At 46.0% G+C, this 55594-nt stretch overlaps 1 protein-coding gene across 1 annotated transcript; it reads right to left on the minus strand.

Moving 5' to 3' along the window:
* Positions 1–27082: 27082 nt before the first annotated feature.
* TMEM88B (transmembrane protein 88B) lies at positions 27083–48953 on the minus strand. Its single transcript, XM_053400744.1, has 2 exons — positions 48588–48953; positions 27083–27810 (listed from the first exon to the last, which is right to left on the minus strand). The coding sequence occupies exons 1-2, from the start codon at positions 48855–48857 to the stop codon at positions 27541–27543; spliced, it is 540 nt and encodes a 179-aa protein (XP_053256719.1). The 5' UTR covers positions 48858–48953; the 3' UTR covers positions 27083–27540.
* Positions 48954–55594: the final 6641 nt, after the last annotated feature.

Below are 55594 nucleotides of genomic sequence, written 5' to 3' on the forward strand. Positions count from 1 at the left end.
AAGCACTTGCGATTGAAGCTGCAACATGCTAGAGAATGTGTTCAGAAAGGACTTGTAACGGTGTCCTACATGCCAGGTAATGAAATTCCTGCTGATTTATTGTCCAAGGTTGTTCCGAAGGATCAACACTGTACCTATGTACAGAAATGGGGTTTGTACTGAGATTGTACTGGCACGCTGCCCAGTGGTGTTCACAGAAAGGGGGAGGATGTTAGTTTCTGTTTGCCACTGAGCAGCTGCTTAGAGTCACAGGACTCTGTTTACATTCCAGACACATTCCATATTGTTGGAAGTCTCACAGGAGACGAGAGACGGATGTGACGTTACTGGTTTCCTGTTCCTTTGTTGTTCAGTTGCTCTCTGCTCTCACAGAGAGAGGATGTGTATTTATTTGCTCTTTGCGTAGCTTAGTAATAAAGCATAGCATGTAGCCATAAATCTCATCACCTCCGCGTGCTGCTTTGGATTCTCTGCTGAATCGGAAATGCGCCTGAGGTCTCATCAAAGGCTCAGGTCGTTAATTATCGTCGGGGGCGATTCTGGAGGAAAATGAGCTTTATCAGCTTGGCCGAAGCGGAGATCCCGACAGGCAGCAGTCTGCCTGCCTACATCCTTCCCGCTGTCAGGGCTGCTGGTATGTTTGGCATGCCCAGGCAAAGTGCTCTCTGGTGGGCCTGCTGCTACATTGCTGGCTCTCTTCCACCTTACCTGCCAAGGTGGACAACAAGTCAGCTTGCTGAGTCCACGATGCATTAAAATATTGCATCATGTCCTCCCAATGTCGCTTTACTCACTCAAGGATGGACAATTGCCCCTTACCTGGTGGCCCCTCCAGAAATTTTTGACTCCAGTTCCCAGCATCCCTGGCCACAGGCACTATGCGGATGGTCAATGATCCCATCTCCTCCCTGCCCCTCCCAGCAAGCTGCAGGGGAGTTCAGGTGCACCTTCTGCAAGCAAAGCAGGGACTCTAGCATTGAGCTACAGCCTGTGTTGAACCACTAAGTCCATCTAGCTCAGCACTGTCCACACTGACCAGTAGTGGCTCTCCAGAGTTTTCAGGTAGGAAGCATTCTCAGTCCTAGCTGGAGATCCTGGGGATTGAACCTGCAACCTTCTGCATGCAAAGCAGATGCTCTACCACTGAGCTACAGCCCTCCCCCTTTACAGTAGGGTACATGGTCACCCCAGAACCAGGATGCTGCACTAGATGTTTGGTATGATAACTAAAGCTTTCTGGGAAATGATATTTAATGAATTGAAGAAAATGTTTAAAATAACTTTTGTAAAAAAAACCCAGAAGCTTTCTTATTAGGAATTGTAGGTATCAACATCCCAAAAGAGCAGAAAGGACTTTTTAGGTACACAACAACAGCTGCACGGATGCTACTAGCCCAAAGATGGAAAGAAGACAAAGTCCCTACCAGAGAGGAATGGCAGATCAAACTGTTGGAATACTCCTAAATGGCAAAGCTGACCGAAAAGCTCAGGAACCAAGAGGACAAAAACTTCAAGAAATAATGGGGGAAAATTATAATTTATTTAGGAGATCACTATAAGCTAATGAAAACATTAGCAGGATTTTAACAACACTTGTAATGTGACAAATACTGTGGTCAATATGGAGAGATACAATATATGGATTGTGAAATAATATGCAGTTGAAGATGTTGACAATAGGACTCATGGAGGGGAGGGTGGGAAGTCTGGAGATTCAGAGAAATCTCTATTTATGGTTATGTATCTGGTTTTCGTATAACCTTTTGTTTGTAAAATCAAATAAAAATTATTTCAAAAAAAGACATATGATCCTGCAGAGCTCTTCTTAATGTTGTTCTGCTTCTTACGTTAAGAATGCCAGTCCGCCTTGCCCCCAAAATAGAATAATCATGCTGCCATCATGCTGCCATTTGTTAAATGCACTAATAATAACCCATAACCATCAGTGTAGCTATTAAGGAGATGCAGAATGACAATGTTTTCAATAACTCTTTTCGAGACATGTAGGGGTAGGGAGGGAGAGAACCGTCTTGACAGTACAGAATGTGTCTGTTTGTGTTCATTGTGAGACGACCGAGGCAAAATTAAAACCTCTCTTCCCCAACTGCCCACACGTTTCCAGTGGTTGCCTGAGCAATAGTTGCTCTATCAGGAAGCTGGAAAATATCCATGACACCAGACATGGGAATGTGAAAGTAGCTATCGTTATGTTGTTGTCGTCGCAGGACAGAGCTGTCTCCCGCGACGCCTGGGCTTTTGTTTCTCGTCTTTTACGCTTGACGTTCCTCAAGCTCGTTTGTAATTGTTAGCTCTGTCACCCAATGGAAGGCATTTTCCTAGAGTCATTGTGCGCATTTGATTTAATTTGCATGCATTTCAATTAAAAATAGTTCCGAAGGTTGTATCCATAGGCGTGCACAACACATATTATGAGGGTGAGCGTCCAGGGAAATATTTATTTTTTTAAAGGCAAGGATTTGTTGAATACTCTGTCGTAAAGGACATTGTTTTCTTTCATTGAATGGACGAAGGAACCTAAACTAAAAAACAAAACAACTAAACTTTACTTAAAGAAATATAAACTAAAAAGAGAGAGAATCCAAGTACCAAATTCTGTCTCTAGAAGCAGCCTCTTCCCTTATTGCCAATCACACCACCATCCTTTCCAGAGACAGACATGGGCAGAAACTGCAGATCCATTCCAGCTTTTTTATTCTGCCTGCATCTCTCCCTGCTTCCCTCCTCCCCTCTTCTGCCTCTGTCTCTCTCCCACCGTTTCCCTGTGGCAGCTGAAGGAGCTGGGTTGCTGCTCCATAATCTCTCCTCTTTGGCACAATCTCTGGGTTTTTTAAACACCCCATGCACACACTTATGGTTGCATCTGATACTAGCCCTGCTCAGAGTAGACCCACTGAAGTTAAGGAACATAATTACCATGAGCGACTAGTATTGGCTGCACCCCAAAGGTTCGTTCAGTTCAATGTGTCTATTCCGAGTAGGACTAACATTGGATCCAACCCTATGTGCAAGTACCAAAGACTGGGTAGGCTAGGGTCCTTGTGGATGCGACTGTTCTTAATCTGGAACTAATAGTGCAGGGAGAGCGGGAGAGGAACCAATATTTATACTGAATATACATTCCAGTTGATGCTGTCTGTGGTTTTGTTTTGATTTATTTGAAGGACAAATGCAGCAAAAGCACAATGTCGCTTCTGAAAATGGTTGTATTAATTGGGGGTATAGATTACGCTGCACTTCAAAATTCCTTGCCAAGGTTACTCTGGTTGCTGTTTTCTGATTGAACATAAAAGCTGTGTTGAATCAGGTTAAGGACCTGCCTAGTCCAGCAATTATATTTCCAGCATCAACCAGTAAAAAGCCCTAGTTCGTGTGTGGCCAAACATTTCCCCTGTGTTTTCCCTGCTACCATCCAAGAAATGGCATTTAAAAATTATCAAAGGGGAAGGGGTTTATTTATTTATTAGTGAAATTCTCCTGGTGGGATGCAAGTTTTTCTTGTGACTACCTCAATTACCTGCATTTTTCTGCCTGCTAGTCCCAATGGGCACCAGTCACCAATGGTTATAGCTCAGGGGAAGAAATCACGATTTAACTCAGGGGCGGGGAAACTTATTTATTATTATTTATTGAATTTATATACCGCCCTATACCTGGAGGCCTCAGGGCGGTTCTCCAACCCAAAGACCACATTTCCCTTTTGAGTAACCTTTCCAGAGGCAGACACTAGTGGTGGGTGGAGCCAAAGGCAAAGTGGGAGGAGCAACATATGCAAATTTTGCCTTTGTACATTAAGGCAGTTTCCGCATCCACGCACCCTCTATATCCTCTTCTCCAAGCGAGCAAGAGGCATGGTCAGAGGTCAAGGACATATTCCCAGGAAGGCATTTTCAGGGCCCTCAAAGAATTGTGGGAACTGTGGTTGGACTTAGCCTAAACCCCCCCGTATTGAGAAGCACTCCCCAAAACCCCTTCTGAAACCAGCCAACAAGGAATGAAACCAGCTGTATAGTATTTAGGAATGCGGAAGAAGTCCGTTCTGTTTGGACTGTAACACAGACCGACACTTCCGGATACAATATGCAAACTGAAATTTTCCTGAACATTGCAATGCATGTCTTCAACCAAATAGAAATACATATACAGTGGTACCTCAGTACTCGAACTGCTTGGCTCCCGAACAAATCGGCTCCCGAACAGCGTAAACCCAGAAGTGAGTGTTCTGGTTTACAAACATTATTCAGAAGCCAAACCTCCAATGCGGCTTCCGATTGAGTGCAGGAAGCCCAAATTTGTTCACCTCTAGTCATAGCATACCATTGTTCCAGAAGAACAGGGGGCGCGGCCTTATATTGAGTAAAGCCTTTGGTCCACCTAATTCAGTATTGCCTTCACTGATTGGCCATGAGGGTCTCTCTCCCAGCCCAACATGGAGATGCGAAAGATTGGACCAGGGACCTTATGAACGAAAACCAGCTGCTGTGACACTGAGCTATAGCCTTTCCCCTAAACATAATGCAATATTCCAGTTCCCTTGCTTCTGAAAAAAGGGGGGCTGGTTTAAATAGGAAGCTCTCCTTTACAGAGTCAGACCTGTAGTCCATCCGGCTCCCTATTGTCTACACTGACTGACAGGGATTCTCAGGGGCTTCAGGTAGGGGACAATCCCAGCCCTACCTGGTGCTGGCAGGGATCGAACCTTGAACTAGCTGAATGCAAAGCCACTGCTCTGCTACCCACCTACCTCCTTTCCTTAAGAAAGGATACTGGAATGTACTTTATATCAATTCTGACTATCAATATCAGTGTTTTGTCTCCTGGTTCTCCAGAGTCTTCACCAGATCTACTGACACATGATCCCCTTTCAGCGGAGATGTGGAGAATTTTACCTCAGACTTTCTGCACGCAAAGCAGATCCTCTCTGCTATTGCAATACAGCCCTTTCCCTTGCAAATTGCCCCAACTGAAATCAGAGAGAGGGAAACAGCACGGCAAAATAATAATAATAATAATAATAATAATAATAATAATAATAATAAAAAAAAAAAAAACCCTCCAGAACAGGGAGCATTTGCTCACCAGGGCCGTTATTGCTGTGAAGCCCTTCCCCTAGAGCATTCTGGGAATAACAAAATGGCAGCCACAGGCTGGATAAATGCTGCATGTTTGCCACCCCCAGGCATGAGAATAGCCCAGGGGTCAACAACCATTTTTTAGTCATGGGCTGGTCCACCATCCCTCAGACCTTGTGGGGGGCTGGACTATATTTTGAGGGGGGGAAATGAACGAATTCCTATGCCCCACAAATAAGCCAGAGGTGCATTTTAAATAAAAGCACACATTCTTTCTACTCATGTAAAAACACCAGGCAGACCCCACAAATAACCCAGAGATACATTTTAAATAAAAGGACACATTCTACTTGTGTAAAAACACGTTGATTCCCGGACCGTCCGTGGGCCGGATTGAGAAGGCGATTGGGCTGCATCTGGCCCCTGGGTCTTAGGTTGCCTACCCGTGGAATAGCCCAAATGACCTCTTGTAAATGGAGCTCCAGTGCTGGAGAGGACATTTTGTCACGGTGCCGAGATACAGTCACCAGCACCCCCTCCGCAAGCAGCCAATCGGGGATGTATTTTTGCTAACTCGACAGGTGCCAGTTATTTCCCCTCCGAGAAACGAAGCCAAACAAAAGGCAGGCAGTCAAGATGGGTGATTCCCTGCAGGGGTGACAAAATTAATGTCGGCCAGCCAGCCTACGCTTTCATTTTTCAATGTAATAAACAGAAAACAGCCAGGAGGGTCCTGTTGTGAGCTTATGATGTGCTGTTTTCAAAGCAGCCAGAAAACAGATTGTTTGGGGCTTTTCTTCTTGCTCGCTTTCCTGCCTCGGCTTACAAACAACCTGCTGTTTCTGACAAGGGTGGGGGACCTCCGTTTCTAAGCAGGCTGCCTTGTAAACCCATTAAGCATGTCAACGAGACATCTGCTGTGGCTTTTCGATGCCGAAATGCAAAACAAATTTGTTTTGCATTAACTGAACCATCCCCCCTGCCCAGGAAAGAAATACAGGATTGTATTGAACTAAGTCCTACTTGGGGTAGACCCATTGAAAACAGCATACCCTCCAACATTTATCCGATGAAAATAGGGACGTCCGATTCCATAATGATAATTTTATTATTTATACTCCACACATCTTACTAGGTTGCCCCAGACACTCTGGGAAGCTTCCAACATATATACAAACACTTTCATTTTCATTTTTAATTTTTTAATACTTTATTTAGGGTTCAACAATAACTAAAAAATCAGAAGTAACTACTACAACAGTTCATTCCAACATATATACAAACATAGTAAAACATTAAACATTAAAAAATGTCTCTATACAGGATTACCTTCAGACGGCTTGGGAGTCGGGTAACTCCATACCCTCCAACATTTCTCCAGTGAAAATAGGGACATCCTAAGACAGGGGTCAGCAACCTTTTTCAGTCATGGCCCGGTCCACCGTCCCTCAGACCTTGTGGGGGGCCGGACTATATTTTGAAAAAAAATAAATGAACAAATTCCTATTTCCCACAAATAACCCAGAGATGCATTTTAAATAAAAACACACATTCTACTCATGTAAAAACACCAGGCTGACCCCACAAATAACCCAGAGATGCATTTTAAATAAAAGGACACATTCTACTCATGTAAAAACACGCTGATTCCCAGACCGTCCATGGGCTGGATTGAGAAGGTGATTGGGCCGCATTTGGCCCACGGGCCTTAGGTTGCCCACCCCTGTCCTAAGGAAAAGTGGGACATTCCAGTATCAGATCAGAAACTGGGATGGCTTCTCTAAATCAGGGACATCCCTGGAAAATAGGGACACTTGGAGGGTCTGAAGCAAGGCACCTAGATTAATCATGTCCATTATTTACAGTAGTAGAACCAGTGCTGGATACAACCCATATTTTTAAAAAAGAACAAAATCCTACAGGGTTGCATCCCTGGCCATGGTTAACCTAAGTTCATTAATTTCAATGCTTTTTGCGGAGCAAATGATGCAGAATGTGTGGGCAGTCCCGGATAATAATAACAATAATTGCTCCATTTATTTGTATCCTGCCTTTTCCCCAGACCAGGACTCAAGGAAGTTTACACAAATTAAAATGACAAGGCTGAAAACATATAAAAGGCAATGATGAGAATGTAACTGAATGCTAATGGGATTTAAACGATATAAAAAAACAGATTTATTGAAATACAGATAATAAATACAGCACAACACTATTAAAAGCCCTTCCTTAAAAAAGAAGAAGAAGTCAGTGAGTTCCCCAAAGACTGTTGGAACAAAAAGTCGTCAGCTTCCAGTGGAAGGTCAACAACAAGAGAGCCTGTCTAGCTTCTCTAGGGAGGCGGTTCCAAAGTCTGGGAGCCACCACTGAGAAGGCCCCAGCAAACATATCTGTGAAGGTGGCGGAACTGAGAGGAGGACCTCCTCTCAGTTTATACAGCCCAAGGCAGTATAAATCCACCACTAATTGATTATTATTGGTGGCCACAGTCACACCATGCATTTAAAACACTATGACACCATGTTCATGTTCTGCCTCCACAGTCCGAGGCAATCATGTTTCTGAATACCAGTTGCTGGAAGCCACAGGAGGGGAGAGGGCTTTTGTGTTCAGGGTCCTGTTTGCCATCTTCCAACAGGCATCTTGTTAGCCACTTGTGAGAACAGGATGCCGGATTATTTATATTATTTAATTATTTCACTACTTTTATACACTGCTAGATGGTGGGGAAAGCCGACAACCTCAAAGCAGTTTACAAAGAGAACAGAACAACAAAATAATCAGTAAAAACAACTATTTAAATGGGCCATATGGCCACATCCAGCAGCCAGGTTCTTCTTATGTTCTTCTTGTGCGGATGCCTGATGATCGTCTTCCAAAGCAACTACTCTATTATTCCGAACTTAAAAATGGAAAGCGTAATGCTGGTGGTCAACAAAAGAGGTTTAAAGACTGTCTCAAGGCAAATCTTTTTTAAAAAAATGTAGTATAAACACTGACAACTGGGAAACACTGGCCTGTGAGTGCTTCAACTGGAGAACAGCCTTTTCCAAAGGTGTCATGGGCTTTGAAGACGCTCGAACTCAGGATGAAAGGGAGAAACATGCTAAGAGGAAGGCATGCTTAGTAAACCTTTACTGTGATCAACTCCCGCCCGGAAACCTATGTCCCCACTGTGGAAGGACGTGTGGATCCAGAATTGGCCTCCACAGTCACTTACAGACTCACTGTTAAAACTGTGTTTATGGAAGACAATCTTACTCGGCTACGAGTGATCACCAAAGAAGAAGAAACAGTCCTGGCTAGACAAAGGGGATTGGCACATTTAGAAAATGGGGACAGAGGTGTCACAGGTGGCAGTGAAACGTCAATGGTTACCTGTCCCAAGGAAGGAAGAATAGGCTGGGATGGTTGCTTGTGATTTGCTGTGGCCTGTAGGATATGATTGGGGTCAGCCTGAGGCAAGGATCTTCTTGAACAACCTGAAATCGGGTAGTCTCCATCGTGATTATTTCAGAACAAACGTTCCCTTGAATCGCCACCATGCCAGTCATTCTTTCCAAAGTTAATATCGAGTTTGAGTGAAACAGCTCAGCCCCCTGGGCTGCAATCTTTACCTAGTGCAGTTGGCAGATTGTGAGAGGGGCCAGTTTAAGCTGGAAAATCCCCTTAGATGAAATCACATTTTCAGCATATTCCCTACGTAGGTAGCATTCCTCTTTTTCAATACCATATTCCTTTGGCAGGTGCTGATTAACTGTTGGAAATTCTGAGAAAATGAGGGTCGAAATCCTTTCTCAGGAAGGGGTGTGGCTGGCTGGTTCAAGCCCTAGACAGGAGCACGCCGTAACATTTTGTTGCAGACCCCCACTTCTGTCTAGGAGTGGGTAGTCTAGATTGATTTCATCTTTACTGAGAGGTATGCTTGCTTCTTTTCTCCTGACAGGTCTCCGGGGCACACAGACACAGAAAGCTTGTTTGAAAACCATCAGCCAAACTGCATCCTTGCCTGCTTATTTTGGAATAACCACCTATTTCTCTTCTGGTAGCTCCCTTGCCCAGCCACCTAGTTGCCATTTCAGGGCCAGGACTGTTATGTACTGAAGTTCTCACCCTGGGCCAGCAGGGGGATACTGTAGATAGTTTTCACTCAGGTCCACATGTGCAAATAAGGGATTGAAAGTGACGTTCAGTAATTGGATAGTTACAGAAAGTTGTTACTGTTGTGTTGTAGTGGAGCTCTATATAAGCAGGCTGGCTGAACCCTTCAGTTCAGTTCTGTTCTGGCCTGTGAATAAACAAGAGCTGTTTGAAGAATCGCTGTGTCATCTGATATGTTCACCCACAACTTAACAAGGACAATACTGGAAGGCAGTGGCAGCTGATAGGGCAGAAGGCAGGGAGGCCAACAGTAGGTGGCGCCAGAGCCAATGGCAGAGCCAAAGGATTCTAGTTTTGTCCCCATCCTCCTCCCGCCTGGAGAGGGCGACACTGAGGCTGAGGAGGAAGCTGACAGGCAGGGCGACACCATGGACTGGATGGAAATAGGAAAGCAGGCAAGTGGAAGCAGGATGAGGGCAGACAGAGGTTTGTGGGGCACTGCCCCATCTGCCATAACGGATCAGCCTCCTCTGCTTCACTCTTTTGCTTAGCATAATCCTCAGGGTCATGTGCTACATATCTTTTCACTCGCTCCATCTCAGTTTGCAAATAATTTCAGGCTTGTCAGCCAGCGATGTTGACTTCCTGGCTTGGCCTGATAAATGTTTCATAACGCAGAAGAAGGCTGACGACGAGAGCCCTGAAATGCTGCCCGCAGCAACCATGAAATATTTAACGGGGTATTTTTTAAAAGGCAGAGTTGCATAAGGGACCTTTGTAGGTCTGGATTTTGTTCTTTCTTTAAGTAACGCTACGGACACAGTGGCCGGTGGCCAGTTTGTGTTTCTCTGTTCATCAGAGATAACAGTGAAAGCGTTAGGTAATTTTCGATTCTAGACTTAATGGTCTTATTCCCCCCCTCCATGGCAACAGACACATACATACAAAACCTTTAGCTCAGGGAAACTGTCAAACTTTGGGGGCTTCTTCTAGCCAATCAGGGATCACCATGCATAATGAGATACTACTATGCCATCGTGCAACTGGTCAGATTTGCCCATACAAATATTTCAAGAGTCTATAGGCTGATGCTGTTGGAGTTTGGCTATATATATCCACAGTAGAGGCGAATTCAGAAGTGCAGGGTTCCTTCATGGTAGTCATAGCCATGCCCCCTTCTGTTACATACAACCTTCTAAGATTATGCAATAATCCTATAATTATGGAATAATAATAATTAGAGATCAATGCAGACCTCTATCTGTTTCTACTATTTTCTGGGCACATACACAGGTGAATCATTCCGAGTGCTCCAGTATAATATTTTGAGTGAGTTAAGTTGCATTTTCCCATTGTGCATAAAATAACTTGCACACCATTCTCTAAAAACTGTGCTTTCAGTGTTCCTAAGTGCGGAGCTTTGGAGCATGCAGAACAACTCCTCCTTGGTGCTCTTCCCACAACCTTTCTCCAGAGTAATCCTAGGAGCCAATCCTCACCTCCTTTCACTCTGATTGGCTCAAAAGGCACAAAGGGGCGAGAATACTTTTTTCAGTGACTAAAAAGTTCTACTTTCACACTGATTGTTAGGGACTTTGCCTGCGTGTAAAGACAGGCTCTGGCGGATTGAGCAGATGAGACCAATAGTGGGTCCAGCGGTCAAGAAGGTGGTTTCTGCATGTGCTGTAGAGGAAAGTGAGGGGCAGGTGGGGCTCGTCAACATGGGAAGGTAGCCCATCTAGGAGAAGGAAAACTCTCATCCTAAACCTATACTGCCTTGCAGGATATCTTTGGGAGAAGAACCCCTACACAAATCTGGAGTGGAGTCCCTAAGATGGTTGGATGGCACCTTGTAGGCCTCCTTCTGGCAACTCTGACAGCCAAGCTGGTGCCAAATGTATTGCTCTTATTTCCTTTGGACCGCTGTGTTGCAAAGAGAACGTCAGCAATGTCTAGGCAACACGATGACCATGTACATACGCAATAGACAATCTTTATAGAATTCCTTCAAACCATCAAAAGTACAAAATGAAATCTTTAGTCTCAAAATCTCTGAAAATCTTTAAATGAAGCGAGGTACCAGACCGTGTACGATGAAAGACAAGCTGTGAAGCTTTGTGTATTCATTCAGCAAGTATGATGTCCAACACTGAACAGTGATTCCGGATATTGACTACTGTTTCGTAGAATTCTTTGTCAGCGTGGTGGGAGGATATAGAATTGCTTTATAAACTGAAAATAAAATTTTACAATTGATGACCTACATGCATTGTATTGCTCTGCTTTCCTTTGGACCACATCAGCGAGGCACAGAGGGGAGTCCTGTTGTCTGGGCAGCCCAGGGGAAGTCACTTGGGTGCTGCCAAGGCAGCAGTTTGACTTCACCTCCAGAAGCGCACTCCATTGTCTCTTGAGTAGGAGACAGATGCTAACAACATGCTGGTTGGGTGACTCTAGGATGCTGGAGAAAGGGACCTTTTGGGTTACGCGCGCACACACACACACACATATCAGCAGAATGCAGAAATAAATAGTCTGGCAAGACTGCTGGTTGAAAGAACAAAGAAACTTAGGATAATAGAGACTTTTTTAAAAGACTGTGAACCTTTTGTGATGTATATACAGAAGCAACGTAAAGAAACAGACTCACTTGCCGGGTTTGATTAGACACTTACAATTAACTAATAAAATATAATAATGATCTATAATTTCAACTCTACTATATTAGGGAATAAGATAATATGCAGGAGAAGCAAATGCATTATAAACCAGAAAGGGAAGTTGGGGGAAGTCGTGGGGGGGCATTTGGAAACTTATTTTGTGATTATATTATCAGCAGTGAATATGTTAAAATTTGTTGTAAAACCTAATAATAATATTGGGGGAAGGGGGGAGAGAAAGAAAGAATAAAGGAACTTAAGGTGTTTTTTATTCCTGGCAAACAAAGCCATTCTGAGTAGAAGCTTATATGGGACCATCATAGAGTCATCAGGTCAAGAGATTAACAAAAGATCCAAAGCAAAGTGGCTTGGAGAAGGAGGAGGAAGGAAGGAAAGCATAAGGACACACGACATGAGAAAGATCAGCGAGGGAAGAACAGGGTGGAATCTACACACATGCTGAAAACGTTAAAATGCTTTTAAAAAATCGTTTTGAAAAATGCATTGAATTTGCTATAGCTCACCGTCACCATCTAGTGTCACAATTGTACATTGCACTTTACAACACATTCAAAACGTTTTATTTGCAGCTGTGTAGCTGAGTCCTCTGTTGCCTTTCTGACCATCACCCTCCACTGGTTCAGGTAGCTCCTGGCATGCTTTTGTTGCTTTCCTCCCAACAGAGACTTCTAATGCCTTACGTAGAAATCAGAGAAGGAATCCCAAGGCAATCACGCAACACAACACAAGCCTAGTCAGTCATTGTGAATTCAAGGCATGCAGCTCTACAGCAGAAATAAGATCCTTCCTTTGACGTCACAGCAGCTGCTAATTTCGCAACGGTGGCATTAGAGAAGTCATGCTGAAAACTTGATTTTCATATATCCAGATGCCTTTGAAAACAATTCACTCGTCCTCTTCCCCCTCTTCTCTTGCTATTCAGTATGTACCCTTATCCCATCTCTCCCCTACAAATCGATGAATATATATTTGGATTAAATCATCCAGTTGTTGTTTTGCGTTCATGTCAGCATCAGAAAAATTATACAGCCCTTTGTTTTCCTTATTAGAAATGGCATGTTCGGCAGGGGTCAAAAATGCATCGCTCAGCATCCTAGAAAATCATGAGCTGGAAAAGTGAATAATTCAACCCTCAGCAATTTTTGAGCAATCTCCTTGTTTATTTAGGGGCTGAGCCAAATGTTCACTCAGAAAACTGCTCCAGTTGAATCAAGAGGCTTCAGAGAGTGAAAAGTAGTAGTAGTAGTAGTAGTAGTAGTAGTAGTAGTAGTAGTAGTTTATTAAATTTGTATCACACACACACACCACTTTCCTTGTTCATATACTGGTCACAGTTCTGTTTTCTGATCTGTACACTATAATGACCTTCTTGAAACAATCCCAATTAATCAGGGGGTTGTGTCCACTGATCCAGGTTGGCTCTCGTGTGCTATTGGCTAGAAACAAATTTAAAATTAAATTTGGTGCCATGTCAACCAAAATATCTCTTACATAAGCTCTCTGGTGGCTTAAGGATCTCGTCCCACTAAGGAATCACAGGTAGCTGCTGCTATGTCAGCCATGTAATGAGTTCGTCTTGCATCATTTACTTACACACACTTAGTTTGTGGCTAAGCCCAGTAGGAGGAAGCAAATTCCACGCTGAACAGATAAGCAGCAGTAAGAAGAATTCTCCCTTACCTCTGTGCTGCTTTTCTCTAGGCCCACAAATCTTCTTCTTCTTCTTCTTCTTCTTCTTCTTCTTCTTCTTCTTCTTCTTCTTCTTCTTCTTCTTCTTCTTCTTCTTCTTCACTTGAAGGAGGGCTGCCTCTAATTTTTTTTAAATCGACTTGTTACTGAGTTTTATAAACAGGGATCATAGGGGTGATAAATGATACAAATAAATAGACCAAGTCTTCTCATGCCATTTGTACGTCACAAAAACAGCACAATAAATTGGCAATAATATATGCAACGTATGTTTTGTTGTTAGTGGTCAATGTACATTGTCTTGGTTCACAGTTTAAATAAAAACAATGACCATAGCAAAGAGAAAACGGGACAGAACAGAGCTAACAGATAACATTCAACCCGAGTGCGTTGCTCATCCCTGGTTTGTCACCAGTACCTATTTCTGGAAAGCCAAGATCTTGTTCCGGTGAAATGGCATCAGGACCAAGTTCTGCAGAGTCATTGGCCTTGCAGAATCCCTCAGAATGTTGCCATTGATCTATGATGACTATGTGTCAGGGACTGGACTGAGGAGGAACGGTAGGCACCGCCGCCCCCTCTTCCTGAACCTTCCCGAGAAGAGATCTACAACAGTGGTTTGCAGAAGGTCATAGAGGCTGCAGAAGGGAGAAACTGTGAAATATTGGGAGGGGAGCAGCAGGAAGAAGAAGTACTGGGGGAGAGACAGCTGACAGACTCAGCATCCTTAGAAAGTATTCCTGACCCCTCCCCTCCCAGTGTGGTGTAGTGGTTAAGAACGGTGGACTCGTAATCTGGTGAACCGGGTTTGATTCCCTGCTCCTCCACATGCAGCTGCTGGGTGACCTTGGGCTAGTCAGACTCCTCTGAAGTCTCTCAGCCCCACTCACCTCACAGAGTGTTTGTTGTGGGGGAGGAAGGGAAAGGAGAATGTTAGCTGCTTTGAGGCTCTTTCAGGTAGTGATAAAGCGGGATATCAAATTCAAATTCTTCCTCTTCCTCTTCCTCTTCCTCTTCCTCTTCCTCCTCCTCTTCTTCTTCTTCTTCCCAGGACCAGGTGAGCATTGGGAGTAGTAGAACAGAAAGCTCAGAGGCAGAAAGCACAGATCAGCGGACGCAGGGATGACGTACAGTAGGAGAGAGGGAGGGGGTGGGACTTGGAGCAACGCTATTATCTGAGACACTGCTTCCTACGTCTCTCTCTGTGAATATTGAATAAAATACCTTGCTAAGAGTTTCTTGTTTTTTCCATTACTGGCAGCCTGCCATGAGGCGGGGGGGTCAGATTCCCTGAAGCCTGACGCTATGTTCCCCCTTCGCTGTCAGAGGCAGCACACCTCTGAACGCCAATAGCCAGGAATCACAAGTGGGGAGAGTTCTGCTGCACTCGGGTCCTGCTGGTGAGCTTTTTAAAGAAGAAGAAGAATTTGGACTTGATATCCCGCCTTTCACTCCCCTTAAGGAGTCTCAAAGCGATTAACAAACTCCTTTCCCTTCCTCCCCCATAACAAACACTCTGTGAGGTGAGTGGGGCTGAGAGACTTCAGAGAAGTGTGACTAGCCCAAGGTCACCCAGCAGCTGCATGTGGAGGAGCGGGGAAGCGAACCCGGTTCACCAGATTACGAGTCCATCGCTCTTAACCACTACACCATGCTGGCTCTCTTATAATGGTTATCTGGTTGGTCAATGTGAGAACAGAATGCTGGACCAGGCAGGCTGGTTGACCCAGGTTCTTCTTAGGTTCTCATGAATAACATTGATGGACGGCTGTTGCTTTAATGTCCTGCCAGGGGACTTCCTGGAGCCATCTGATTGGCTACTGTGAGAATAGGATGCTGGACCAGATAGGCTGGTCCAGCAACCAACTGGGCTGATCCAATGGGGCTCTTTTTAGGTTCTTATAATATGGAGTTTGGTCCTAAGATCCTCCAGCCAAACACATCTTGCTTAACTGCAGGCAATTGGGCCCCAATATCAGCTCAGAGAAGCACTTTTTATCCATTTGCTTTAAAATGTTTGCTGCTTTTTACTGTGTGCTTTGAAGAAGCTCTGTAAATGCCATATATATATATATATATATATATATATAGTTAACGCCCTACATCTTGCTCAGATAACCATTTTATTACCTGTGCTCTCTCCAAATGCCCAGATATACAGTCTTGGTCCAGCCGGGATCTCTCTCTCTTTTTTTTTTTAATTATGTTTATTAAAATTTTCAAAAGAGAATACAAAGGAAAACAGAAAAGAGGAAAAGAAAAAAAGAAAAAAGAAGAGAAAAAGAGAAACAGCAGTTTAAAAAGTTTACCATAATTACATTCCATACCCAATTTCCTTGACTTCCCCACACCTGCCCTTCTTGTATTCCAATTCCAATTTTTAGCTCAGCAATTTTTATCCCCCCCACTTTACCTTATTTCCTCTAATTCAATTATCTTAAACAAATTTTAACTTCTAAACCTCTATCTTTATATTTCAAAACTTATTCTTAACATACTTTCCCTAAATTCCTCCATCAATTTAATTAACCTATTTAAACTTAAAAATCCCAATCTTTATACACGAAACACTTATTTTGATAATCTTTTGCTAAGGTCGGCCCCAAATCTCTCCCCAAATTCCCCATTTTTATGTTAGTGGCAAAAGCCAACTTAATTAAAACAGAATCATATTTTTACACCCTTTAAATTCCCGAAACCCTCCCACCCCCTTTCCCGGTTTCGATCCCCAACCAAAGTCCATCAGTCCATCCAAAATCAGCCTGGCAATCTCACATCCGAGGCACTTAACCCTCTCTCAATTTCTCTCTGCCGGTTTTCTTGATAGTCCTTTATTTTAAATTCCGAATCTCGAAGAGGCTCTGTTCCAGTAAAATCCATATTTCTTCCAGCCAGACCTCCATATTTAACAATGGAGCCAAAATCTTGTTTCTTGCTTCTCATAAGTTCAAATGTCCCAAAGGCTCCAAACTCTGTACTGTCCATATTTATATTCCATATGTCTTCAGATCCCCATAAGAGGAGATCTCTCCAGATTCCATTCTTCACTTCCAGCCAAACTTTCATTGTCATGTTCTTATTTTCAATTGTTTCCAACTTAACAGGCCTCTGGCTCTCTTTAGCCATCTGCAACATCCCAGCGCCTCCTTCTTTCTCATATTCTTTAAATGGCATCTCAAATGACTCAGACTCTTTCTCCTGTTTGGCTATAAGGATTTTTGTATCAGCAACAACACTTCCCTGTTCATCTGCAGGAGCTTGAATCATATCCTTTCCAGGTTCAGCAATTTTGTTTACTGTTCCCTTCATTGTTATTACACTCATAGTCAAAACATCTGTCTGTTTCTGTAGATTTCCCAAAAGCCGGAAGGTCTTTTCCAGTTCAGCCAGTATTTTTCCACTTACAGCCATTTTTGTAATGTCCTGAACCCCCTCTAGAGGGATTCTAGTTACTTAATGACAAATTAACCTTTTCTTCTTTGTTTTTAACAATTTGTTACCAAATTGTATCAAATGTAACCAGCAAAGACAGCAAAGACACAGTTCTCCTTTTTTTTTCCAGCTTTGACAGCTAATTTGACAGCTGTCAAAATCTATAAACCTCTTCCACAGGCTCTCTCCCCGATCGCTCCCGGGTTTTGGGGGAGGGGTGAATTCCATTCTCTTATCCTCCAGCACAGTCACTTAAATTGGCCCAATATAAAGTTAATTGCACTTTTCCACACAAAAAAAGACATTCACACAACCTTAGTAATAAAATCCTTGCTTTACGATGTTTTACAAGGCGGGCAGGTTGACTTCCTTTTTAGCACCTTACCCGATCTTGCCGAATTCCCAGAAGTAATTTTCCCTTTTAAGTCCAATTACCGTGTTACTCACGGGTCGTTACTTTTGATCCAAAAGTTCAAAAGAAGAAGTTAACGCTCTCCGTCCATGGCATGCGGCTTCACTCAGCAGGGGAAGCAGTCGAACTCTCAGCACCACACCTCCCTCCGTCCCCCGTTCCGAAGCCTTTAAAAAGGCTTCTTTGCGGGTCGGGGGGGCGCGCAAATGGTGCCCACCGAGTCACCAGGTCCACAGGCTTCAGCGCCTGTGGTTTCTAAGGGTCCCCGCGTCGCCGCCGCGGCAGAACCCGACCCCTGTTGAGCAGATTCCCTCCGGAGCTCGGAGGGAATCCGCCATTAGACGATGGCGCCAACCCGGAAGTCCCAGCCGGGATCTCTCTGCTAACATCAAACATGTGTGCCTGCCGTTTTGCAGAGGTCTGGTTAGGAAAATATATAGCTGAGACTGAACACCCGTTTGACTTCATGAAGGTCACTGGACGTTAATGTTGCAAACAGACACTTCTGGGATATTTATGAACCCTGCACTAACTTGTCCCTACTTTGCTTTTTTCACGTTTTTGAGCTTCGTTGTAGTTGGCCTGAGGTTTGCACATCTCTGCAGGAGAACCCTGGATATGATACTCCGCATTGCATGCAAATGCACCCCATTAATCTTTGGTGACGGAGCTCAATAAAACGATACAGCAGAAAGCGAACTCGCTTTAGGCTACAGGCAGAGCGCAGGAGGGTTGCGGCATTTCTTCGACGAACCCTTCCCCAGCTAGGAGTTAACTTCCAAAACAAGTCTTTGCACGTGCTCTGAGAAAGCCACAACCTCTGGGAGTTGATTAATTGTGCGGATTTGGTTTGGTCTCTGAAACTGCATAAGTCACTTTGATAATACTTTGGGAGAAATCTGTCAAGGTGGCACGGCCAGACTTACGATTAGGCCAAGTGAGGCAGAGGCAGCAGATGCCACAACACTGATGGGTCCAATCTGCTGCCTTGTAGTTTCTTAAGGGTGCTGAGAGTTATTAGGAAACTCCCCCTTTTTCCCCTACAATATTCAGAGTCCATCTCTTTCCCCAAGGATCTTTGGGAACTGCATATCTACCAGTCCTCATTAATAACCTCACTGCTGTACTTTGGTCTGGCTGGAGTTTCCTAACTGTTTGTAAAGGCAGCCCAATGACTAACAACACACTGCAGTAATCCATCAGGAGGTTTTTCTAAAGCAGAGCTAACCGTAGCAAGACGTATCTTGCATCTTGTTGGGAGATAAGCTGCAGGCCTAATAGTGGTAGTACTCTTCTTCTGTTACATCAGGGTTGGGGAAGCTTTTTCATCTTCCCTTCTGGGCCATCTACTGGGGCCACCTGCCAGTGGCCAGAGGCCAAAGTGGCTAGGGCAATAATGTAAACATCACCTTTGCACAGTAGGCTAAATTTACACACATGCAGACACCTCTCTATCCTCCATCCAGGTGAGCAAAATTATGAGAGTTCACCTCAGACATCTCATGGAAGGGTGTGGAGCAGGGACTGTGATGGCCTGGCCTGGAGAAAGGGGATGTTCTGGAGAAAGTTGAGGGCCACGTAGAGAGGACTAGAGGGGCACATTGCGCAAAAAATCTGACATTCACTCCAAAATGGCACCAAACACCCAGAAAAGCCCCCATGCAACAGTTGGCAGTGAAAACACTATGTTTCCCAGAGACCAAAAAACAAAAAAAAAAGCCCTCGGCACCCTAACCCCCGGGGTCAGGATTTTGCCAAAAATCCGACACCATCCGAGTCACTCCAAAACGACGCCAAACACCCAGAAAAGGCCCCCTGCAATGTTTGGTGGTGAATACACCACGTTTCCCAGAGACAAGCACTGCTGCAGTGCCACAGGCAAGAGGCTAAGTGGTGGTGAATGTGGCATCTGGTAGTGGTGTGGGAGAGGAGGGTGGCACTTCCTGTTTTGCCTCAAGTGGCAAAATGGGACGTACCAACCGTGACTTCAGGATTCCAGAAGGAACAGCTGCCAGTTTGGAGGGAAGGAGTGCAAGGACTCGCAGGTCAGGTGGGGCTTGTTAGCTTTGGGAAGAGTTGCCTGATTCCTCAGCTGGAGCAGGCTCAGGGAAGGTGAGGATCACATGCCTCATCAACCCCAGAAGATAGAACAGGAAATAGATAGTGCCTGCTTGAGGTGTGACTGGAGGGTCAGTGCCACTACACCACATGGAATTGACCACCTGGAGAAATGGCACCTTCAGGAGCCAGTGTGGTGTAGTGGTTAAGAGCCGTAGACTTGTAATCTGGTGAACCGGGTTCGCGTCTCCGCTCCTCCACATGCAACTGCTGGGTGACCTTGAGCTAGTCACACTTCTCTGAAGTCTCTCAGCCCCACTCACTTCACAGAGTGTTTGTTGTGGGGGAGGAAGGGAAAGGAGAATGTTAGCCGCTTTGAGACTCCTTCGGGTAGTGATAAAGCGGGATATCAAATCCAAACTCCTCCTCTTCTTCTGTCTTGCTCTGGGATCAGTTGGGCATACAAGGGAAGAGATTACCTGTCATGTATCCAGGTCCCAAGCTGTATGGGGCTTTTGTACAGTGAGACATGATTGCAGTCAAACCAACAATTTATGCTTTGCCAGATGGGCACATGAAGGGGCTGAAGCTCACAGAGCTTTCATGTAAATTATTTTAGAGAGAACTATGTGAGATCACTTCCTTTGTCTGCCTTAGCAGGAAGCTGTAACCCTGCATACTTCCTTCCTTCCTGGGCGGCCTCCTCTTTCTTCATCATGCTTCCAAACTGACCACATGCGCATGCCTGAGCAATGCAAGTCAGGCACCATTTTTGAACTTACATTTTGTCCTTTTGTGATTTAGATAGTGGTTATAACCTGCCTTCATTTTGCGACTGTAGTTGCTGCTAGATTATGTAAGTAAATACTACTTTTATTTCTTCACAAAACAATGTGTGTATGATTGTTATTTCTAAGGGGTAGAAGAGGGGTAATACCAGGGAAAATTGAGTCTGCCTTAAAGCAACCTGGATTATTGTTTCTTGAAGGTTAAATCAACCTCGCCTTAGCTTCCAAGTTTAAGGTGCAAAGGATGGCATTCTGCTGATCTCACTAATGCGACAAGGAAGGATAATAACAATATACCTTTTTCTAGTGCCTAAACGCATTCCTACATGTACACCACTTCCAACACCTTGAACTTGGCTCAGCAGTTCATTGTAATTCTTTCAGCAGGAACTCCCAGTGAGCAGTTGAGAACCTGGGACCTTCAACATTTCAAGCACATCCTCTTGCTGCGCTCTGGACTCAGCTTTCAGCTTGACCCTTGCCTCGCATTTCCCCCCTTCACATTTCAAAGCTCGAAGGCTCAATCAGAGAGGCATTTGGCAGGAAAATCCCGGTTGTCTTCCCCAATCAGGTTAATGGGGGAATTGAATTTCCATGGTAACCAACAGTCCCCTGCCTCCAGCACAGCCAAGTAACCACCACCTCTTTGATAAGACAGATGGAAGGTCACATCTGGATCAATTAGACCTGATCCTTGAGGTTTAGATTGGATTATGCTCAGGAATAGCGAAACCTGTCAAATTTGGTTTCTCATTTGGCTTTATTTTACAAAGCCCTGAGCAACTTAAGGTCCAAGGTAACTTAGGGACCAAACCCTTATCTCAGGCTTCCTCAGCCTCAGCCATCCAGATGTTTCTGGCCTACAACTCCCATGAACCCTAGCTAGCAGGACCAGTGGTCAGGGATGATGGGAATTGTAGCCTCAAAACATCCGGAGGGCCATGTTTGAGGAAGCCTACCTTATTCCTGGCTCAGACACTGAGCTTATCCACAGGAGTGCCATTGGTGAGTTGCCAAGGCTCATCTGACAGCAACAAGAAACTGTGTCATCGACCATGTCATTGACCCAGTGAAATGCTCTGCCAATAAAAAAATTGGCAGGCACCTTCCGCTTTCACCTCTACCCGTGTTTCCCAAACTTGGGTCTCCAGCTGCTTTTGGATCACAATTCCCATCATCCCTGACCACTGGTCCTACTAGCTAGGGATGATGGGAATTGTAGTCCCAAAACAGCTGGAGACTCAAGTGTGGAGAAACACTGCTCTGCACGCCTGCTGAAACTTTTCTGTGCTGGGGAGCTTATGCAGGCAATTAAGAAAGCATCTTTCCGTAATGGTTGGTTGGTGGTCTCTGATTTGCAGCAGGGCCGTAGCTCAGTTGCAGAGCACCGTCTCTGCATGCAAAAGGTCCCAGGTTCGAGACCCAAAATCTCCAAGTAGGGCTGGGAATGTCCCCTCATTGAAACCCTGGAGAGCTTCTGTCTGCCCGTGTAGACAGTACTGAGCTAGATGGGGCCATAGCCTGGCTCCATAGACAACAACTTTTCAATGCCGACATTGGCAGATTGCCAGCCCAGGGAATCAGAGGGCATGGAAAAGGCCAAGTCATCAAGGCATTTTAGCTACCTGATATGGGAAATGAAATCCAATTTTATTTCACCCCTGAAAGCCTCTCCTGCGCTGCGGGAAGGTTAATGGCGGTTCCCCAGCAATTTCATTTTTCTGTTAATGATATTAAAACCTCTCATCTGGGGAAATAATAGAAAAAAGGGCAAATTCAATCTTCGCCGACATTATTAACAAGGCTTCTTCTGGGGAAGAGGGCTTGTTTCTTTGCTATCGCTGATGGAAAAGCCACAGCATTGATAGAAAAGCAATGTTATGTGTTTGGAGATTTGGGAGGAACATTGTTCTCTGGTCTGGCATCCACATTTATAAAATGACACCAAATGATGGAATGCAGCCAGCAAATTCGGATTCTGAAGGTGACTTAGAGACACCAGCATAACAGCTTCCTCTTGGGGGGGGGGGTGTTAGCAAATTTTTTCATCAGGGGGTTGGCCCACTGTCCCATAGGCTTTGTGGGGGACCGGACTATATTTTGAAAAGGAAAAAAAACGAACGAATTCCTATGCCCCACAAAGAGCCCAGAGATGCATTTTAAATAAAAGGACACATTCTACTCGTGTAAAAACACACTGATCCGTGGGCCAGATTGAGAAGGCGATTGGGCCTCTGGGCTTTAGTTTGCCTACCCATGGTGTACATCTTTCTTTCTTTCTTTCTCTTTCTTTCTCTCTCTCTCTCTCTCTCACTCACACACACACACACACACAATTTATAAACTTCTTAACACCGTAGTTTCTTAATGGACTATAATCAGGATATATTGCTAGGGGGGAGCTGACATTTCTCTCAACCCAGGTTCATCAACGTAATATCTGTGGGCATAAGGGTGCCCTTGAAGTCTTGCCCTGGTGCCCACAAAGGGGGCGCACTGCCCACTTGGTCACGAGCTGCACTGAAAACTGCATAATGCTGAAGGAGGAAGTGGGGCAAGTGATGCTCTTCCCAACTTCCTGTTTCAGCTCTATGTGCTTTTCAGGGCTCAGAATAATTCTACTGGGTCTGACTTTTACCCAGATTCCTTAAAAGGCGAAATGTGCATGTACACACATATGCTTTCTAGTTTGTTTATATATATGTGTGTATATATATATATATATATATATATATATATATATATATATATATCTGAAGACAGGGGTTTGATCCTGAGGAGGTGAGAAAAGTGATTGGGGGGGGGGCGGATCACGCATGGCCCTTGCTCCAAAATCCAAACGCGCCCATGAGCCTCAAAAAGTTGTCAACCCTTCCTCTAGCCATGTCTGCATCCTCTTGCCTCCTCGGTTGTCCTGAATTTACTGGAAGGGAAGGAGGGAGATGAGAATAAGGGAAATCTATTGGGGCATAATATTCAGATGGCAGATTGGGAAAGGTTATGCAAAACAGATCTGAAATTTATGACATGTTGTATGCTGAAAGAAAATTATATGAAAATGATGTACCGGTGGCATTTGACTCCTAGTAATCTAGCAAAAATGCATAGAACAAGTATGAATACCTGCTGGAAATGTAAAGAAAAAGAAGATACCTTTTATCACATATGTAGTGGTCATGTAAAGTAATAAAGGCTTTCTGGGAAATGATATATAATGAACTGAAAAATAACTTTGAAATAACTTGTAAAACACACACACACCCAGAAGCCTTCTTATTAGGAATTGTAAGTAGGTACCAACATATCAAAGGAACAGAAAAAGCTTTTTATGCATGCGACAACAGCAGCACAGATGCTACTAGCCCAGAGATAGAAAGAAGAGTCCTACCAGAGAGGAATGGCTCAGGGACCAAGAAGACAAAATTTTAAAGAAAGAATGTGGGGGGAAATATAATTTATTTAGGAGACCACTGTAAGCAGATTAAAACATTAGCAGGATTTTACCAACACTTGTAATGTAAGAAACACTATGGGCAATATGAATAGATATAAAATATAGACTATGATATAAGACGCAGTTGAAAATGTTGACATTAGGACCCATGGAGGGGATATGGGAAGTCTCAAGATTCAGGGAAATCTCTTTATGTGGATATGTACAGGTATTTGGTTTTGTTATAAATTCATATTTGTGAAAACAAATAAAAAAAGTTTTTTTAAAAAAAGAAAATAATGGAAATCTATTAGTATAAAAAATGATATTTAATATATTGGAAGAGATTGCAGGAGCATCAGGTATCACATGGAAATCGTACAGGTGGAGCCCAGGATAACCACATATTTATACATCAGAAGCAGGAGCTGGAAGAGTTACAGAGAACAGACAGCAGAGTTTCACACACCATTTCAAAGAAGGGGGTCGAGATTGTCACTTCCCCTCCAACCCACTGTAAACGGGTTAAAGAAATGCACTTTAAATGAGCCAAAGGTTCTGCACATAATATGCATTTGTGGAAGGCGAGCGGGCGGATCATAGAACACAGCGTGCACATTTGTTTCTGTTAAAAGGTAGCATGAAGGTAGAGGAGAAGCCTCCTGCCAAGGTGGGTCTACTTTGATCAGGGTGTGGGGAATCTTTGGCCCTACAACTGTGGCTGAACTACAATTCCCATCATCCATCCGGCCATTGGACACACTTGCAGGCCTGATATCTGTGTGAATGGATCATTCATCTAGACTAGAGGACATGTCTCATGGGTTCTGGGACAGGACGTCCTCCGAAGACATCAACCAGGAAAGCATTTTATGATGGCCTGGGATTCGGACTCGGATGCTGAACCTGAGGGATCCCAGCCTGCACAGGATTCCCCATCTCCAGAACCAGCTGAGCCAGGGTCCTCACCTGTGCTGAATCCTCAGGTGCAGGCACCAGCTGAGCCTGCTCTGGCTCCTGAGGTGATGGAGGACCCATTGCCTGAAGGTGCTCCACTCTCAGCCCCGTCAGAGGAAGCTGAGGTTGCCTCTGGGTCCAGTAACCCTCCAGCCTCTCCTGAGCTGCAGGAGGAGTGCTCGCCTCCAGGCCAGGAGAGGCGAGTCACCTGAGGATCGGGGCCGCCCTATGCCTCAGGGAAGATAAAAGCCAGCCAGCCCCAGTCCCAAGTTGCAGGAGCAACATTGTGGTTGCTAGTTCCTGCCTGAACCCTGTCCTGCTTTCCTGCCTGGCTCCCTGCTTGCAAGCCTGTTCCTGACTTCACCCAACTCCCTGCCCTGCACCCAGCTTCAGCTGCTACGGGCTGCCTCCACGTCCAGCTTCAGCTACTACGGACTGCCTCCTTTGACCATGGACCGGACTTGGACCACGCCTCTCAGGTAACCCACAGGACCAGCACACATTTCCTTCAAGGAAGAGTGTTTGCAAAACCATGGCAGTTCACAGTTTATTGGAACTGGACCTCTGCACTTTCGGGAGAAAGAATGTTGGTTTAATCACATCCTCACAGCTATTGTGCATTTTGTTCCACATGAAGGTAGCTACGTTGAGACCAAGCATGCCTGGCAGTGGTGAAGACAAAGCATGTGGGAAATATAGCGGCTTTCTTTTTCCCCAAAATGGCAGCTGGTAATCCCTACTTGGATATTCTGGTTCTTCCCCAAACCTGAGACTCATATGACCTGTGTGGCAGTAGATGGGTTTGCTTAAACTAGGTGTGTCCCAGTTACATATAAGCCATGTAGATGGGAGTGATACCTTCTGCAGAGAAGTTTAACAATCAATTCCTCTTCCCAGGGAATTCTGGGAATTGTAGTCCTGTGCAGTGGCGTAGCGTGGGTTGTCAGCACCCGGGGCAAGGCAAGTAATTTGCGCCCCCTAACCCGTGGATTTGCCCTAACCCCAGATGTTGCGCCCGGTGCTGCCGCCCCCCCCGCCCCCCCCACGCTATGCCACTGGTCCTGTGAGGGAAATAGGAGGGTCTCTGAACGAATTAATAGAAAACAGCTCCCAGAACTCCTTGAAGGAAGCCGTTAATGTTTAAAGTGGTGTCATAGTGCTTTAAATGTCTGGTGTGAATGTGGTATAACGTAGGTACATTGATTCTAATAGGTCTACTCTGAGCAGGACTTAATGGGGTACAACCCAAAGATTAGGGTCTTTGGTATATGATAATGATTCAAAATATGGATGACTACCATTAAGGGGGCGGGGAAGCTGTCAGGGTCCTATTAGGTTGTCAGTTGAAGGGTGGCTGCCGTGGGAGCCTGGTCTCTTAGCAGTTGTGGGAGCTCCAGAAGGCAGTGGGTTCAGAAGACAGCTGCCCTGTTCATCATAGCCAGGGGAGCACTAGAAATAATATTGCTTAGCATTGATAGAACTTAAATCAGAAATTGTGACAACAGCCCTGCAAGGCGGAGCACTCTTGCTACATACCCTCCCACATTCCTCAGATGACAATAGGGACATTCTATTCTACATCAGTACCACTGCCAGTTAGTTGTATTCATTGATTAGGCTTCCCTAAATGCAGTACATAAATTCAAAGAGTTCTGTGCTTAAAATACTCCAGATTTGTGTGTTTCCTCTAATAACTTTTGTACTTGACCAGGAGGAAATGCTACATCAGTGATACCGATGTAGAATAAGGTAAAGGTAAAGGGACCCCTGGCCATTAGGTCCAGTCGTGACCGACTCTGGGGTTGCAGCGCTCATCTCGCTTTATTGGCCGAGGGAACCGGCGTACAGCTTCCGGGTCATGTGGCCGGCATGACTAAGCCGCTTCTGGCGAACCAGAGCAGCACATGGAAACGCCTTTTACCTTCCCGCTGGAGTGGTACCTATTTATCTACTTGCACTTTGAGGTGCTTTCGAACTGCTAGGTGGGCAGGAGCTGGGACCGAGCAACGGGAGCTCACCCCGTCGTGGGGATTCGAACCGCCGACCTTCTGATCAGCAAGTCCTAGGCTCTGTGGTTTAACCCACAGCACTACCCGCGTCCCACTGATGTAAAATAGAATGTCCCTATTTTCATCTGAGGAATGTTGGAGGGTATGTTGTTATCCTTGCATGGGGGGCTGAAGTGAAGAGAGTGGTAGCTACCCTAAGGTGAGAGTGGGGAAACCTCAGGACCAAGGTCAGCATGTGGCCTTCAGGCTTCTCTATCTGGCCCTTGATACACACTGCCACACACCAGTGGCGTAGCGTGGGGGGTGCAGGGGGGGCCGGCCGCACCGGGCGCAACATCTGGGGGTTAGGGTTAGGGGGCGCAAATCCACGGGTTAGGGGGCGCAAATTACTTGCCTTGCCCCGGGTGCTGACAACCCACGCTACGCCACTGCCACACACACTGCACCAATTTAGCCTTGCATCCTCCTCAAATGTTCTTGCCTGGCCTGGAATGTGTCCTTGAATTCTGATTCTTGCTTGCCTGGATGGAGGTGTGTGTGTGTAGGCCACTTTCCAAAGGTAAAATTTGCATTTGTTGCTCCGCCCATTTGTTGCTCCGCCCACCCCAGAAGGTTGCTTGGCAGAAGAAATGGCTGAAAATGTCCCCCAGACTCACGCCCTAAGATGAACCTCAGAGTTCATGGTGAAAGCAAGATGCTCCATCTCATGGAAAGTTCCAGAATCGATGGGAGGCCCAGCGCCCCCTGGTGGAAGGAGAAGAAGCCATGGAAGTTTCCTCTAGATGGTTTAGCCGTTGCCTGCTTCTTCATGGCGCCCTTATGGGGAAAATGAGATTTGGAGGACGAGAGAGAGGGGTGTGCTGGCAGGGAGACCGAGGAGCGAGAAGCGCTTAAACCCAGGCCTTGACTTGGCTGCTCCACTCCTTGGCGCAGCCGCACAGCCCGCCATCTTCGTACCACCGCCACTTCACGCCCTTGTACGTGGCCCGGGCCCAAGGCTGGAAGCACAGGAAGAGCCGGAGACGCCTGACCAGGCCGCAGTAGATGGCCATGGCCACCACGATGAGCGGAGACATGATGACGAAGCCGAGGATGATCAGGGCGGAGGAGCTGTTGTCGTCCAAGATGGTCTTGCAGTAGGAGGCTGTGGAGTGGAGCACCTGCGAGGGGGTGGAGAGAGAGCGAGTCAAAAGCTGAGGCTGACATCGTGGGAAGGGGAAAGAATCGGGACCAGTTCATTGTTACTTAGGCGGCCTATTGAATCATAGGACTGTAGAGTTGGAAGTGTTATCAGAATTCTAAGGTCTCAAATATAAATTAAACGTTCATAAATGTACAAGGCAAACGCATACGTAAGTATATAAACCACGTGTCTGAAATAGTACAGGAGAGCAATCCTGAAGCTGTTTTGACTCTCCCAGAGATTCCTCTGCAGTAAGGGAGGCAAATGGGGAAAGCCTTCCCATTGTCTTTTTGCTTGCAAATTCTGTCTTCAGGGCATATTTGTGTATGAAAGAATGGATTCAGGAACTAAACTATTAACCATCACAAAAGTATGCCCAGACTGCCTAGGTAATGCAATCAGTGACCATTATCAGGTATCCTGGCAGACAGGATTTCTGCTGTAGACCACCTCCTTCTATGATGTATGTATGATGTTTTGGGGGTTGGTCTTGGGCTACAGGGCGGGCAATTTCAAAGGTCTATATAAGGGCTTGCACACCATTGTTCTGGGTTCTCTCTTCCCTCCTGTGTGTGGTGAGTGGGGACCCTGTTGCAACAGTTCCTTGAATAAAGATCAGGCTTACTAGCTGCTTTGCTTCTCAATATATTCTGGTTGGCCTCTGTTTTCTCCTACCGATAGGGAACCCACTTAAGGACTCTATATGGGCTCTTGGATACCCCATAAGGGAAAAGGAGAAGGGTTTCTTTTTTCTTATAACAGAAGGGATCCTGAGGATCATCTAGTCCAACCCCCTGCAATGCAGGAATATGTGACCTGGATTGAACCCGCAACCTTGCACTCTCTAACCACCTTCGCTGTACTTGCTCTTTGGCACCTGCTGGAAACATTCCTGTTTAGACAAGCCTTCCCAGATGCTTATAAAGTTAAGCTAATTTCAATCTGTTTTCGTATTTTAACTTTTGAAGTGCGGCTGTGACATTTATTGATTTTACTGTTTTGTTTTTTTGTAGAGGTTTGTTCGTTGGTTGGTTTTTTGGTTTTTTGCAATCAAGCAGTGTATAAATTATACAAAACGAATAAGTAAATCATTACCACAACAAATAATGTGTGCTCCACTTCTACAACTTGCTATTGGCTACATTCATACCATACATTTAAAGCGGGGGAGGGTAGCACTTCCAACAGCCTTGGCTGTTCTGGGTTTGTTGCTTAAGACCTGAGAGGACCAGGGTTCAATTCCAGTTTGGCGTAAAAGTTAGAGTGACAGACTATGACCTGGGAAAGACCAGGGTTCGAATCCCCACTCAGCCATGAAATTCACCGGGTGACCTTGGGCCATCTCTTAGCCTAACCTACCTCACAGGGTTGTTGTGAGAATGAAATGAGGAGGAGGAGAACCACATACACCATCTTAAGCTTGGAAGAAAAATGTCGTCTATAAATAAACAAGCAAACAAACAAACAAACAAATCCCCACTCAGCCATGAGGAAATAGGGAGGAGGAGAACTATAAGCTCCTACCAGGAGATGCCAGGGGCCTTCTACATGCAAAGCAGACACTCAGCCCCTGAGCAGATAATAGTCTAATAGCCACCACTGTGCTCACCGAAAATTAATTTTCAGCCGTTCACCATTTGCAAAGCATTCATTTCACTCAGTTCTCCCCACCCTGATGTCAAAAAGGTGGTGTTATTTGTATCTGACGCCCTCTCTAGGTTAATTAATACTGAACAGATACTGTTAGAGCCAGAGGGGAGGAAAAGAAATGGAGTTTGATGTTGGAGGGGAAAGATGAGACTCAACGGATGAGCAATGATGAGGGGCAACCTGAGCTGGATGACGCTCCTCCTTCCCTCTGTGCCAACCCCATCCCTCACTTTTGCCAATGAAAAGGCAGCTTCAAGAGGTAGCGTTTATACTTGGCCAAGCAGGAAATTAGAAATGAAACAAGCTTGTAACAAACCACTGCTCCAGCTCAAAACTGATGCTCTACATACTGTGGAACTAGGGGTGTTTCTGAATATTATTTGCTGGGGACTCCAAGTGTGCTTGTGGTCTTCCCATTGAGGCATCTGGTTGGCCACAGTGATTCAAGCAAGGGATATTCCCAGCCGTACTGAAGAACCAGCGTGATGTCATGGTTAGCGTGAACTTGGGAGTCATGGGTTCATCCCACCCACCCCAACCAGGAATCTTGCTGGGTGGCAGAGAGAAGTCCACAATCAGAAACCAGAGAGGCAAGAGACCAAGAGGCAGAGATGAATCAGGCTGGTGAAGACGCCAGGGCGTTTCCCCCTCCTGCTGTGACCAGTTCCCCTCCCACCCCCCGGTATCCCAGGACCAGAAGAGGTATGAAGAGGGCAGAGGAGGGACAGAAGTCTCAGATTGCTTGGGAAGGTACCTGAGAGAGGAGGGAATTTAGGCAGCTGTCTTCAGCCTTCATAACTGTCTCCTTGAGGCAAGACCTACCGATAAGAGTCGTTGTGCTCATTAGGCTTGGCTCCCCTAAGCAGCCTTGGTTTTTTTCAATAAAGAGTTAACCTTATTTACGCCGTGTGATTTATTGCTGGCTGGCTCCCTGACAATGTCCTAATGAGGAACCACCTCTTGAAAAGGTGCAAATCAGGCCCCGTGAGGAGCATGGCCTGGGCAGGGAGGCTCAAGGGCCAGACAGAGGGCCACATTTGACCTCACCCCCAGACCTGAGGTTCACCACCCCTGCCTCAATGCTCCAGGATCCTACCACAAGCCCGCCATCATGGCGTCGAGTTTCTCAGCATGACAAACGTTCCTCGTTCAAAAAGAAAACCAGGAGGGGAAAATAAGTGAGCTTCTATGAGCCATTGCTCCTTGGGCTCATCCATCGGCTTCAATCTCATAAAGGGAAATGAAATGACAAAATGAAACTGCCTACAGATTGAGTTCCCATGTGGCTGCTCTGCCTCTTCTTCCCCTGTTGTATATTCAATCTCCAGCCTGCCAGCCTGCCCTGATAAATTGCCGAGAGAAGCTAGCAGTCATCAGATTAAAGGTTTAATTATCCATTATGTCTGCCCGGCCTGGTGACAGCTCCTCAAGCTCTTACCCAGGGAACAGGCCGGCGGGAGATGCAGGTGACAGCTCTCACCTGGATGGCTTCCCAGTTCTGCTCAAGGGGACTTGGGGGTTTCTCAAAAGGGTTTGAGAAATGTCCAGCAATGGCATTAAAGTCTCTGTGTAATAGAACACCTGCATTGCATGCAGAAGGTCTCAGGTGCAATCCCCAGCATATCCAGGTAGGGCTGGAGAATCTTCTTTCTTCCTTCTTCTTCTATCACTCGTAGCCAAGTAAGATTGTCTTCCATAAACACAGTTTTAACAATGAGTCCATAAGTGACTGAGGAGGCCTATTCTGGATCCACACGTTCTTCCACAGTGGGGACATTGGTTTCCGGATGGGAGTTGAGCACGGTGTGGATTTGCCAAGCGTGCCTTCCTCTTAGCACATTTCTCCCTTGTGTCCTGAGTTTGAGTGTCTTCAAAGCCCATGACACCTTTGGTAATGGCTGTTCTCCAACTGGCCAGTGTTTCCCAGTTCTCAGTGTTTATACTACATTTTTTTAGATTTGCCTTGAGAGAGTCTTTGAACCTCTTTTGTTGACCACCAGCATTACACTTTCCATTTTTAAGTTCGGAATAGAGTAGTTGCTTGAGAAGACGACCATCAGGCACCCGCACAACATGACCAGTCCAACAAAGTTGATGTTGAAGAATCATTGCTTTGACACTGGTGATCTTTGCTTCTTCCAGTACACTGATATTAGTTCACCTGTCTTCCCAAGTGATGTGTAAAATTTTTGGGAGACGCCGTTAATGGAATCTTTCAAGGAGTTGGAGATGGAGTTTATATGTGGTCCATGAAACCCTGGACAGCCTCAGACAGTCAGTGTAGTAGGCAATACTGAGTCTGCAAAGAGCTCCCCCCCGCCTTCAAAAGTAGAGTGTGGATATCTAACTGTTGGAGATGCAATAGGGATAATGCTTCTCTAAAACGTATGTTTTTTCATTGTCCTATATTGACAGATTTTTGGCAGGAGGTAACTGAAACCATCAACAGAACTGTACGGAACAACCTTACATTTGCAGAGCAAAATATCCTCTTGAATTACCATATTTTTCGCTCTATAAGACGCACCAGACCACAAGACACACCTAGTTTTGGGAGGAGGAAAACAAGGGGGGGGGGGAATTCTGAATCTCAGAAGCCAGAACAGCAAGAGGGATCGCTGCGCAGCAAAAGCAGTGATCCCTCTTGCTGTTCTGGCTTCTGGGATAGCTGCGCAGCCTGCATTCACTCCATAAGACGCACACACATTTCCCCTTACTTTTTAGGAGGGAAAAAGTGAGTCTTGTAGAGCAAAAAATACGGTATATACCCAGCACATGGAACCTTACAAAAGGACAATACGAGCGGACTCTCCATGCCCATACCCCAGCAGAAAGACTGATACTGATAAACTGGCAAAATAAAAATGTGGCTCCCTTCTATGATTGGATTGAAGACTTATACAAACTCGCAACATATGAACAACTTGCATGTAAACGCAGACTTGCCATGGACAAATTCAATGATATTTGGAATCCATTCTTACAAATACCGTTAATAGTTTAAGATCTGGTGAAGTACAGTAACAACCTTGTAAAATATACAGTTTTGGGGGTTCCCCACCCCCCCACCCCCCGTTTTCCTTTCTGAATGGGTTCTGTTTCTCTTTCTCTTCTTTGTTTGTGTCTCACCATGTCTGGTGCACCTATAGTTAGGTACTTTTTGAACTTTCAATAAAGATATAACCTTTTTTTAAAAAAGGAGAGTGCAGGGGGTATGTTAAGTGTTGGAGCAACATATACGTTCCCTGTTGTGCTTTTACCTGCTGTAAAACTATCCAAACCTCCAGTTTCGAGTTTGAGTTTCCAAGTAACAGTTTGAGTTTCCAAGGGGGAAAGTCAGGATACCCTGCAAGGTCAGGGCAGTGAGGAGGACACAGCACTGAGAAGGAATTGGGTGTATTTAACCTGGAGAAGACATGGCTGAGAGGCGATATGATTGCCGTCTGCAAATAATCTGAAGAGCTGTCACGTGGAAGATGGAGTGAGATTGATCTGCTGCTCTGGAGGGTGGGACCCCAACCAACAGATTCAAATGACAAGAAAGGAGATTCTGATTAAACATTAGAAAGAACTTTCTGGTGGCAAGAGCTGTTTGATAGCTGTATGAAGAAAAAACAGGCGGGGGGGGAGCTATGTGTACCACCTTGAGCTCCCTGGAAAAGAAATATAGGCTGTAAATCCATTAAGTAAATAAACATCTGATTTTCACTTCTTCATTCCATGTCTGCACCAGAAATCAATCCAGCAAATACAATCGGTGACCACCATTATTGTTCGTTCCAGTATGCAAATAGTACATAATTGATTGCACTCCCCCTCGCTGCCCATTTGCACCGTGTTTCCTTTGCAATGAGATGAATGGGGTGGAATAATGTAAAGACTACGTAATTAATCACGTGGCTTTGCTGCAGCCAACAAGGAAGTGAACAGTCGACTTTATTGGCAGAAGGCGGATTGCAGCGGAATGGAAACACTGCTCTGTGTCACGAATGGAACGGGATGCCTTTCTCCAACTACTACCACTCTGTACATTGCCTTCTGCTACTTGCTAACTGAAAGGTTTGACGTCCTGCCCATCACAGCCTGTCCGCCTTTTGTCTTGCCTGCTCTCTTTTCCCATGGCCAGCGTGCCTTCGCTTCGCCTTCGGCTGCAAATCACGCAGAGCAAAGAAACAGATGCCGGCTTTATGAGCGGCGCGTTATGACTCAGCCTGAAATTAAAACTGTCTGAGTCCAAACGCGGCTGCTTGCTGCCACTGCTGCTGCTGCTGTTTCTTTTGTCACCCAAGAGGCCAGCGAGAAATGGAAATTCTTGTCTTGTCCCAAAACAAATGAAAAAGGGCTGCAATATTTGTCCTCCTTTACTACCGCAGGAGAGGTTGCCGAATGGGCTGGCGTTGATTTGAAAGGCGTCCGCAGCGCCAGGATATTGGATGTTGCAAGGCAGGGGGAACATTCCGGAAAGGGCAGCTGAAAAGGATCAAGGGGTTGGAGCAGCCCCCTGGTGCGGAAAGGTTGCGGCGTTTGTGCCTTTTCAGCTTAGAGAGAAGGAAATGAAAACGACTTAATGGAGCCATTTCTCAAACTTTCTCCCTTTTTTGGAGCCCCTGCCCATAGGAACACAAGCAGAGCCTGCTGGGTCAGGCCAATGGCCCATTAGTCCAGCATCCTGTTCTCACAGTGGCCCACCAGAAGCCTGTGGGAAACCCAAAAGCAAAACATGAGCATTACAGCCCTCTCCCTTTCCGTTGTTTCCAGCAGCTGCTATTCAGAAGCATTTCTGCCTCCAACCGTCGAGGCGCAGATTAATAATAATAATAATAATAATAATAATAATAATAATAATGGGCATTGTTGTCTTGGAAGATGTTAGACACTGGAGAGACCTGTCAGGAGTAAGCATGGACCAATGGTACCAAATAGTATGGGAAACAGCCCTACTAGAAAAAATAACCAATAATAATAATAATAATAATAATACAGTGGTACCTCAGGTTACATACGCTTCGGGTTACATACGCTTCAGGTTACAGACTCTGCTAACCCAGAAATAGTACCTCGGGTTAAGAACTTTGCTTCAGGATGAGAACAGAAATCGTGCTCCGGCAGCACGGCGGCAGCAGGAGGCCCCATTAGCTAAAGTGGTACCTCAGGTTAAGAACACTTTCAGGTTAAGAACAGACCTCCAGGACAAATTAAGTTCTTAACCCGAGGTACCACTGTAATAATATATTATTTATACCCCGCCCATCTGGCTGGGGTTCCCCAGCCACTCTGGGCAGCTTCCAACAGAATATTAAAATACAATAACCTATTAAACATTAAAAGCTTCCCTAAACAGGGCCGCCTTCAGATGGTCTTCTAAAAGCCTGGTAGTTGTTTTTCTCTTTGACATCTGGTGGGAGGGCGTTCCACAGGGTGGGTGCCACTACCGAGAAGGCCCTCTGCCTGGTTCCCTGTAACTTGGCTTCTCGCAGCGAGGGAAGGTGGAGGGTGAAGATGCAGTATACCTTCAGATATACTGGATCGAGGCCGTTTAGGACTTTAAAGGTCAGCACCAACACTTTGAATTGTGCTCGGAAACGTCAGAGCCCGTCAGAGTTGACAACACTTGCTCGATGGACCACGAGTCCATCAAGGCAGCTTTCAATGTTCTCTTACTGATGCCACGACGTCTAATGAGAACTATTTTCCACTGCGTGTTTGAGAAACGGACGTTGAGGCCATTCATCGTGGGAAGAGGTTTCGTCAACAGCTATGATGAGCTGCCCTTGCTAGACAGGGAAAAGGATGAAAGCCATCAGCCAAAAGGGAGCCCTTTTCAAAAAGCCAAGTGGTGATGACTGCTTTCCCCCTTGTTAGCTGCGCCGGGCAGGATCAAAGAACAAAAAGCCAAACTGAAATGCGAAAGGGCAAGCTAGCATCCTTAAGAGTAGACAGCCATGACCCGCTTCAGAAGAACTCCCCTTGAGACTCTGAATTCTGCATCAAAGCTAGATTTGATTGATAGGTAGGAGCAGCAGGGCAAACTCCTCGAAAGTCTGCCCCCAGCTGGTGAGAAGGGGCAGCGCTTCAGCGACACTTTACTAATGATGCAAATTCATAACCAGTGGCAGATTTGGCCCAAATGCCTATTTTGCATCGTGTTTCCTCGTGTTTCCGATGCTTCTTTCCTCAGCTAACCTGCACCAACAGTTTCTTGGTGGCTCCGGTCAATTCCTCTGTTACTTGTTGGTTTTATTCAGGGGTGCCAACTCGATCACAAGACGTAGCACCTGGCCTCAGATATTTTATTGGGCGGGATGAGAGTGTTGCAGCACTGGGAGATTGCAAAAACTGACCCCCAAAAGCAGCAGCGCGCAGCTGGATTTTCCCTGGCTTCTCCTGAGGAGACTCCTCTTGAGAAAATGTCTCAGCAGCTAAACCTCTGCACAAACTGTGAGCTTTTCTGGAAATCCGGGGGGGGGGGAGGAATGGGTTTGAGGCATGACTTGGTTAGATAGGTTGCTGGGGGGTAGCAGGTGAGATATAAGGCCCTAATAAGAGCTGTATCTAGTCCATCTAGTCCAGCATTGTGTTCTCACAGTGACCAAGCAGATTAATTAATTAATTTGTTTGCTTGCTTATTGCATTTACATCCCACCTTTTCCTCCAAGGAGCTCAATGTGGTGTACATGCTTTCCCCCACTCTCCTTATTTAATCCCATAATAACCCTGTGAGGTAGGTTAGACTGAGAGGCTTTTATCAGGTCACCCAGTGAGCTTCCTGGCTGAGTGGGGATTTGAACCCTGTTCTCACAAGTCCTGGTCTGGCATTCTAACCGCTGTGCCACCTTGGCTCTCATTGGCTCTCAGTGTAAATTTCCATTTGCATACCAGACTGCTTTCCACACTACGCTCACAAACGCCTTCTCTGTTCTCTGTCCTGGCGAGCAAGAGGCATTGTGGGGGTTTAAAGGCATATTCCACTCAGGCCAAAACACTCAGGGAGGGTATGAAACAGAGCCAGTGAGGGGTGAGGCCGGGGGACAGTTCTGAGGTCAAAGAAGACAGCTCCGAAAGTGTGATTGCGTATAACATGGGTAGGCAAACTAAGGCCCGGGGGCTAGATCCGGCCCAATCGCCTTCTCAATCCAGCCGGCGGACGGTCCAGGAATCAACGTGTTTTTATATGAGTAGAATGTGTCCTTTTATTTAAAATGCATCTCTGGGTCATTTGTGGGGCATAGGAATTCGTTCATATTTTTTTTCAAAATATAGTCCGGCCCCCCACAAGGTCTGAGGGACAGTGGACCGGCCCCCTGCTGAAAAAGTTTGCTGACCCCTGGCTACCCCAATAACATCATGAGCACAAGCCACCCCAAAGGTGCAACAGGTATGCTTTGTGTGGGGCTGTGGTAGAACTATAGAATTATAGGGGAAGTTTTTAATGTGTGACATTTTAATGGATTTATAATCTTTGTTGGAAGCTGCCCAGAGTGGCTGGGGAAACCCAGCCAGATGGGCGGGGTACAAATAATAAATTATTATTTATTATTATTATTATTATTATTATTATTATTATTATTATTATGAGCATCATCTAGTCCAACCCCCTGCAACGCAGGAGACTCAGCTAAAGCATCCAACACAGATGGCCACCCAACTTCTGCTGCTTGTATCCATGCCAGAAGATGCAAATAGTGCAGGATGTAGGGGCCACACTGGTCCCAGGAGCAGGCTACTGGTGGCATATTACTTCTCTGCTGGTCATCACTTTGGGCAGGTTCAAGTTTCTTGTGTTAATCACAAAGCCTGGAACAACTTGGGGCCAACGACCACCTGATTCTTTATTCTCCACCTTGGTCATTGAGATCCTCTGACTCCCAAGACTCCCAAGGTTCAGTCGGCCTTTACCAGTGTGGAAAGCGTTGCCCTGTGGAACTCCCTGCCAGTTGAAGCTGGGCAAGAACAATCCTTGCCTTACCTTTTCGCTTCTCTAGGAAAACTGTGTTACTCAGGCAGGACTTTGAAATGTGACTTCCGCTTTCCCTCCAACCAGCTTTTAATTGATTTTTTTTTTAAATGATCTTCCTGTAATTTTGCACGTTCTATGCTGTCTCGCTGTATTTTTCCTGAACAGCGTGGTCTATAAATATCTAAATAATGAAATGAAATGAAAAGGGTCTGGAAAGGCGGCCAGAACAAAAAAAGGACAGATGAGGAGAGAAGGCGGCCTTGCAGGCATCGTGACTGATTCCTTTTCAGGCCTGCCTACTTTAGCCATTAGTCCAGCGAAAGGATCTGCTCATCAGGCAGAGCCTAATGCAGGAAGAGAGGAAAGTGTTCTCCTTCTTCGCCACCCTCGGCTTTGAAAATGGCCCAGAAAAAAAGAAAAGCCTGAAAGCACATAGAGAGAACATTATTTAGTGGACAAAAGCAAAGGTTTGGATAACCCTTTTCGAGCAGGCTGGTCTGTTAGAGAGAGAACCAGGCAGGCTTTGAGAGCAGAGCTGCTAAATGGAGAGGGGGCATTTGTTGACGCCCCGCCCCCCGACCTTGCTAAAGTGGTCGGTGGCTTTTTTAAAAATAAAAAGGAGAAGAAAAACTCAGCAACAGGCAAGCCTAAAGAAAAGAAACCAGCAGTTCCCAAACATTTGGAGGCCACTGACCCCTTGGCTCCATAAACTCATCTCCAGTCAATGCCCCCTACCCAATAAAAAGGGATTATTCAGAATAACAGTTTGCACGGCCCACTAAGGAGCTAGGAGACAAGGGACAAGGAAGAATGAGCAAAGGGGGGAACTGTCATTTGGAGCTTGGGGGAGGCAAATCCAGAAATCAGGACCAAATATTAGATCTAAAGGACGCAGCAGAGCTAGGAAGACTACCCAGTCCAAATAAAAGGTAAGGGGACCCCTGACCATTAGGTCCAGTCGTGGCTGACTCTGGGGTTGTGGCGCTCATCTCGCTTTATTGGCCGAGGGAGCCGGCGTACAGCTTCCGGGTCATGTGGCCAGCATGACTAAGCAGCTTCTGGCGAACCAGAGTAGCGCACGGAAACGCCGTTTACCTTCCCGCTGGAGCGGTACCTATTTATCTACTTGCACTTTGAGGTGCTTTCGAAATGCTAGGTTGGCAGGAGCAGGGACCGAGCAATGGGAGCTCACCCCGTCACGGGGATTCGAACCACCGACCTTCTGATCGGCAAATCCTAGGCTTTGTGGTTTAACCCACAGCACCACCCACATCCCACAAATACGTGGCCTTTAATGGTCCTTTCCAAGGTGCAATCCCTGTCTGAAACCCTGCAGAGTTTCTATCAGTCGGTGCAGACAATACTGAGCTACACAGACCCCCTGGTTTGACTTTGTATAAGGCAGCTTCCTATTTCCCCAAAACACCATGCCTTTTCTTCTCCAGCAAGTTGCTCCAGCCCTCCATAACATTTCTCCACACCTTTCTGGCTGCTTAACAATAGGCTTTCGGGATGTGCTGAGATGGTGGATGGGGAGATCTCCTGCATGACAGGTAATTAGGACCTATAAAATCTTGGAGAGCTTCCTTGTTCCTTGGAACACTGACAGTAAACAACCCCAATGAGGTAGGCGGTCTTGCTCCTCTGTGGCTGAGAAAATGTCAGCGCTAACAAATATCCGGAAGGAGGAAGCTAAAAAAATAAAATAAAAGGGGGGGAGTGAGGGACACAGAGACTGTGCAGATTGAAACAGCATCGAGCTATTCCCTTACTCTTTTGAGGGAAGAGAGAGGGAGCTGTGTTTAGAAGTGCTAATTGTGTTTGGAGGGAGGTATGGCATCCCGTTGTTCTTTCCACCCACTTTTCCTGCAGGTCAAAGAGGCACAGCAGGTTCTTAAAACAGCTGACAAACCTGACAAACCTGTTCAGCCAAAGGCAAAAGTATGAAAGTTCTGCAGGGAAGGGGAAAGGGAAATTAAACTTGCCATCATCAACAAATCTCTCTTTCTCTCTCGAGACATAAAACATGGGTAGGGAAATAAGGTCCCAGGGCCGGATCCAGCCCAATTGCTTTCTCAATCCAGCCCGTGGACGGCCCAGGAATCAGTTTGTTTTTACATGAGTAGAATGTGTCCTTTTATTTAAAATGCATCTCTGGGTTATTTGTGGGGCATAGGAATTTGTTCATTTTTTTCCCTTCAAAATATAATCCGGCCCCCCACAAGGTCTGAAGGACAGTGGACCGGCCCCTTGCTGAAAAAGTTTGCTGACCCCTGCATAAATAGATTTGGTAGGTAGGTAGGTAGGTAGGTAGGTGGAAAGCTAGATAGATAGCAGACCCTCCAAATGTCCCTATTTTCCAGGGATGTCCCTGATTTAGAGACGACGTCCCAGTTTCTGATCTGATGCCGGAATGTCCCTCTTTTCCTTAGGACGTCTCTATTTTCATTGGAGAAATGTTGGAGGGTATGGAGCTATCCGATCCCCGAGCCTTCTGAAGGCAATCCTGGATAGGGATTTACGTTCTTATCTATGTTGGAAGCTGCCCAGAGTGGCTGGGGCAACCCAGTAAGATGTGTGGGTACTTATGGGTACTCAGTACTGGCACCTTTTTCTTCTTAAAAAACCAAAGCACTGATGATGGGCTGCTGCCAGGACAAACTAGATTTTAATTGCTGGTTCTAAATGTGTTCTATGTATTTTATTCATTCTTTCTCACTAGTTTGCTCCTATTACTTTGTATTGTTGTTTTTCAAGGTTGTAAGCTGCCTTAAAGCCCACATTAGGAGACAGGTGCTCTCGCGCTCTCTCTCTCTCTCTCTCTCTCTCTCTCTCTCTCTCTCTCTCTCTCTGGTTATCCACACAAACACACACACACACACACACGGGCGGAATTTAGGTTTGATGAGGCCCTGAGCTACTGAAGTTAATGGGGCCCTTTATATGTCCAGCTGTCCTTTGTCAACAACAAATTGTCACTGGTTTTTGGTGTTGAATATATCCTATTTGGTAATTTATGGACCTAATAGGTATCTAAAGCCATTTGCCACTGTTGCTGTATGTAGGTTTTATTTTATTTATTTTTTATCTTATATTTTGGAAATATACATCCAGGTTTTTTTCCTTTAATTTTTTTTGGGGGGGCCCAAGTGAGTGGGGCCCTAAGATATAGCTTGTTTAGCTTATACATAAATCCAGCACGCACGCACACACACACACACACACACACACACACACACACACACAGGGCAGGAACCAATATGGCCCCCAAGCCTCTCTGTTTGGCACTCAGGACTCTTCCACATCGCACAGCTCAGTGGTAAAGTATTTGCTTCCCATGTGGCAGGACCCAGTTCCATCCCAGGAACTCCAGACAGGCATGGGAATGTTCCCTGCTTGGAATCCTGGACATACCAGTCAGCATGGACGCTACTGAGCTAGATACCATACCCTCCAACATTTCTCCAATGAAAATAGTAAAGGTAAAGGGACCCCTGACCATTAGGTCCAGTCGTGGCCGACTCTGGGGTTGTGGTGGCTTCCAGGTGATGTGGCCAGCATGACTAAGCCGCTTCTGGCGAACCAGAGCAGCGCACGGAAACGCCGTTTACCTTCCCGCTGGAGCAGTACCTATTTATCTACTTGCACTTTGACGTGCTTTTGAACTGCTAGGTGGGCAGAAGCAGGAACCGAGCAATGGGAGCTCACCCTGTTGCGGGGATTCGAACCGCCGATCTTCTGATTGGCAAGTCCTAGGCTCTGTGGTTTAACCCACAGCGCCACCCACATCCCAAAGAAAATAGGGATGTCTTATTATTATTATTATTATTATTATTATTATTATTCCATGCCCATATTACTGGATTGCCACAGCCATTCTGGGTGGCTTCCAACATATATAAAAACCTAATGAAACTATTCAGGGTTGCCTTCAGATGTCTCCCAAAGGTTGTATAGTTACTTATCTCCATAGCTGTCAACTTTACCCTTTTCTTGCGAGGAATCCTATTCAGAATAAGGGAATTTCCCTTTAAAAAAGGGAAACGTTGACAGCTATACTTATCTCCTTGGCTCGATGGGACGTCCTAAGGAAAAGTGGGACATTCCGGGATCAAATCAGAAACCGGGATGGCTTCTGTAAATCCAGGACTGTCCCTGGAAAATAGTAAGACGGAGGGTCTGAGATACTGCAGTATACAACAGCTTCCTATGTTCGTATATCTTCAGGGAAGGGCCATAGCTCAGTGACAGAGCATTTGCTTTGCATGTAGAAGGTTGCAGGTTCAATCCCCGGCCTCTCCAGGTATGGCTGGGAGTGTCCCATATTTGAAGATGCCAATTCTGAATAAGGCAGATTCTCATGTTCCAATGGAACTGAATCAGGGAAATAGAGATCTCCCTTTGTAAACCTCATGTAGAATCAGAAATGGCTGGTTTGGTTAAGGTAAGGAAATTTCCACTCGCGTGGAAAACAAGCAACGCATGCAGACCCTTCTCCGCAGGGACTGATTGCTGCAAAACCCATCTCATTTGTTCATTTTATTAGCCAGCGACTCTCTTGGATGCCCAATTGAGCAAGCTGCCTCCTCAATGATGGCAAAGCCATCTCAAGCAAACAACCACAACCGTCTCCCAGGCGAGGGCTCGATCAGCAGCAGCAATCAATGCGCAATTAATCTCCCGATCAACAAATTGTAGGAGAGCCTGCTTTTCGAGCTGTACGGGGCCACACAAATGGCTTTGCCTTATACCCCCCCCCTTGATCCCAGGGTTTGATCACGAAACAAAACCGCACACCAAGGCCATTTGAACGCCTTCGTTCGTGCACTTTATTTACGGTAAGTTAGTGCCTCGAAGCTGCTTCAGCGCAGACGCTCTTAAATCAGTTCAAGAGTAACCGAAAAGATAAAAGGAGAAAGGAAGCCTTTAATCATTGAAGAGCTGAGGGCAGCTCCAGAGGCTTGAGGATTTGTGGGTGGGTGAGAGGCTGGAAGAGGACCCCAGTTTTGCCAGCACAGTCACGCTGCAAAGGGCACCTGAAGGAGGGGAAAGCTGGAACAGAGACCTCCCAGAGCCAGTGAAGGGTGTGGCTAATAAGAAGAAGAAGAAGTTTTTTGTACCCAGTCCATCTGACTGGGAGTCAGGCTTCAGGGAATCAGCTCTCTCCCCGCCCCCTTTGGCAGTAGATAAGCAGAACAAAGAGGAAGGAGTCTTCTTACCAGTTAGAAACTTTAATGATCAAAGTGAGAGAACAAAGAATCCATTCCTTGGAATGAAGGTGCTCCCAATTAAGGGTTACACCCACTTCCTCCCTAGTCACCTACATCACTACCGCGTCTTGTAACCTGATCTTGCAACCACTGTGCTTTCTAGGCTGCCACCTTCTCTGGCCTTCTTGACCTTGGGCTGAGCAGATGAATACTTTACAGAGACAGTGAATCTGTTAACCCTCTCTCTCCCAGTTCTCCTCCTCCTAGCTGTTCCCCGTCCAGTACTTCCCAGCTTCTGCCTTCTGAACTATGTCCCTCTGCAAACCGCTGTTCCAAATCTATACTGTCCTCCTGCTCCTGGGAAGATTCAGGATCCTGATCAGGAGCAGGGGGGGAGGGGGAGTCACACCCCCCATTCCTCCTCAGTGCAGCTCTCCTCAGCACAGTCCCTGACACTGGGCTGCGCCAGCCACCCTGGGTGGCTTCCAACAGAATATACACAAACACAACAGAGCATCACACATTAAAAGCTTCCCGATACAGGGCTGCCTTCAGATTTCTATGGAAGGTCTTATAACATTTATCGCTTTGACATCAGATGGGAGGGTGTTCCAAAGCTTGGGGGCCACTGCCGAGAAGGCCCTCTGCCTGGTTCCCTGTAACCTCCCTTCTCGCAGTGAGGGAACCGCCAAAAGGCCTAGAGAGAAGGGAGGGGCCTGGGGGAGAATCCCAGGGGCCAGAGAGAGAGAAATAAATTGGAGGGCCACATTTGTAGAGGAGCCTGATGTTCCCCCGCAACTGTTGTACAAGGGGTGGGGAATCTGAGAACTATCAAAACTTGAGTCGGCAAGCGCAAGCTCCTCAGCAGCCCCAGGCAGAATGATGAAGGGAGAAACGAAGCCAAATATTCTCAGCTCTCCCCTTAACGGAAGAATCAGAGAGCAGTGCATCCATGCACAGCCCATGTGCGGAATACCTAATGAGAACAAAATTAGTTTGTCAATTTGAATAAATTGCAGGTTGTCCAGCGGAGGCTGGGAAGGGAGCCCGCACAGCGCTCTGGGATCCGCGGCTGTAGGGTGGATTCTGTTTCTACGGTTGCTGCCGGTGGTCGGATACCCCACCCCCCAAACACACACCCTCTTCCTTTCTCTGTTTAATTGAATAGACGAATTGCAGAGGCCGCGTCTAGCAGGGAGCAGCCTTAATTAAAATGAAATTAAAGAGATTTCAGCCTGCGTGAAGGCAAGCGCAGACAAAAGCAGGAGAGCAGGAGAGCTGTTGGCAAAAGTGGGGAGGGAATCGAGGGTGGCGAGGAAATGGAGAGAAATATTGTGACAATAAAATAAAAAACTGCGGTGAGTAATCAGCGCTGGAAAGGATCCTCTGTCAGCCGAGACGTTACTGTATTTATCCAGATTGTCACAGAGGTTTGGTAATTACTGCAAAGGTATTTTCGTGGGCTTTTTTTTTAAAAAAAAAAGAATGCATAATAATTTGCTTTCCTCCCCACATCTCCTGGCTCCAACTTTCACGCTTGCTTTTCTTAAATCTGCAGCAGGAGTAGGGACACTTTGGCCCTCGGGATGTTGTTGAACTACAACTCTCATCTGACCCAGCAAGCATGATGTTGGGAGTTGATGGCTATGCACTTGCTTCACGGTTGGAGGCAGTAACGCTTCTGAATTCCAGTTGCTGGAAACTGCAGGAGGGGAGAGTTGCCGTTGTGCTCAGGGCCTGTTTGTGGGCTTCCCAGAAGCATCTGCTTGGCCACTGCAAGAAGAGTGTGCTGAACTCAATGGGCCTTTGGCGTGATCTACACTTGAAGGAGCGTCTTGACTCCCATCATTCTGCCTGGACACTGAGGTCCAGCTCCGAGGGCCATCTGGTGGTTCCCTCACTGTGAGAAGCCAAGTTACAGGGAATCCATCAGAGGGCCTTCTCGGTAGTGGCTCCCACCCTGTGGAATGCCCTCCCTTCAGATGTCAAGGAAATAAACAACTTTCTGACTTTTAGAAGATATCTGAAGGCAGCCCTGTTTAGGGAAGTTTTGAATGTTTGATGTTTTATCGTGTTTTTTATATTCTGTTGGGAGCTGCCCAGAGTGGCTGGGGAAACCCAGCCAGATGGGCAGGGTATAAATAACTTATTATTATTATTATTATTATTATTATTATTATGGCTCTTCTCATGTTAAAGGATTCTGGAGAGTATTCAAGGATAAACGCCGTACCCCAACACATGCATCCTAGACCATGACATGATAGACGTTTATAAGATTATGCATGTCATGGAGAACATAGATCGGGGAAAGCTTTTCTCCCTAGAACTCATAGACTCCCTAGCACGTTAGATTTCAGGGCAAACAGAAGAAAGGACTTTGTCACGTAGTGCGTAGTTAAGCTATGGAATTCGCTTCCCCCAGGAAGCAGTGAAGGGCCACCAACCTGGATGGCTTTAAAGGAGGACTGGACAACTTTAAAGCTATTATCAGTGGCTACTGGCCATTATGGCTATTCTCTGCCTGCTCAGTTGGAGGCTTCTGAATACTAGATTCTGGAAAGCTCAGGAGTGGAGAGGACCCTTGTGTTTGGGTCCTGCTGGAGGGTTTCTCATCAGGACATCTGTTTGGCTACTGTGAGAACACGATGCTGGATTAGATGGCCCATTGACCTGATTCAACAGGCTCTTTTTGTGTCCATTAATTTTTCCAACTCTACTCTTCGTTTGATACAGCCCAGTGGGGATTTACTTCCGAATCAACATGCATAGGACGGCACTGATTTGGTGTGTTTACTAATGCTTTCCTGGGCCCTGATGATTTCAGTGGCATTATTCACCAATAAAAGGGGAATCCTGCTCAGCATAAGGATGGACCAATCTATCCATTTCCGTTTCTCATTTTCCCAGCCTTAAATTAGTTCATCAGATTTTTGCATCAGTTTGCAATTAATAAAACAAAAAGTCCTTGTGAAAGTTCACCTGTGTTTAGTGGCTCTAAAATGAGAACGGAGCCAAATTTTTGTGCGTGAGTGCACACACCCTTCTTCTTGGCCAAGTTTCAGCTTCTCACACCCCATCTAAACCAGAGCTTTAGTCCAGCCAGGTTTCTGCAACCTAATGAACTGCTAGAAGAGTGTGAAGCCACAGAGTGAGAAATGTCAAAGCCATATCCTGAGAAAGGTACTGGCAAATTGGCGCTGTCCATTGCTAGCTGGTGCTGAAAATTTGGAGTGGCGTTGGCTTTTTTCCAGAGCTCTGACCATGAAAGCTACTTCATAAGCCCATTGGTTTCCAATGGAGACTGGCCCCTTAGTATGGCTAACTGATCCACCAACCTCAGTCTGTCCTCGGCCAGCCCCCATTTGCTCGCCTTCTTACTTGTATCCAGACCAAGACGGTGGTGTTTGACCTCCTTAGTTTCAATGTTGCCTTGAGCAGATGAAGAACTAGAATGAGTTGCCTCTGCATATTAATGGCTCTGACTCAGCCAATCATTGGCTCTGGCTCCACCCACTGTTTGGGCTCCCTGCACTCTGCCCTGCCAGCCCACAATGGGCCCCAGCCAATGTTTTCTATATTATTTATTATCATCGTTATTTATTAAATTCATATATGGCCCTTCATCCAAAAATCACAGGGTGGTTTACAGCATAAACATACAAAATGACACATATAATGATATGTTAACACAATGAAATTCGACACACTGGAAACCAAGCCATATGAGGAAGGGTTGAAGGAGTTGGTTATGTTTAGCCTGGAGAAGTCTGAGAGGTGATATGATAGCCATCTTCAAGTATCTCAAGGGCTGCCAAATGGAGTGTGGAACAAGCTTGTTTTCTACTGCTCCGGAGGGTAGGAACCAAACCAATGGATTTCAAGTAACAGGAAAGGAGATTCCAACTAAATATTAGGAGGAACTTTCTGAAAGCAAGAGCTGTCTTCCGAGCTATCCCATCCCAGTGGAATGGGATAGCTTGGAAGGTGAGGGACTCTCCTTCTTTGAAGGGACGTTGTAAAGCAGAGGTTGGATGACCACATTCCCTTCTGGAAGATTTCCAAGGGCCACATGGCAGTGGTGGGCAGGGCCAGGGGCAAAAGTGGGCAGAGGCACAAATATAACTTTTATCTTTGCCATTTCAGCATACACTAACACACCCCTCTCTAGCCTCCATCCAGGCAAGCAGAAGGCTTTATCAAGGTCCAGCCTGGCAGGGCTGATGGGGTGTGTGGCTTGGGGAGCATTCCAGGGGCCAGCTGGAGAGGCCTGGAGGGCCACACTTGACCCCCCCAGGCCTGAAGTTCCCTATTCCTGTTTTAAGAAGCACTGCCTCCGAGCATGTTGTAGGCAAGGGAGGAGGCCAATTCCATCAATGCTGCCTTCTCCATGATCGATACGTCTCTATGATGTCTCCCATTACCCAACATGTTCTTCCTAAACTAAAACAGTGTCATGCTAAACTGAAAGCACAAAAAAAGTTTTACAGAAGATATTATACAAGACCAGCCATAACCTGCCAATACAAGGAAAATGAAACCACCACCACCACCGTCATCATCATCATTATAATGCCCTATACCCGGGGGTCTCAGAGTGGTTCACAGAATAAATTCAAGATATAAAACCACAAAATACCTAATAAAAATAAAAACAGCAACTCAATACCCGCCCCCCGAAAAAAACACATTTTAAAAGGGCATAGGATGTAAATCGGATCAACCAAAGGCCTGGTTAAAGAGGAACATTTTTGCCTGGTGCCTAAAGGTGTATAATGAAGGCGCCAGGCAAACTTCCCTGGGGAGAGCATTCCACAGATGGGGAGCCACTGCAGAAAAGGCCCCGTTCTCGTGTTGCCACCCTCTGGACCTCTCAAGGAGGAGGCACATGCAGAAGGACCTCAGAAGATGATCTCAGGGTCTGGGTAGGTTCATACGGAAAGAGGTGGTCTTTTCCCCCACCATTATGTTATTGGACTACAGCTTCCATCAGCTGTAGCCACTATAGCCAGTGAGTAGAGGGTGATGGGATTTGTAGTCCACAAACCTCTGGTGGGGCCAAGTTGCTGCCACTTTGGGGAGTAAGGTATGTGGCCTCCCACTATCTCTGGAGCCTCTTTGTTTGAATGCAAAGACTCATCCTGGGAACATGTGAAAGAATAACGCAGACTATGGGGCATCTGGGAGTGTGCAGAGGTGACATCTTTCATCATTTAGTAATCACGTCCTGCCCGCTTCATCCATCCTTTTATAAATGTATAGGTAAAGTTAGTGCAAGAAAATACCACTCTAGGAAAAAATGCTTTGAGAACTCTACAATCTTATCAGCCATTCTAAGAACAGTTGGCCAGGGGTGGGAAATCTGTGCCTCTCAGATTACATCTCCCATCAGCCCCAAACGGCAGAGCCCATGGTATGGGATGATGGGAGTTGTAGTCCAGCTATTAAAGTAAAGGTAAAGGACCCCTGGACGGTTAAGTCCAGTCAAAGGCGACTATGGGGTTGCAGTGCTCATCTTGGTTTCAGGCCGAGGGTGCCAGCATTTGTCCACAGACAGCTTTCCAGGTTATGTGGCCAGCATGACTAAACCGGTTCTGGCACAACAGAGCACCGTGACAGAAACCAGAGCGCTTGCAAATGCCACTTACCTTCCTGCCACAGCAGTACCTATTTATCTACTTGCACTGGCATGCTTTCAAACTACTAGATTGGCAGGAGCTGGGACAGAGCAATGGGAGCTCAACCCGTTGCGGGGATTTGAACCGCTGACCTTCCAATCAGCAGACCCAAAAGGCTCAGTGGTTTAGACCACAGTGCCACGTGCATCCCTAGTCCAGCTATATGGGGCAGGGGAGGACCACGTTGCCTAACCCTCTGAAGCAAGGTAAGGGATTGGGCTTCCTAACCAGAAGCATCTGCAAGTCACATGCCACTTACCCGGGAATGGCACTGGAACCCAAAGTAGACCACCACGATGGTGGGCAGGAGCACGATGGCAAAGATGGCGGCCATCAAGAGGAAGTTCAAGAGGAAGGCCAAAGAGTTCATTGCTGCCACCAGGCATGTCCAGGCCCAGCAGCCGCAGGTGCTACGGCGCTCCATGGGCAGCAGCTGATCATCCATGTTGTAAGGCGGAAGTCCCTTGATCATCCGCGATGTGTCAGACAGGCTGTCCATGTCATAGTCATCCATCTCCTGATCAGACATTATTGAAGGGATCAAACAGGGCTTCCAGCCACTGGAAAATCTCTCTTTTCAAAAAATCCCCCTGCTCTTTTCTGCCCTGGAATGCCTTTGGAACAGAGAAAGCTAATGTACGCTTCTCAAAAGAATCTGTGTAGGCTTCTTTGCAGGATCTGGCTGACTTCTGCTGGATTTGATGGGCTTTGACCCAGCAATGCTGCACTTCTACGCAATTGGTCATTAAATGGAATGGGGTGGAGAAGACCTACCAAGATTCCTGGTGGACGTTTCCAATGTCTGGTTGTCCCCCAGCCTCCTTCTCACAGAAGTTGATCTTCGCCCTGGGCTTTGTCCAGATCTTCTGTTCCAGCAGAGATGCTCTAGCTGGAAGTTTGGGAAGAGAAGCCACACAGTTGAACGTGGGTTGTTGCAGGCATGCTTTCCGCTGTGATGTCTTGTTCTACAGGAGTCCCTGCCCTGTTCTGGGACAACCCATGATGCTCAAATCACCTTCCACACAGCCTCTTCAGAAGGAGCGATCTAGCAGTCACCTTTGCGAGAATCAATCTTTGGACTTCGAATCATTCCTCCTCTCTCTCTCTCTCTTCTGCAGTTCTGGAAGGCAGAATTTCTCTCTGCCCAAAGTTTTCTCTTTCTTTCCAAAATCCCCCAGAAACATCAGCAGACCAGATTCTTTGCTTTGTTCAAGGATCCCAGGGATGCACAGCAGTGAGCGCAGAAGGACAGATCCTGAGTTGAATAGGAGGGTGCTGCATCTCCCTGGCTTTAGTCTACATCAGATGCTTCCTCGCTGTTAGCCAGCTCCGATCGCTGTGCAGTGCTTCAGGGTTTGCAGGCAGTTTCATTGACTCTCTCGCTCTCCCCCGACATTAGCCAATCATTGGCAAGAGCTGCTCCTCAACCCCCCCTCCCCTCCCCTATCAGCACCACTTACTAAACACAGTGCCATCAAACCAGGCCATTATGAACTCAAGTATACATATTGCAGAAAGAAAATAAATAGACCAGCATTTCATTTTCATTTCACTTTTAATTTGCATGCTGCCTTTCCATGTTGCTGTACACAAGGCAGCGTACGAGCTGTTGAAGCCGCAAAATATACAAAGGTCACACGTCTGATAACAATCCAATCCAAAGCAAATAAGTCACGTGGCTTTAAAATAAACGCACATCAAATAAAGCAACATTCAACAATTCATTTCAAATATAATATTGCACAAGAACATTAACTCTCAAAATACCAGCAAATAAGAAACAGAAATTCACCCTCGACGATTACAACAATTACTAGACTGTAATCAATGAAAATAACAACAAAATCACAAGACCTAAAAGACCACAGCACATAAAAGATCATGTAAAAAAATTGAGCTGAGCAACCAAGTCACACAGCTTATAAAATTACAAAATGCGCTTGCATAACTGGTCAGTTATGTTTGCCTTAACACCAGCTTGCCTTAACAGTAAGAATAATCCAACAATCCAAATTTAAACTATTATTACTACTACTATTTTTACTGTTAGAATTTATTTGCTGCCTTTCATGTCAAGAAGAAATATCACAGCAGTTCACAAACAAATAAAAGCCAACTAACAAGGGTAAAATCAGTTCTGAAAATACAGCTACCCGTAAATAAAAGATCTAGTAAAATAAACTACTTTACAACTTCCATAATTAAAACCTGTCCATTAAAAAACAGTGTAACAGTTAACAGACAAAGTAGGAGACAGAATAGTGGAACGGTTGAGCAGGGAGGGACCCAAATCGAGTTCAACTCCCTGCAATGCAGGAATCACAGCTAAAGATTCAAGTCAGGAGAGAAGGAAATAAGCAGGTGTGTCTTTAAGGGCCGGTGGAATGCCAATACTGATGAGGCTGTTTTCATTTCAGCTGGGAGGGCTTTCCACAGCAATGATGCCACCAATGAAAGAGTTACCAAGTCATCATCAGGCTGTGGCAAAACGAACTGAGTGCCAGGTGGGTATCCAAATAGATATCCAAATGAAATTGATTATAAGATAGAATTGAGTGTTTTTGCCTGGCTGGAATGTGTCCTTGAACTCTGATAATAATTCTGGCTTGACTGGGTTGGAGGAGGAGGGAGAACACAGGGACATAGGAAGCTGTAGTGGAAATGCGGAAGACAATTGTATTTCGAGGAGTTAGGTGGCATGTCCCTTTCCCTTTAGCATCCCCAGTTTGAGGTCTGCTGGATTCTTGTGTTTCACACACCTGTGGGGAGTTTCTTGGCTTCTTCTGTGTTGCAAATGCCGGCTGGATACCCAGCTGCAGGTAGTGGGAGACTCTCAGCCGCTCTGTATTAATTCCATCTCCGGGTCCTGGGCTAATCATGAGTAATGTCAGGTGCACTTGATTACACCAAGGAATGCTATAAAAGCCATAGGTGGGAGGGGCCCAGGAGAGCTTCTACCCAGATCAAAGGACCTGATGCTGGGAGACTGACGGTCAGGGTCTTTCTCTTGCTGGTCTACTTGGGGCTCCGGGCAGCTACAAGCGAGATTGGGTAGCCCCTGTCGGGTATATTTTATTTTATACTTTGCACGCCTGCTGTTTATTTGTTAATAAAACTGTTTTGGTTCCCCTTCCACCTCCTCATTCCTTTTGTCCTGACATCCTTGGAAAGAACTGCTGTATTTGGCAGCACAGAAGCTGTCTGTGATGGCCTGGGAATCGGATTCAGAGGCTGAACCTGAGGAATCCCAGCCTGCACAGGAGTCCCCGCCTCCAGGACCAGCTGAGCCGGGGCTGGGGCTTGAACCTGAAGGGTCCTCACCTGTGCCGGATCCTCAGGAGCAGACACCAGCTGAATCTGCTCTGGCTCCTGAGGTGATGGAGGACCCATTGCCTGCAGGTGCTCTACTCTCAGCCCCGTCAGAGGAAGCTGAGGTTGCCTCTGGGTCCGGTAACCCTCCAGCCTCTCCTGAGCTGCAGAGGCTCAGGGCAGAGAGGCGGAGGGAACTAAGTTCCCGCAGGAGGAGTGCTCGCCTCCAGGCCAGGAGAGGCGAGTCACCTGTGGACTGGGGCTGCCCTATGCCTCGGGGCAGATAAAAGCCGGCCAACCCAGTCCCAGGTTGCGGGAGCAACATTGTTGGTAACCTGTTCCTGCCTGCACCCTGTCCTGCTCTTCTGCCAGAGTTCCTGACCACACCTGACTCCTTGCCTTGGACCCCACTTCAGCCTAGACGGACAGCCTCCATATCAGACCCTTGGACTGGACTCGGACCATGCCGCACAGTAACCCCCCAGAACCAGCACACTGTCCAAGAAGCTTGGCATTCTCCGCACTGACTGGCAGCGGTCCTCCATGGTTTCAGGCAGAGGACATTTCCAGTCCTGCCCAGAGATTTTTGGGGATTGAGCCTGGGACCTTCTGCATGCAAAACAGATCCCCTGCCATGCAAGTATGGCCCTTCTCAAAGGAAAATAGGAAGGTGCCTTCTCCAGGCTCAGACTGTTAGTCCACCTAGCTCCATAGTGCCTGCACTGACTGGCAGCAGCTCTCCAGGGTTTCAGACCAGAGGTCTTCCGCACTCCTAACTAGAGAGTGAACCTGGGAACCTTCTGCATGCAAAGCAGGTGCTCTGATAGGGAACGATTGCCATGTGTGAGTGCATGCAGAAAGCAGCCTAGTGTAAAAGGAAAACAAGGATGTTGAGCTGACAATGGGGTGAAGGAAATGCATCCAGGGAATGGGGTGCTAATGGAGTCTTGGATCCCACCATGCCTGCAGAATCTCGCTCCATTTTTTGCCTTTGCATCTCAATGTTGTTTCCCCTCCAGCATCAAGTTATGGTGGTGGAGATTGCCAAGTTTTGCGGGTGGGAATGCAGCTTGCAAACCTGCCAGGAGGCACTTTTAGAGGAGAGAGTAAAAAGACGCTTTTTCTGGGAGCGTGGGAAGTGTCCCTGCCAGACTTGTGTGAACAAGAAAATATATAGAGGGACTTTCATGGTCTCTCTGAGGAGGGCTGCACAGATGATCAGGAGCAGTGGGACAGTATAGATTTGGAACAGTGGTTCGCAGAGGGACATAGTTCAGAAGGCAGAAGCTGGGAAGAACTGGGTGGTGAACAGCTAGGAGAAGAAGAACCGGAAGAGACTCTGGTTCACTGGAAAGTGTCCATCTGATCAGTCCAAGGTCACGGAGATTAGATAAGGTAGCTGCACAGAAGGCACAGTGGTTGCAAGATCAAGTTGCAAGAAAGGAAGGGACAAGGGTGAATTGAGGGGGGGGAGAAAACCTTAATTGGGAGCACCTTTACTCCGAGAATGGACTCTTTGTTCTTTCGCTGTGATCATTAAAATCTCTTTAAGTGGTAAGAGACTATTTTTGCTTTGTTCTGCTTATCCACGGCTAAAGGGAGGGAGGACGCCGTTTCCCTGAAGCCTGGCACTCTTTGTGGCACAAACCGTGCTCGCCATTAAGACACCTTGTCGCCTTGCTTGCGGGACCAAGGGCTGAGCCAGAGTCAGGATCGAGCTCAGTAATCGAGCTCTGTATTGTCTATACTGGCTGGCAACAACTCTCCAAGGTTTCAAGCAGGGATCTTCTGCTTGAAGATTGATCCTGAGACCTTCTGTATGTACAACAAATGCTCCACCACTGGACTACGAGTCAGGTCTGATAAAGATGGAGCTCACAGGTGTACGACTCATGGTCAGCCTTTGAAGCCAAGGCTTCCAAAACCTTCAGGCGACATCACCACCCACTTTTCGTCTGACAGACGGCCTCCTGGTTTTCCAAACTGTTAGAAGCAGAAGGCAGCAAGGCATTCCTGTGGTACAATGGGTCTGTACATCTGGTTGTGAACAAGAAGGTTGGTGGTTCAAGGTGGGCAGGGTTCCTGCATTGTAGGGGTTGGACTAGATGACCCTTGGTGTCCCTTCCAACTCTATGATCTATGGGGTGATCAGGTTGCCAGACCTCCAAGGGGATTTTTTCAAGTGAATTTTATCCACAGCTGCTGTGTTTAATATAGTCCAGAATGACAGGAAAAACCCCATATGGCATCCTTAGTGTGATAAACAGGAAATAGACCGCACAAAATGTTCCTTCGGATACACTTGTTCTCTGTCGCCCATATTTGAGGATTAAAGTGTTTGTGTTTGCATGTGTGTGTGTGGCTTTCATCTCCAGGGGATGGCTGCATTGTTCACTCTGCCATAATCCCAAATGAGCAAAGGAATCATAGGACTAGAGGTGGAATATGAGGTCCCAACCAAAGAAGAATGGCAACTTAAACTGATTGGAATATGCGCAGCTTGCGGATCTCATGTACAGAATAAGAGAACAAGAACAACATTCATTTGAAGAAGATTGGAAAATGTTTGTTGAATATATGGGGCGAAATTGTGTACACTTGAAAATGTTGTCAGCATTAAAATAATGTGTCTTCACCCCCACCGTTCAACCCGGATACTGAGGTCCCGCTCCGAGGGCCTTCTGGCGGTTTCCTCAGTGCGAGAAGTGAGGTTACAGAGAACCAGTCCTGTGGAACGCCCTCTCATCAGATGTCAAGGAAATAAACAACTATCTGACTTTTAGAAGAAATCTGAAGGCAGCCGTGTTTAGGGAAGTTTTTAATGTTTAATCCTGTATTGTGTTTTTAATATTCTGTTGGGAGCCACCCAGAGTGGCTGGGGAAACCCAGCCAGATAGGCGGGGTATAAATTATTATTATTATTATTATTATTTATTTCAACAGTGTAAATAAGTTTTATAGATGTAATAATGGAATATTGAATGGTTTAGATTATATAAAATATGAAGAAATTTATACTATGAAAAATGAACCATGGAAAGAGTTTATTTATTTATTTATACATACATACATACATACATACATACATACATACCCCACCCATCTGGCTAGGCTTCCCCAGCCACTCTGGGCGGCTTCCAACAAAATATAGAAATACTGTAATATGTCAAACATTAAAAGCTTCCCTAAACAGGGCTGCCTTTATGGAAGTCATTGATATTTTAAGGTTGTATAAATGAATATTCTAAATTGTAAAATAGAATATATATATATATATATATATATATATATATATATATATATATATATATATATATATATATTCTGTGTGTGTGTGTATCCTTGTCTTCTTGTGATGTCACAGCAGCTCAGCCAGTCACTGCCCAAGACTTTGCCACCACCCATATTTCTTAAAGTCATCACGCTTTCTAATTCCCTTCTTCTCCCAGACAATCCCAAACACAGACTTGTTTGCTCTCAAGCCTTCCTTTCTCACCTCCTACACTCAAAGTATGTGATGCTGGCATTCTTTCTTTTTTTAATGTTGTCAGCTGCCAGATCTAATTTTATTTTCACTATTCTATTTTTTCACACACAGAGAGAGAGCAGCTGTGACTAGGAAGAAGAGGATTTAAGTGAGAAGGTGAGCTAAAAACAACAGCAACCAACACCAAGCAGACCTAAAGCTGTTGAAGGGAAGTGGCAAAGATGAGCTCTTTAAGGTCACCATGTTCCCAGGAAATTATCTCATCCTGTATTAAACATTGTTGCCCAGCCTTTTCAAACCCAGTGCCCTCAGGACTATTGTGTTTTATGTATTGCATTGGGACGCGGGTGGCACTGTGGGTTAAACCACAGAGCCTAGAACTTGCCGATCAGAAGGTCGGCAGTTCAAATCCCCGCGACGGGGTGAGCTCCCGTTGCTTGGTCCCTGCTCCTGCCAACCTAGCAGTTCAA

This window comes from Podarcis raffonei, chromosome 8, assembly GCF_027172205.1.
Source record: "Podarcis raffonei isolate rPodRaf1 chromosome 8, rPodRaf1.pri, whole genome shotgun sequence".
Classification (NCBI taxonomy): Eukaryota; Metazoa; Chordata; class Lepidosauria; order Squamata; family Lacertidae; genus Podarcis; species Podarcis raffonei.

What these genes read in the sequence shown, in the direction of transcription:
- TMEM88B (XM_053400744.1), bottom strand. Translation starts at nt 48,857, where the DNA reads ATGTCTGATCAGGAGATGGATGACTATGACATGGACAGCCTGTCTGAC. An exon ending in GGTTCCAGTGCCATTCCCGG is followed by an intron (nt 27,811 to 48,587) that starts GTAAGTGGCATG and finishes ACCCCCTCGCAG; the next exon opens with GTGCTCCACTCCACAGCCTC.